The 72,089-nt window shown below is 37.8% G+C and overlaps 1 pseudogene; it reads left to right on the forward strand.

Moving 5' to 3' along the window:
• Positions 1-2,559: 2,559 nt before the first annotated feature.
• On the forward strand, positions 2,560-39,535 carry LOC101612224 (annotated as a pseudogene).
• The last annotated feature ends 32,554 nt before the right edge of the window (positions 39,536-72,089 follow it).

Below are 72,089 nucleotides of genomic sequence, written 5' to 3' on the forward strand. Positions count from 1 at the left end.
TTAGTGTTACTATAAGTGTATTTAAGTGAATAAGATATTTAAATAATTAAAACATTCACGTAAGACATTTAACATATTTTTATATTTTTAATTTTATCATTGAAAATTTTATTAAGAACATTATATTGAGTTTCTATGACTAATATTGAGTATTAACTAACAAAATTGCACACTGAATTTATGATGAAGTTAATAGGTCAAAGTATCTATATTCAATAGCAATTGCAGGAAAAGGTTTTATTTTATAGTGCCTAAATAAAATAAATGTATCTATACTAACATGTATGTATGTATGTCTACTAACAGCAGTATATGAACTTACACACTGTGGCACTGACCAAGCACTAGAGAAAAAGGATTCTCAAAATCCTAGTGTATTGCAGCTTTGCTATTTTTAGTTTGCTTTTCAGATAGTAACTTTTAGAAACTATTTTCATTTATTTATTTTTGTGTGAGAGAGACTATAGGTGCACCAAGGCCTTTTGCTTCTAGAAACAAACTTAAGAGTCATATTTTCCTTGTTGCATCTGGTTTAGGTATGTTACTGGGGAACCAAAGCAGGACTGGAAGGCTTTGAAATCCAAGTCAGCAAGTTTGCTGATACATCTTCTCAGCATCCCAAATATTAACTTTTAAGAAGGATGAAAAATAATTAAAAGGAAAGTAGCAGAAGAATTTGTGAGTGTAGAAAATTAAGAAAAAAAACACAAGATTACAAATTTAATGAAGAAAACTGAAAAGGATTATATTCTTAATTCCTTAATTTCAGTTTTCATAAAGAGTTCTGTTGTTTTGCCTTGTCTTTTTGAGGTGGGATCTCACTTTAGCCCAAGCTGACCTGAAATTCGCTATGTAATCTCAGAGGCTTCAAACTCATGGCAGTCCTTCTGCCTCCTAAGTGCTGGGATTAAAGGTGTGTGCCACTATGTCCCGCTCAGAATTCATGTTTAAAATTTATATATCTAACATATATATTAATATTCTGGTCAAGAATTTATTTTCTCAATTCTCCAAACTCCAACTAACTGAATTTTTTTTCATGATTTCCAGCATAAAGCAGTTTGCCTTGGGGCAGGACAACCTGAACAAGGTGCCTATGATCTGCAATAATTCCTAACTCACTGTTCTAAAAACCATGACACAGATAAAACACAAGTCCAGAATTCAACCCAAACAGCTCAAGCATTGTTCTGGCTGTGTAGGCTGGAGGTTATTATAAACACCAGATAATTCTGGTAAGCATGCCTGCAGAGAAACAAGCAGAAGTAATATTCAAAGAACAATCTGTTATAGAGCTATTGCATAAAAAGTGAATTCCAGTGCTAAATAACACTATAGCAGATCCACAAATATTTTGAGAAGTTCCTGTTTTAGCTACTGCCTTGCCCTGGAATTATACACATCACTCTGTAAGAAAATGAACTGAAGGGGACTTCATTGGTGAATTTCACAATCATGGCTATGTGTAAGAAACACACATGCAATTGTCTTTGACCTACATGCTTAATGGTTGTTCCTTTGGCATCAGTTTTCCTTCCTGACCACCATCTCCCATGATTTCTAGGATCCCCTTGTTATAAGTCTTCTCCTCTTCTTACTGGTTCCTATCTCCCTGATTTCCTTAGCTTCTTATGGAAAGATGTAGACAATTTTGACAGGGTATAGCTGTAGCCTCTGTTTGATAACAAGGTTTATATATCTTTTCATCTCTAGTTGATATTTATTGCATTTTCTCCCCACTGAATACCATCATGTAAACTGAATACTATCATGCACATACACTTACACAAGCCACAACTACTTCTATTTCTTCTCTTCTGCTTCTTCATGATTTTATTAGTAAGAAAGCATTCTGTATGTATGCTATACAGAAGGATAAAGTTAAAATAAACATGAGAGAAAGTGAAGGATGTGTTGGTATTTTTGAGAGCTCTTAAATTGCTAGAACATTCACAAACACTATATTGACACTGCTGCATTGAATTCCTTGAAAATTCCAAAATTCAAGATGCAATTATTACACTACATATCACATGTAAGTAACCATACATTGGAACAGTAACTTTAATATGATATTCAATCATGTTTGCTGCATATGAAGTCATTCTGAATAGGAGTATCACTATTTTGGGCTCCTGGAACCACCCCTTGCAATGAATGGCAAGAGAGAAGTTCTTGAAGATAGCCTAGCTGGAGGGAGTTGCAATTATATTCAAAAAGGTATGAAGGCTGCTGTGTAATACCTCTCATTGTAAGAAAAAATGGCATCAAAACATGTGCACATGGCCATGATCACCACTGTAGAACTTCTCACAACTCCTCACTTCTGTAAGGTCTATCAGTCAGCACCTCCAACCCAGGAATCTTAATAGAAAGCAAGTGTTCCTCATAGTAATTTGATAGCACCTTTTCCTAGGTGGTATTTTAGAGGATCTTATTACAGTCATTTCCTGGATTATCTTCATCCTAAAGCCTCAGGTACAGTCTGCATTAAGTCTTAACATATCATATGGAGAAAAGATTTGGATGAAAGCAAAGTAAGGAAAACACTGCACTAACATGGTCTATAACATATATGTTATAGGCACATTAGAGATAATAACAAAGACACCTGGACATTCCTTCGTGAGAGAAGTGACACCAGCTTCTCTGTGTCCCTTGGCCAAACGTAAGTTGTGCTCAAGTAGTATCCTCCTGACTCTTATTTTTGCCTGCTCTTACACAGTCACTCTTCATCTGAAATTAAATTGATATAATAAAATACATGTTTGGGTTTTGTTTCAAGTTTTTAGGTAACTAACAGATTCATGGTACCTTAGCCAAGATACACCAAAATGTGTGCCTTTGGCTTAATGTTACAATGTTATCTTTTCCCAGAGCTCCATTCAATGTTTAAAAGGAATAAAGACCAACAATTGTTATTAACATAAAAATAATAACTAACCACTATTTCAGTGATTAGTATCAACCTGTAGCCAAGAAAAATGGAGACTACTCTGTTTCATTGAAACTGAGATCCTTAGAGACAACTGATGAAGATGATAACAATTTTGCTTTTTCATAGCCTATTGTGCTATCTGCACACAGACTTAGGGAAGGTTTCCATTGACATCAAGCTTCTAAGATGCATAATTTTTCATAAAAGGAATCACTACAAACTCATACATATCTAGTGAATCCTCTATTGGTCCTTATGACAATTCCTTCAAGCTTCTTTGGATTTTTATTTAATCAATCTGTACAAGTACAAAAAAAAATCTGATTTTGTAGAAATATTTTTTTCAAACTTAATTTATTCCACTTTTATTTAATAATAAATATATCTAAAGCATTGAGGTGTTCCCACCAAACTTTGTCACAAATGGCAAGTTTAGTTGAAAGCAATGATACATAAACTGAATTTAGAATCATAGTAAGTTCGTGTAGCTCTAGTGTACAGACCCACTGAGTGATGTTACTGACTGCTCTACATTAAAAAAATGTAGTAATTTAAGATGAGAAAAGGCAAATCACTACAATTTTGTAATGGTTCATTCAAGTTAAAATACTGGATCAAGAAACTTCTTTGTGTATATTACTATGGTTTATGGAGAAAGGTAAGAAGAACATACCTTAATCCTCTAAGATTACCTTAAGCATTGCCACCTTAATTTCCTAAAACTGCATGAGGTTAGGAAACAAAATTTGGAAAAGGAAAATGTAGTTATTTATTTAATGGCTACTTTGGTCAACCTGGCCAAGCAGTAGAGAGACAATAGAACTACACTGCCCCTAATTTCTTTCTGGGCTTGATACAATGCTTCTCTTATCTCATCACCTAGATCCAGAGTACAGCAGAAAGTCAAATTCATAATCAAACCTTTACATGAGGAATGACAAATGCCCTTCTTTTGATTCCCATGAGTAATTTTCTGTCTGAGAAGTCACTTGAGTGTCATCCACGCAGACATTCCACATGAGATCACTAATTATAACAAGCTCCTGCTACAATATTTAACATCCTATTCTGTCATAATGAAGAAGTGGATTGGTTGAAGGTAGCTTAATATATAAACTGCTTCTAAGCAACCTAGAACACTAGCTCATATCACTGTCAGATCTCTTTAAAAGCGAGTACAATGATTTGGTTGTGTTTCTAATAAATATTTTGGATATTGTTAGCGGTAGAGAGAGCATTAAAAAAAATGGGAGATGTCCTGGATCCCCTGCTCAGGGGGTGCCCTTGTGGAGTGAGAAGGCCAGAGCTCCTGGTTCATTCCCCACCTCCCGGTCCCTTGGTCCAGGTATCCCTGATGCTGGCTTGGGCAGCCTGGACCCTGCATGTATGTTGCAGAAGCAGGCCTATTTCTCTGCCTTCCTGATTGATCAGCCCTTGGATCCCAAACTCCCTGTTCTCCTGAGCCAGAAGGTGCAAAGATCATGGTGGAACAGGCCTCTTACTCTTGGTTCCACAGATTCCCAGGTCCAGGTTCCCCAACTCAAGTTCCCCTATGTTGAAGAGTATGTGCAAGTGGAGTGAGTAGGCCTGAGCCCCCAGTTCCCGACCTCCCAGTTCCCCAGATAACCTTGATCTACTTGCAACAACCACAGTCTGTGCATCTGCAGTTATAATTCCATCCTACTCCAATCCGGTTCACATTTAAAACAAAACACTCATTGAAGATCCTACAAGGACAAATAATTGCTTCTTTCTCAATAAAATAAAAGGTTTACTCCAAGATAAGTAAATCACATGCAAAACAATTCACAAAAGTGAGAAAACTGGGAGATATCTACCAAGGATGCTAAGTCCCACATTGGAGGTGTTAAATGAAAACATAGAGAAAGCAAGAGAAATTGTATCCCAAAATGAAAATACAAGTCATATGATCCTGATCCAAAGAATTGCTGAAATAGAAGGAAATTATCAGAAAACCAGCAATCACATAAATTAAATTGGGCAGAATCATCTGTTAGAGCACACAGCTTTTGTCACTAGGTTTATCTCAATTGAAGAAAACCAGAGAGGCTTCAAAAGAGAGAAAGACCTAAGTGAGGTCAGAGAAAGAGATTGAGTAAAGGTAAGGATGGGGGGAGATTAATCAAAATCTAAGAAGATATGAATAAGTCATATGGAAACCTACATATTTGAACAATGACACAGCCATAAGTCATAGCTTATAATTAGAAAATTTTCAGTGCAGGGATGGGATACCTTCCAGTGAGTTGTTTGCCAGGGAGGTCACTGATGCCCCCAAAACATTGCAGGCTATATCGCTGAGGCTCTTGGTTTCCTATCAGGAATATATGGTAAGACCCTATTGCTGAAGACTCCACATGCTTGGGCTGCAATGTCACTGAGAAATCTTGCTGGAACTGAGCTGAAAATATCCTCTCTATAAACCAGCTGACCAAAAGCTGGAAAAGGCTAGGTTGCATGCAACTCCATGGGAGAGAGAGAAGTCATCAGTGGAGATAAACAACAGTGGACACTGTAAGCCTTAAGTTGAGCCAGCCAGACCAAATGAGATAATGGGTGCAATAATGGCATGTATGTTATGGGGAAACCATCTGCTCCCTAATTGGAGTGGAAGCCCAATCCACAGGAGGGAATACATGCCTGATTAAAAAAAAAAAAAAAAAAACTTAAAGTCATGAGCCCTAGGGTTGTAACATCTCCTGGTGTCTGGCTAAATATATACATTATGTTCACCAAACAGCCTGGAAAGTACTTTTCTTAATGTTCATACCCATATATTAATGCTACTCTCACTTTTGGTTAGAGAGGCTTCTCTTTTCAGATGGTTGTGACCTCTGGGATGACTCAAAAGGTACCATAATTGTAAGAAAATGTGACAGAGGAGTTTTCAGCACGGAATCATCTTTATCACACCTTCGAAGGCTCAGGGTCCATTGTGGAAGGGGTGGCAGGAAGAATGTAGGAGCCAAAGGAAGGATAGGAGTCCTTACAGTGCACTCTTCTAGTCACAAACTGGCCTGGATATCCAAGACCTCACAGTGTCTGGCACTGCCTACACAAGACTAGTATAAATAGGAGGAAAACATGATGACATCAAAATAAAAGAGAGCCTGATTGAGAGGGGAAGGGGTAATGATAGAAAATGGAGTTGTGAAGGGGATAGTAGGGGGATGGAATTATCATGGCTTACTGTTTATATGTAAAGAAGTTGTCAATAATAAATAGTTTTAAGGGAGAAAATAATTGAAGGTCAGTCATCGCAGAGGATCCCAATTACTAGCTGATTAAGCTTAATTAAGATATAATCAAAGGCAAGAATTAATCCCAGGAAGCATTAAGAAATTCAGACCCTGATCTGAAATCATACTTGAAAACAGAGATGGTCAAGATGCAGAAAAACACAATAGAAAACCATAATCAAAAAAATCTTTTAAAAACATCTCTAGAATATTCCATTAACAGAGTCAGTCATGTGAATGATATGACCTCTGAGCTGGAAGACAGACATACAACAAGAAAAGAAAAATAAGAAAAGAAAGGAACAGTCAACCTAAGAGCTCCAGATGAAAAGAAATTATGATCAGAGCCGATATTAATGAAATACAAACTAAGAAAATTGATAAGATTAAGAGCTAAATATTTGAAAAATAAACAATATTTATAAACTCCTGGCCAATTTAATCAAATGAAAATAGAAAGTCTCAAATTAACAAAATTAAAAATGAAAAGGAAGAGGCCACAACAAATATGAGTGAAACTGGAAAAATCAGGACATACTTCTAAAACCTCTACTTGACAAAATAGGATAATCCAGAAGAAATGGATGAATTCAGAGACACATACCACCTATGAAAATTAAACACAGAGCAGATTTATTAAAAAAAAAAACCTATCATATCCATCAAGACTGAAAATGTAATAAAAAAACCTCCCTAAGAGTAAAATCTACAACCATATGGCTTCTCAGTGGAATTCCATAACACCTCAATTGAAAAACTAAAACCTTTTTTTCCTCAAACCAGTTCACATAATCTGAAAGCAGAGAATATTCCACAACTACTTTTATGAAGCTAGCTTCACCCTAATACCAAATCTGAGATAGATGTAACCAGAAACTAAAACTATAGGCCTATATTTCTGATGAACTTAGATGCAAAAATTCTGAACAAAATTTTCACAAACCAAATTCAACAATACTTGAAAAGTCTAATCCACTTCAATCAAGCAGGCTTCATCCCAGGATGGCAGGGATGGTTCAGCATATGGAAATAGGTTAACATAATTCCCCACAAAAATAAACAAACACAAGAACCACACAATCATCTCAATTAATGCACAGAATGCCCTCGATAAAATATAACATCACTTCAGATGAAAACACTGGAGATAGTATGTATGTAGAGTATATAACTCAACATAGTAAAGGATATATACAAAGCAACTAAAGCTCAAATAATACTTAGTGGGAAAAGACTCAAGGAATTCCCATTGAGATCAGGAATAATACAGGGGTGCCCACTCACACCACTGCTCTTCAACATAGTACTAGCAGTCCTAGCACAAGCAATAAGACAGAAAGATACAAAAGGGATACAAATTTAATACAAAGAAGTCAAAATACCCCTATATGAAGATGATATGATCCTATATATAAGTGTGGTGGTTTGATTAAGGCCCTTTGAATCAGGAGCTCCCCCTAACGTCCTGTTGAGGGTTCAACCTTTTAGTTTAACTTCCAGGATATAGGATGCTATGGTAACAGTTAAATTTGTGTTCAGTTTTTTGCCCCTCCCCCACACCCTTTACTTCCCCCAAGCCCTACCCTCCCTATTGTCCAAGCCTTGAGATGTCTTTCAGGTATGTCAGCAACTCAGGGGTGATCCAAGTTAGGAACTACCAATGAGTGAGAATCTATATTCTTTGTGTTTCTATGATTGGGTGAGTTTACGTAATATTATTTGTTCTAAGTGCAACCATTTTTCTACAAATTACATTGTGTCATTTTTTTTCTTACTGGTGAGTAGAATTGCATCGTGTAGATATACCACATCTTGCTTATCCATTCATCCAATGACAGGCACCTGGGTTGATTCCAGGTCTTAGCAATTATGAATTGGCCAGCTATAAACATGTTTAAGCAAATATCTCTGAACTGAGGTGTGGAGCTTTTAGAGTAAATGTCTATAAGGGAATAACAGGGTCTGTTGGTACCACTATAGTCATCCTTGTCAGAAGTCTCCATATTGATTACCACAGTGGTTGTGCCAGCTTACATTCCCACCAACGGTGAATGAGTGTTCCTATTTCTTCCCATTCTTGCCAACATTTGTTTTATTTGTTTTTTTAAATGTTTGCTATCCTTACTGGGGTAATGTGGAATCTCATAGTTGTTTTAATTTGCATTGCCTTAATGGTTAGAGATGTTGAATATTTTCTTTAGTGTGTGTTAGAGATTTGTAATTCTTCCTCTATTTCCTAATCAGTTCTGTGACCCACTTTTAGAGTGTGTTGCTTGATTATTTATAGTTTAGTTTTTTGAGTTCTTTGTGTATTCTATATATTAAGCTTATGTTAGTGGTATAGCTAGTAAAGATTTTCTCCCATTCTGCAGGTAATCTATTGGAGCTGCTTATGGTATATTTATCTGTGAAAAAGCTTTTTAGCTTCATGAAATCCCATTGGTTGAGTGCTTGTTTAATTTCCTAGGCTACTGGGGTTTTGTTTAGGAAGTCTTTTCCCAGTCTTATATCATGGAGTATGCCTCTTTTTTTTTTTTTTTTAATCATCCAAGTGTTGAAGAGTTTCAGATCTTTTATTGAGGTCTTTAATCCACTTGGACTTGAATTTCGTGTATGGCAAAAAGAGTGAGTGTAATTTTATTTTTCTACATATGATCATCCAATCGGTCAAACTCCACTTGTTGAAGATGCTATCTTTTTTCCACTATACATTATTGGTACCTTTGTCAAAGATAAAGTAGATATAGTTACTTAATCTAAGGTCAGAGTGTTCAATTCTGTTCCATTGGTCTATGTTTCTGTTTTTATTCCAGTATCATGCTGGTGTTATTATTATTGTTATTATTATTATTAGATATGGACATATTTTGTATGTAAACATCACATGCTGGTATCATTCTTTCCCTCCTCTCTGCCCCTTTTCTGAAGAGTCTGAAGAAGTCTTCCTCATTGGGGATGCAGGTCAACCCTGTGGAAATTGTGTGTCATGCATTGCGGGGGAGGCAATATCTCTGTGAAAAATGCCCCAACTTGTGGCTCTAACAATCCTTCCACCCCCACTTCCACAAAACTTTCTGAGCCATGCTAGGAGCATTTTTAAGTCCACTTAAGTGATGGGCACTTAGGTGCATCTTGATCTCTGGTATGGTAGGTGTTGAGTGTCTCAATATCTTTCTCCATCACCCTTGTGCTGATATCAGCTTAACTAAGAAAGAAGCACTCTTACTCATTTCCTGCATTCCTCTGTGGTTTCAGCTGGCGCCATGGAGGAGTGCACTGGGTGATTTATCTCTTCAAGTCCAGTTCCTATCGAAAAAGAGAAGCAGATTCTCCAATGGAGAGTGAAATCAGTGTCACTTAAATGGGATAACAATTATTAATTTAGACAGAATTAAAGGATTTAGGCACTCTGTTAGTCTAAGGTTAGTGGGACCTTGACAGTGGAAAGTAGACTCATCATCTGGATATGATTCTGAGTTGTTTCCCAGTACAAGATGTGGTTTCCTTTTCACTGAGTGGATCTGATAGCCAATCCAAGAACAACTTGTGACCCACCATGGCTGTGTGCCACTATCACACTTGTGTGAGCATCACATCAAGTTGTTGGCTTCTGTGTCATGTAGACATTGAGTTGCTTGGAAAGATGCTGGTCACTTTCCCCTGGTAGCTTATGTATTGCCTTCCAGCACTAGATAGGCTAGTGATCTGAGAACTGGCTCTCCTTCAGATTCCAACAAGGTCTGTCCATGGTCCATGCCAACAGTGTTGGTGTCTTCAACAGTAGGCTCTTACCAGTAATCTTTGGTGGGTAATCAAGAGCTCTGACAGAAGTCTGTCTGGTTTGTTATGGGATATCTAGTAAGTCACTCTGATTAGCAGTTCATTGTGGATATAGACCACATCCTTGTACAGGTAATTACAGACTAGCACCAAGAGAAAAGAGAAAAGAAAAAAAAAAAAACAGAGAAGAAAGAGAAATGGGTGCAATTTGAGGTTAGGTTTCATCTCATACTCTCCAGGACCATTAAATTCAGGTGCTCCCTCTAAGATCCTCTTAAAGGGTCTACATTTTAGTATGACATCCAGTATGTAGGATTCTATAATACCAGTTCAATTTGGGTTTAGGTTGTGCCCCCACACACACCCTTTCTCTTCCTCTAAGCCCTACCCTTGCTATTTTCCAAGCCTCTAGATGCTATTAAGTTATGTCTGCAATTTGGGATGATCCAGGTTAGAAAATGCAGGTGAGTGAGATAATGTGACAGATGTCTTTCTATCATTGTGTGAGTTCACTTAGAATGATCATTTCCAAGTCCTGTCATTTTTCTACAACTTTCAATGTGTCATTTTCCCTTACTGCCATTGTGTAGATATACCACATAATGGTTATCCATTCATCCTTCCTGGGTTGATTCCAGTTTTTAGCTATTATGAATTGAGCAGCTATAGTTGGGAAAATGTTTCTACTGAGATGTGAAGCTTTTAGGGCCAGTAATGCCCAGTAAGAGAATAATGGGGCTTATTGTTAACTCTATATTCAGCCTTTGCAATAGACTCCAAATTGATTTCCACAGTAGTTGTATCAGCTTACATTTCCACAAACAGTAAATGAGTGTTCCTATTTCTCCACAGCCTCACTGACATTTGCTTTCATTTGAGATTTTTTATTAATGTTTGCTATCCTTACTGGTATAAGGTGGAATCTCATAGATGTTTAAATTAATGGTTAACAATTTTGAATATTTTCTTAAGTGTGTGTTAGCAATTTGTAATTCTTCTCCTGAGAACTCCCTATGTCTTTCTCTGCCCCACTTTTGGAGTGTGTTGTTCAGGTTTCTTTATTGTTTAGTTTTTTGAGTTCTTTGTTGATTCTATATATTGGGTTTCTGTCAGTAGCATAGCTGGCAAATATTTTCTCCCATTCAGTGGGTAATCTACTGGCTCTGCTTATGGTATGTTTGTCTGTAAAAAACCCTTTTTTCAAAAAAAAATTTATTTATTTATTTTCTTTATTTGAGAGAGAGAGAGAGGTAGATAGAGAGAAAGAGAGGATTGGCATGTCAGGGCCTTCAGCCACTGTAAACAAACTCCAGATACATATGCTGCCTTCTGGGTCTGGCTTATGATGGACCTGGGGAATCAAACCTGGGTTCCTTGGCTTTGCAGGCAAGTACCTTAACCTCTAAGCCATCCGTCCAGCCCCCCCCCACCAAAAAAAAAAAAAAAACTTTTCAGCTTCATCACATCATTGGTTGAATGCTTGTTTAATTTCCTTGGGTACTGGGCTTTTCTTCAGGAAGTCTTTAACAGGTCCTACATCATGGAGAGTGTATCCTATTTTTTCTTCTAGTAGTTGAATAGTTTCAGGTCATATATTGAGATATTTAATCTATTTGTACTTGATTTTTGTGCATGGCAAAATGAATGGGCCTAATTCCATCTTTCTATATCTGGTCATCCAATTTGTTCAACACCAGTTGTTCAAGATGCTGTCTTTTATCCAATCTATGATATTGACACCTTTGTCAAAGAACAAGCTGCTGTAGTTACTTGCCCTAAGGTTTGAGTCTTCAATTCTGTTCCATTGGTCTATGTTTCTGTTTTTATTCCAACACTATGCTGTTTTTATCACTATGGCTTTGTAATATATAATTATATCAGGCAGGGTAATACCACCAGAGATTTTTTGTTTGTTTGTTTTTGTTTTCCTGAGGATATATTTGGATATCAAAGGCTTTCTGCCATTCCATATGAATTTTGAGATCATTTTTTCAATATCTGTGAAAAATTATGGTATTTTATAGGTATTGCATTAAATTTGTATATTGTTTTTGGTAAAATTTTCATTTCACAATATTAATTCTAACTATCCAGGAGCATGTTAGGTCTTTCCATCTTCTCAAGTCCCCCTCTATTTCTTTCTTGAGTATTTTTATGTTTTCATTATATAGTTCTTTCACATTTTTTGTTAGTGTTATTCCAAGATATTAAATTTTTTGTTGTTCATGAAAATGGGACAGCCTCACTGATTTCTTCCTCTATATATCTGTCCTTTGCATATAGAAAAGCTACTAATTTTTGTGCATTGATTTTGTATCATGCCACTTTGCTGAAGGAATTTGTCACCTTTAGAAGTTTTGGGATGGAGACTTTCAGGTCGCTTCTATACAGGAGCATGGCATCTACAAATAGGGCTATCTTGACTTCTTCCTTTCCAATTTGAAACATTTTTATTTATTTCTCCTGTCTTATTGCTTGGGCTAGTACTTCTTTTACTATGGTGAAGAACAGTGATGGAGTGGGCACTGCTTTCTTCTTCCTGATCTCAGTGAGAACTCCTTGAGTCTTTCCCCATTAAGTATTATTTGGGACTTAGGTGCTTTATATTTTAGCTTTTATTGTGTTGAGATATAAACCCTCCATGCCTATTCTTTACAGTGTTTCAGTCATGCAGTAGTGTTGTATTTTGTCAAAGGCCTTCTCTGCCAATTGAGATGATCATGTGGTTGTTATGGTTAAGTTTATTTATGTGGTGTATTATGTTGACCAATTTCCATATGTTAAACCATGACTGCATCCCTGGGAAGAAGCCTACTTATTCAAGGTGGATAGTGCTTTTGATGTGCTGTTGAACTTGGTTTGCAAGGATTGAGTTCAGGATCTTTATATCTAAATTTATAAGGGATATAGGCCTATAGTTTTCTTTTCTTGTTGCATATCCCTGGTTTTGGTACTATAATGATGCTAGCTTCATAAAAGGAGTTGAGGAGCATTCACTCATCTCCAATTATGTGAACCAGTTTCCAAAAATGGTTTCCATTCTTCAACGAATGTTTGAAAGAATTCAGCTTAGAAGCCACCAGTCCTGGTTTTTTCTTTATTGGGAGGTTTTTGATTACCTTGTCAATCTCCATGGATGGAATAGCTTTGTTTAGGAGATTAATCTGCTCTGGGTTTAGTTTTGGTGGGTTGTATGTGTCTAGGAATTCATCCATTTCTTCCAGATTATTCAATTTTGTAGAATAGATGTTTTGGAAGTATTCCTTGATGATTCTTCCAATTTCATCGATATCTGTTGTGGTCTCTTCTTTTTCATTTCTGATTTTGTCAATTTGAGACATTTCATTTTTTTGCTTTAACAAACTGGCAAGGGATTTGTCTATCTTCTTTACTTTTCCAAAGAACCAGCACTTCATTTCATCATTTTTAAATTGTTTTATTAGTCTTCAATTCATTAATTTCTGCATTAATCATGTCTATTTTATCAGATAATAATATAGCAACCACTGCTTGTTTTTTATTTCTATTTGCTTAGAATATCATTTTCTGTCCTTTCATCATGAGGAGATGAGGTGGGTTTCATGAAGACAGTAGATAGAAGGGTCCAGTTTTCTGATCTACCCTAATAACCTGTGTCTTTTGATGGGTGAGTTAAGACTATTAATATTTAAGCTTATTACTGTGAGGTTTGAATTAATACCTGCCTATAATGAGGTGTTTTCTGGTGTTGATGTTTTCTTCTGTTTCATACTATGTTGAGCCTGGTCTATTTTGGGGTTATTGTGATATTCGTCTTGTTGGCTCTTGAGATTTGATGTTTGGCTTTTATCTGTGTTGTATTTCCTCAAATATTCTCTGTAGATTTGGCTTTGTGTTCATATAATCATAACATTAACTTTTTTCATGGAAAATTTTCCTTTCACCGTCTATGATGATACTTTTGCTGGGTAGTGTAGCTTGGGTTAGAAGCTGTAGTATTTTTTAGACTTTGAAGTGCACCATTCTACTCCCTTCTAGCTTTCAGAGTTTCCATTGTGAAATCTGAATTCTGATGGGATTGCCTTTGTATGTTGTAAGTTGTTTCATTCTTGCTACTTTTAACACTCTTTCTTTGTTTTAACTGCTAAGAATTTTAAATATGATGTACCTTGGACAGTTTCCTTTTTTTTTTTTTTTTTTTTTTTTTGGTTTTTCGAGGTAGGGTCTCACTCTAGATCAGGCTGGCCTGGAATTCACTCAGTAGTCTCAGGGTGGCCTCAAACTCACTGTGAACCTCCTACCTCCTGCCTTCCAATTGCTGGGATTAAAGGTGTGCTCCACCACACCCAGCTCAAGAGAGTTTCCTCTTTGATGCTGTCTGTTTGGTGTTCTGTGGGCTTCTTGTATCAGACATAGCCTCTCTTTAAAGAGATTTGGAAAATTTTCTTCAATAATTTTATTTTTTTTTTTTTTTCTGAGTTAGGGTCTCACTCTAGCCCAGACTGACCTGGAAATCACTATGTAGTCTCAGGGTGGCCTTGAACTCATGGTGACCTCCCACCTCTGCCTCCTGAGTGCTGGGATTAAAGGCGTGTGCCACCAAGCCTGGCTTCGGTAATTTTCTTGAATATGTTCCCTATGCCTCTGGATTGTATATCTCCTCATTCTTGTATAGTCATGATCAAGATATTTGGTCATTTTAAGGTATTCCATAGTTCCCTCATATTCTGTTCACTTTATTGTTTGAACTTAGTGAGGTGTTTGACCTCCTGATCAATTTCTTCTATTTTGTCTTCCATGTTAGAGGTTCTGCCTTCCACATGAATAACTCTGTTTGTGAGAGGTTCTACAAAAGTTTTTTTCTTTTTATAATTTCCATTTGATTTTTGCTTTCTACTGTATTATTTTGCATCATGTCCATCTCTTTTTGAGGTACAATTTTACTTCAACTTCTGATTTTCTTGATGCTTCCTGAAATTCATTTCTTCATTTTATCAAGTCTTCATTAAGCTTAATCAACTGGTTGTTGAGATCTTCCATTTCCATTTCATGACTTATGTTCAATTCATTCATATCTGTTTTGAGGGTTGTCAAAGTTATGCCTACTGTCAAAACCAGAATTTTCTAAGTGACGATTCTGTTAAATTTCATTGATATGATTATTTGTTCTTTGATGGTTTGCTTCCAGTTCAATTATTCTTTTGATCAGGGTCTCATTGGTTTATGTGTTTACATCTTGGGAATGAATTTCTGTTGGTATCTCTATGATGAAATTAGAGGCATATTGGCTGGAGAGATGGCTTAGCAGTTAAGCACTTGCCAGTGAAGCCTAAGGACCCCAGTTCGAGGCTTGATTCCCCAGGACCCATGTTAGCCAGATGCACAAGGGGGCACACATGTCTGGAGTTTGTTTGCAGTGGCTGGAGACCCTGGAATGCCCATTCTCTCTCTATATCTGCCTCTTTATCTCTCTCTCACTCTCAAATAAATAAAAACAAATTGAAGGCATCCATTGTAGGACTAGACATCCGTGGTGGAGAGTCTTCATTTTTATGACTTTGCTTGGCTTTTTTGCATTGTTTTCTACCCATTGAAAGAGACTCTTATTTTATTGAAGAGGAAAAAAAGTATTAATGCATCAGAAATGACCTCCAATGAGAATGAGTTAGATGAAATGCCTGAGAAAGATTTCAAAAGAATCATTTTAAATATGTTCAAAGAACTCAAAGAAGGAAGCAAAGAAGACACAGGATGCCAATTTAATGTAATAAAGAGGTCAATACTAGACATAAATAGGGAAATAGAAATAATAAAGAAAAATCAGAATTACTAGCAATAGAGAACACATTTAATGAAATAAAAAATTCTGTAGAAAATCTCACCAGTAGAATGGATAAAGGAGAGAACAGAATATCTAACCTAGAAGACCAGGTAGCAGATTTAATACAGTCCAACAAAGAGAAAGACAAACTAATAGAAAAGTATGAGTGGGAATTTCAAGATATTCGGACACTCTGAAAAAATCAAACATAGGAATTCAGGGCATAGTAGAAGGAGAAGAATTCACTCCTAGGGCATAGTAGGCATATTCAACAAAATCATAGAAGAAAACTTCCCCCAAGTTGGGAAAGAGGTGCCAGTGCAGATACAGGAATCCTTTAGAACACTAGCCAGACAAAACATGGAAAGAACCTCTCCTCACAATATTATAATCAAACTACCAAATATGTAAACTGAAGAAAAAATATTGAAAGCTATCAGAGAAAAAAAAAAAAAAAAACAAGTTACCTACAAAGGCAAGCCTATGAGGATTACAGCAGATTACTCAACACAAACTTTCAAAGCCAGAAGGGCGTGGAGTGTTGTAGTCCAAGTTCTGAAAGGTAACAACTGTAATCAAGGTTACTTTATCCTGAAAAGCTATCCATTTAAATCGAAGGAAAAATGAGGACATTCCACAACAAAAGCAAGGTAAAGGAATATTCAAAGACCAAACTAGCTCTACAGAAAATACTTGAAAGAATCCTCCATGCTGAAGAAAAAGAAAAGCACACATATAAGGAACCAGGAAAACACAAACAATACTCAAACACTAGTTAACACAAGAAAGCAAAGGTAAAACCAGAAGAACCACAAAAAAATGGCAAAAATGAATACACACATTTCAATAATATCTCATAAGGGCTGGAAGATGGCTTAGAGGTTCAGCGCTTGTCTATGAAGCCTAAGGATCCTGGTTTGAGGCTCAATAACCCAGGACCCATGTTAGCCAGATGCACAAGGGGGCACACACATCTGGAGTTTCTTTGCAGCAGCTGGAGGCACAGGTGCACCCATTCTCTCTCTCTTTTTCTATTTTCCTCTTTTTCTGTCTGTCACTTTCAAATAAATAAATAAAATTAAATAAAAGAAATATCTCTTAATATCACTGGCCTCAATGCGCCAACCAAAACACATAGGATATATATCTGGATATATATCTGTAGAAGGATGAAAATAGATTCTTCTCTCTCTTCATGCACAAGAATTAAGTCCAAGTGGATTAAAGACCTTAACATCAGACCTGAAACTCTGAAACTGCTAGAGGAAAAATAGCAGAAACCTTTCAACATATTGGTCTTGGCAAAGACTTTCTGAATATAACCCCAATTGCTCAGGCAATAAAACCACAGATTAACCACCAGGACCTCATGAAATTAAAAAGATTTTTTACTGCAAAAGACACTGTGAATAAATCAAAGAGGCAACCTACAGAATGGGAAAGTATCTTTGTCAGCTCTATATCCAATAGAGGATTAATATCTAGGATATAAAAAGAACTCAAAAGTTAAATAATAAGATATCAAACAAGCCAATTAAAAAATGGGCTATTGAGCTAAATAGAGAGTTCTCAAAAGAAGAAATGCAGATGGCATATAAGCATCTAAAAAATGTTGTACATCCCTAGTCATCAGGGAAATGCAGATTAAAACTACATTGAGATTCCACCTCACTCCTGTCAGATTGGCTGCCATCATGAAAACAAATGATCATAAGTGCTGGTGGGGATGTGGAGAAAGAGGAACACTTCTACACTCTTGGTGAGAATGCAATCTGGTCCAGCCATTGTGGAAATCAGTGTGGAGGTTCCTAAGACAGATAAAAATTGATCTACCATATGACCCAGCTATAGCCCTCCTAGGAATATATCCTAAGGACTCATCCCATTTCCTTAGAAGTACATGCTCAACTATGTTTATTGCTGCTCAACTCATAATAGGTGGGAAATGGAACCAGCCTAGATGTCCCTCAACTGATGAGTGGATAATGAAGATGTGGCACATTTATACAATGGAGTTCTAGTCAGTGGTAAAGAAAAATGAAGTTATGAAATTTGCAGGAAAATTGATGGATCTGGAAAGGATTATACTAAATGAGGTAACCCAGGCCCAGAAAGCCAAGCACCACATGTTCTCCTTCATATGTGGATCCTAGCTACAGATGATTGGGCTTCTGTGTGAGAAGGAGAAAACTCAGTAGCAGAGGCCAGTAAGCTAAAAAAGAGATACAAAGGAAAGAGAAAGGAAGGGAGGAGGGTACTTAATAGGATGGTGTTGTATATAAGTAGAAGAATAGATTAATGGGGGTGAAAAGGCCCAAAGTGAGGTCAGAGGAAGAGATTGAGTAAAGGAAAGGTAGAGGCATGGCTAATCAAAATCTAAGACGATATAAATAAATCATATGGAATCCTCCAGTTTTAGACAATGGAACACTCAGGAGCCATAAATCCTTGCTAGAAAATTTTCAGTGCCAGGGATGTGATATCTTCCGGTGAGATGTTGGCCAGGGAGGTCCCTGATACCCCCAAAACATTATAGGACATTGCCAAGGCCCTTGGTTTCCCACCATGAATAGGGGGTATGACCCTATTCCTGAAGACTCCACATACTTGGGCTGTAAGACCACTGAGAAATCCTGCTGGAACTGAGCTAATAACCTCTTCCATGTTGGCCAGCTTACAGAAAGCTGGAAGAAGCCATTCTACATGCAGTTCAATGGGAGAAAGAGATACCACCAGTGAAGATACTCAACAGTGGACACTGTAAGCCTTATAGTTGGCCAGCCAGGCCAAATGAGCCAACAGGTGCAATAGTGGCACATCTATCATGGTGGAAACCAACTGCCCTCCAATTGGACTGGAGGCCCATTCCATGGGAGGGAATACATCCCTGATGCGAAAAACTTAAAACAGGGGTAGTCATGAGCCCTAAGGGTGTAACATCTGCTGATGTCTGGATATATACTATGCTTATCAAACTGCCCAGTAAGCATTTCTCTTAATATTTGTACCCTTATATTAATACTACTCTTACTTTGGGTAGAGAATCTTCTCTTTTCAGATGGCAGTGAGCTTGGGATGACTCATAAGGTATCATATCATAGTGCTGGAAAGACGTGACTGCTGTACTGAGTAACATCTCAATCACACCTTCCAAGGCTCAGGGTTTAATGTGGAAGAGATGGTGGACAGAATGTAAGAGCCAAAGGAAGGGTAGGACTCCTTACAATGTGCTTCCTACAGACAAAAATGGTCTGGATATCCATGACCTCATAGTGCCTGACACTCCCTACACAGACCATCATAAGAGTAGGAAAAGATGATGACATCAAAATAAAAGAGAGACTGCTTGAGATGGGGAGGGGATATGATGGAAAATGGAATTTCAAAGGGAAAATAGGGGGAAGGAGTGTATTACCATGGGATATTTTTTATAATAATGGAAAACGTTAATAAAAATTGAGAAAAAAATATTAAATGGCAAAAGTTGCAATGGTATGGAAAGAGAGGAATCCCCATTCACTACCTGTGGTAGTGCAAACTTTTACAGTCACTTTGGAAATCAGTATGAAGTTTCCTCAAAAATCTGAAAATAGATCTACCATTTGATTCAACTATACCACCGTAGTGGCTCCAGTCTTTACTATAGACATATTTGCTCAGCTATATTTGTTGCTACTCTACTCATGATAGCTAGGAATTGTAATCAGACCAGATGCCTATCAACTTATAAATGGATAATGAAGGTTTGGTACATATACACATAATGGAATTTTACTCAGTAGTTAGGAAAAATGTAATATGGAAATTTGGAGGAAAATTAATAGAGTTTACACAGGATTAGAAAGACAAATGCCATATGTTCTCTCTCATACATCACCAGCTTGGTTTATTTATAAGTTATAATAAGCATTAGTAGTATTGACAAGGAGCAAGAATAAGGGTAGGAAAGAGAAGAAACAGGAAAGGATGAAAGAAGGGGAGAGTTGTCAGATAACTAGAAAGACAGAGGAGGTGGAAGGGTCTTTGATGGGTATGGGGTAAGGGAGACTCGGAGGGAGAAAATTCATGCAAGTGTGTGTGTGTGTGTGTGTGTGTGTGTGTGTGTGTGTGTGTGTGTAATAATGGAACCCAAATTATGGAGTTAATTATTGGCTGTCTTATTGGATCTGAGGCCCACTTACTGAGAAGAAATTCATACCTGGTACTAAGAACCAAGTCAGAAAACTATGGATAGGAAACAAACTATAACCCCTAGAGAGAAGATTCAGATGTTCTTTTACTAAGATAAGAGGGTATGACCATAAAGAGGTTTTTTTTCAATAAAAAATTCTCAAAACACATTTTTTAAGCAAATAACAAAGACCCAGTTTGCTAGCTTTTTAAAAACCTAAACCTAACATTACATATTTAAATAATTGTCAGAACTTCAGTTGCCAGCATTCATGCACAGCGAGAAGATCCTTAATCTTTGATTCATACTGCTCTCAAACGATTTGCCATCTGATCTACCTATACAACTCCTAGACATATACCCTAATGATTTCACACTTTAATTTAGAGATTCTTGCTCAGCCATGTTTATTGCTGCTGTATTCACAATAGCTAGTAAATGTCATAAGCTTAGAAGTTCATCAGCTGTTAAATGGATAATGAAGATATGATTCATTTACACAACAGAATTTTACTCAACCGTATAAAAATCAGATTTTGAAATATGCAAAATAGTAGATGTCCTGGAATATATTATACTGTGAAGTAAGCCAGATTCATAAAAACAATCTCCCCATGTTCTCTCACATATGCAGATATGAGCACTGAGTATTGAATTTTAGAATTGTTTATAATTTAGACTAAGAATCAGTAGTAGAGATCAGGAAGCTAGATATAGTCCATGTGGGGGAAGTGTAGAGAGAGTTTAGTGGAATCGGATAGGAGATAGATTTCTAGAGAGACAGAATACAAATGTGGGAAGGATTAAGTAAGGGAGGGGGTCAAAAGAAGGGGATGTAAGAAAGTAGGGGGTTGGGAAGACTTAACCAGATTTACAGGCAATACAAAGAAGCCATATGGAAACCTACTTATATATTACCTAATTAAAAATATAATGTACACAAAGAGAGAGGCTAGGAAGAAGTACCCTATGGGGTCAAGAATGCTTAACAAATAATCATAAGCTGTGACAAGAAAACCTCATGTCCAGGGGTAGGAAACATCCCATTGAGTTTTTTTGGTATGGAAACCTCATTAGATCCCCAATACAAGATGTTGTCAGTGATATGGTTGCCTACCAGAACTAGATGGTAAATCCTGTGGCTTAAGATAGCAGATGCACTGATTAAGGGAAACCAAGCAAAAACATTACATACATATATGAAAATTATAAGTAAAAAACAAAAAGTCATTTATAAATGAACTTTATGTTTATGCTGAAAAGAAAAAGGGACCTTTTTAACCTTGTAACATCTGAAGAAATCAGTGTAACACTAGTGCAAATATACTAATGAAAATACACATGATAAATGTAAGTGGCAATATTCCATGGAAATACCTTACAGCCTGGGTATAACAGATGGGCAAAGGGAAAATCTAGCCTTCATTTCTCTCTGTTTCTCAACTATGGATGTAATATTCTAAGCCATCTCACCTCCATACCATGATGAATTATATGCCTTTATATCTTAGCTAAAATGAACTCATTCACCCCAAAGTTTCCTATGTCAGATATTTGACCAGTTCAATGAGAAGAGGAACTCATTCTGCCAACTATTAATCCTTAAGAGCCATTAGTGTTCCTCAACCTGGGGCCCTTCCATTGGGCCATTGTGCTGCTTGCTGGTGACAAATCATATTGCTATGACCAAACAAGACTAATTGATGAACTGGGTCCATACATATCATAGTCTTCTGTGACTCTATAAATATTTACTGAGACCAATTTGGTGTCATGTCAAATTAAGGCACTCCCTTCCTGGTGTGATCTTCATTTCCTGATTTTATTTTCCTCATCCCATGTTTATTGCTTTAACACTTTACAGTCCATTAGAGACCAACATTATTGCTCAGATCTACCAAACTCTCATGCTGAAGAGGAAATATTTCTTTTTTTTTGTTTATTTTTATTTATTTGAGAGTGACACAGAGAGAAAGAAAGAGAGAGGCAGAGACAGAGAATGGGCAACAGGGCCTCCAGCCACTGCAAATGAACTCCAGATGCATGTGCCACCTTGCACATCTGGCTCATATGGGTCCTGGGGAATCAAGCCTTGAACCAGATTCCTTACGCTTCATAGGCAAGTGCTTAACTGCTAAGCCATCTCTCCAGCCCAATTATTTCTTTAAAAAAAAAACCCTCTGGAGTCTCTTCCTTCAACTGTACAGTATTGTCCTATTGTCTTCCCTTTCATGCTCTAGTGTATCTAGTCACAAAACAGGGAAAATACATTATGAGTTGCTATAATTTTATTCCCCTCCTCCTGGATTTTCATTAATTTAACATTGTCAGTGTTATATAGAAAATTAAGTGAAATAAAGATGTTCTGACAGCATTGACTTCTGACAGGATGTTGAAATATACAGTTAACTAGAAGTAGGTACCACTCTCCCATTGCACACTATAAATTTTCTAAAATACTGCAAACATTTTCCCACATTCTCCACCACACCTCAGCTTTGCTATCCGTGAAATGCTTTATAATCCCTGAGGCTATCTCTTCACCTGGGAGGCAAACTGTTAAACAAAAGTTCATCAATGCCAGGCATGATGGTGGTGATGCCTTTCATCCCAGCACTCAGGAAGCAGAGGTAGGAGGATTGCCAGGAGTTCAAGGCCACCCTGAGACTACATAGTGCATTCCAGGTCAGCCTGAGCCACAGCAAGACTGTACCTTGAAAAACAAACAAACAACAACAAAAAGAAATCTCAAGCATCATCACGGATGTGACACTGGCCAATGCTAATGACTTCATGGCTTTGCTACCAGTTCTCATCTCTTCATGTCCACTCATATCCAGAGTAGTCCAAATTTCAATATCATGAGGATACAAGATATAGTAATAAAATGGAAAATTTCTTATTTTAGTCTGGAGAGTGGGGATGAGTTGAGACTCGATTAGCTTGTCAAGTGACTCTCAGCAAACCAGGATGTGAGCACCTCTCATAGTCAACTCACCTTAAAGATCAGTCTATTTTCATAGCACATTACATGGATTTTTATCAAGATTTCTAGACAACCTGAGATACCCCAGTCGATATTCTCATAGATTTGATATAAACATGTGTGGGTGAATAAACAGAAAATGATGACAACAAGAGGAGGGAAGAAAAAAAAAGTATTATAAAGAAAAGGAATATAAGACCAGCTATAACAGACAAGGTTAGAACAGTAACCTGGGTGGGGAAAAAAAATGTTTATTTTAGTGTTATTATCCAGGACAAGCTTGAATGGATATTTGAGATCTCTATGAAAACCATGCCCTGTCCAACAACAATGTTCCTACTTTCTTCTACATATTACCAAGTATGATTACATTTGAAGTATTGGTTCAACCACACCAAAAATAACAGCAGTAAATGGAAAAAGGATATCTATAAATAGATTGATCACACATACTAATACTTCAAAAAATCATAAATATGTTATTAAATAAGAGCTGGATACATGGCTCAGTGGTTAAGATGCTTGCCTCTAAAGCCTAATGAACTGGTTTGATTCCCCAGTACCCACATACACCAGATGCACAGGGTGGCACTTATGTCTGGAATTCATTTACAGGAGTTAGCGATCCTGGCACACCAATTCTCTCTCTCTCTCTCTCTCTCTCTCTCTCTCTCTCTCTCTCTCTTTCTCTCTCTCTCTCTCTCTCTCTCTCTCCCTCTAGCAGAAATTTCTGGAGTGCCTTCAGGCCCATGAAAAGTCTATTCTAACATATTTCCCTAAGACAGAACAACATGTCATGGGACCAGACACCAGAACATGTCCATAAAGATACTGGTCACATAGAATCACTATGAGTGGGATGGAGTAGATCTGTTTTCACCATAGTCAAGGGAACTCTTGTCTACATAAACCTCTTAGGAGCCTTTTGCCTCTGCCATCAGATTCAAGTGCCCATTAAAGCAATAATGCATATATGTTAACACACATAAAAGCATAAAATGTATTTGTTCAGATGCATTGGTAGACATTAAAAGGACATCTCAGCTAACATGATTATATTCTCTTTAGGGTCAGGAAAGTAAGAATGAGAAAGAGAAAGAAAGAGTTAAAGAAAGAAAGAAAAATGAGAAAATGGTGCCTGTCTAACCACACCACACATTCAGAGGAAAGAATGGCCTTAATTCACTTATGAAGAGACATAAGCTAACAGGATGAATCACAAAATCAGACCCTCAAACTGCTGCCTTCAAGAAACCCACCTCACCACTAAAGATAGACACCTCCTTAGGGTGAAAGGGTAGAAAATTATATTTCAAGTACACAGAAGTAAGGAACAAGCAGATGTAGTCATACTAATACTGGATAAAATAGACTTCAAATCAAAATAATCAAAAAAGACAAAGAAGGCCACTTCCTACTTATCAAGGGAATGAACCAACAGAGTATATCACAATCATCAATCTTTATGCCCCAAATGTATATTTACCACAATTCATAAAACAAAACCTACTTGACAACAAAACAGTGATAACCACCAGCACCATCATAGTTGAGGACTTCAATACTCCACTACCAGTAATAGATCATCCAAACAGAAAATTAACAGAGACCAAAACCATAGATCAGTTAGACCTAATAGACATCTACAGAACATTCTACCCAAAATCCACAAACTACACATTCTTCTCAGCAGCCCATGAAAGCTTCTGTAAAATAGACCATACCCTGGGTCATTAAGTCTGCCTGGATATATTTAGGAAGATTGACATAATTTCCTGCATGATATCAGATACAATGCTGTATTGCTAGAAATTAACAACAAAAGATGTGTCAGGAAATCTATCAGCTCCTTGAAACTGAACAACACTCTTTTAAACAATAAATGGATAGAGGAAGAAATAAAAAATGAAATTATGAAATTTCTAGATATGAATGACAATGAGAACACATCAGACCAAAACTTATGGGAAACAATGAAAGTGGTCCACAGGGGAAAATTCCTAGCACTAAGTGTCTTCATAACAAAGACAGAGAGGTCCCAAATTCATAACCTAACCATGCACCTAAAGGCATTGGAAAAGCAAGAATAATCCAACCCAAAAAGTTCCAGACAGAAAGAAATAATTAGGATCAAAGCAGAAATTAATGAATTGGAAACAAAACAATTAAGAAAATTGATAAAACAAAGAAGAGCTGGTTCCTTGAAAAAGTAAACAAGATTGATAAACCCCTGGCTAATTTAAATAAGTGAAAAAAAGTGATGCTTTAAATTAATAAAATTTGAAATGAAAAAGTAGAGATCACAGCAGACATAACTGAAATTGGGAGAATCATCAAGATTTATTTCAAAAAACTCTACTCCACAAAACTGGATATAATATAATTGGCCCATTATGAAGTCACTTGTACTATCAATGGCTTTGGTAGAACTGTGCACCAGTTCTTCTCTAACATCACATGTCAATTCAACTTCATGTTGTCACCACTCTAGGCTTACAACTCTCCTGAGCTGACATCCTATGGTCCTGTCATCTCCAGTGTCCTAGGTTCTCCAATGAACATTAGAATTTACCTTCACAGCTCAATATAAGGGACTCAGAAGATCTTCAAGAGAACATGACCCTGCCACACAATGCTTATAAACAATAGGTCTCTGGATCTTTGAATTTTGTCTCAATGAGTCCTCTTAATTGACGTTTTTCATGGCTACAAAAGCATTACCATGTGTATGTTGTGGCCAAGTTCTGTGGCAAGCTTGAGGCATAGTGTGGATTTTGTGGACCATAGTCTTCTGCTGTGAAATCATTCAGAAAAAAAAAAAAAACATGGGGGAAAAATGTTTGCCATATATATATATATATATATATATATATATATATATATATATATATATGGAGTCATAGATATGGCCATATATACCATATAGACTCTTTTCACTGCTGATGCATGCATACCAGACATAAATGTAAAGAGCCTACTGCAGAAGACACTGTATGTTAGGGTTGCATGATCTGTAAGCATGAAGTGGGTAATGAGTTGGAAGATTTAATGGCTACTGCTCACAGTGCCAGAGGAAAACATGGTTACTCTTGGTAAGAAGTGTTTCCTAGTGTTTCATATGTCAAAAAAATTACCAAGTAAGGTGAGGTTCAACACTGGTACAAGTGTTAATTAATACAACCAACAATTTTGTGATTTTACTGAAGCCAAACTCATGGGATGTAGCCCATGAACAGTCCTGTTAACCTGGATTAAAATCTGTGGATAGGACAATCACTGGGTTTCAACAGGAACACCTCTGAAGTTGCTCTGATACATGATATGATGCGCCTGTCAAACAGCCTCTAATGTCAGCTTCTGCACTCTTATATCACCACTGCAACATGCCTAGTGTGCAGAGACCAGTGCTATGTAGGATCCCAGAATAGTTAGAGATTCAGAAAGGTAAACTTGCTAAGAATATGTGACTGCTACTATGTGGCCTGGTGATCCAAGCCTCCAAAAACAATGACCCATGCAGGAAGGGAGAAAATAGCATGTTCAAATTCCTGGTTCTCTACTATGGCTTGTTTGACTTGAATGAACATAATGGAATGTACACACTTGGATAGCAATGTACACAAAGCAAGTGGATGGGTTCTTAAAGAGTTTTGGCAATGTGGTTCATGTACATAATATTTTACTAGAAAATTATCCAGTACTTCTTATTTGCTTGTATTTTGTGATGCTGGTTTATGAAGAATGAATTAGCACTGATCCAAAGTGTGATATGAAAATGAAGTACAATTCATTGGTCTGCTTAAACTTTAATTTTTTTGTTTATTTTTGTTTATTTATTTGAGAGCAACAGACAGAGAGAGAAAGATGCAGACAGACAGAGAGAGAGAATGGGTCTGCCAGGGCCTCCAGCCACTGCAAACGAACTCCAGATGCGTGTGCCCCCTTGTGCATCCAGCTAACTTGGATCCTGGGGAATCAAGCCTCGAACTGGGGTCCTTAGGCTTCACAGGCAAGTGCTTAACCTCTAAGCCATCTCTCCAGCCCAGCTTAAACTTTATATAACACTGCTATGAAAATCCTTCAGAAAAAACATGAAAGGGAAAAATGTTTGGAATGTATATATGTAGATATGTATTATGGTTACATATGTTTTAAAAGTTGGAATATGATTAACTGACAATACATTCATTTTGAAACTAGAACATTGACAGTAATGCCCAGTGCTACCAAACAATAGGGGATATGTAGTTTGTTTTGGTCTTTGATTTTAAGGAATGTTCTGTGCATCAAAACTTAACCAGCATATTTTTGCACAATATTTCCAAATGGATTCATCAAATATTCAGTGGAATTTGGGTTATTGATAGTAGTGTATAGAGGTAGGTCCTTTTAACTTGATACAAACATGTTTTTGCTTTCCAGTTTGTAGTATAGATTATTGATGTGTCAACGTTCTGTGTCTGTTGATCTGAGAAAAAGTGAATTCATGTTGAAACCATATTTGATCTTTGTCAAAAATTCTAATAGTGTATATTATCAGGTTCAGGGGGAAAAAAAGATCCAAGCAAACAGCTAGGACATGTCTGCTCTTGTCAACCAGGACAAACTATAGCTTTTTGAAAGAAATGGCAAATATTTCCCTGGTAGCTGAATCTCATTAAGTATGGGCATGTTTCTAGATACATAGATTCACAGTACAAAGTCACTTGCAGGTAGAACATGAAAAACTCAGAAACAACTCAAAGAATGTGCATTCTGCCTCCTCAAATGAACACTAATAGTGATGAAGATAAGAGAAAGCTATGTTCTTTCTGGCAGTTGGCCAGGGGCAGGATCCCAAAGAGGGAACCAGAAGATGTCACCCCACTGGCTTTGACAAAGCTGGGATTCCGGATCTGATCCAGTCTTATCCACAATGGCCGCAGCGCCCCCTGCTGCTCCCCCAGTCTAGTACACTACCTAGGTAGACTACCCTTTGCATCAGCCACTGGAATTCACCAGCTAACCAGGTCTCTCCACTGTGTACCCGTATCTGATGACAGAAATCGGTACTGATTAAGTTTAAAGGGATTAACCTCCTTCCTTTCCTTCTGTTCTACTTTGTAAATCTGTCTAGCTTTTGCTCCTTTCATCTGAGTAGTAAATAAGCGTCTCCTCTCTCAGCAACCTGGCTGTCCTCATAATTTATCTGGGTACCCTTCTGTGCATTCCACATGTCTTCTTTCTCCAGATACTCTTTTCATTTTGAGTTTCTTCTAACCTCTGTGTCTACCACTTGCATTTCCTCTAAACTCTGGGCTTGCTCAAAATTTGGGGTCTACCACATTTCTCATGCCTCTAAACTTGTCATCTACTGTGTGTATAACTCCCTTGAGTTGTTTCCTACTCATTTCTTTGGGGTCTGAATTTCCCAATCTGCTTTGGTGCCTTCCCTTTGCTACCTTCATTAATCTCTGAACTTTCTCCTTTGTGAAGTGTCATGGCTGATACTTACATGCTTTGCCTACTCAGGAGTGTGGGTTTCTTTTAAATCCTCCGGCTCTTAGGTTCTATCTTCTACATGCATGTGTAACAGCTCTAGCCTTTTACTAGCTAACAATTTCCCCTAAATAAACCTCAAAATTCATTATTTCTCCCTAGGTAAACTCAATAATTTATAATTTATCTTTATTGAGTGCATTTTATACAATTCTTTGATAGGATAAGGACCTAAAATTGAAGTTCACAAGGCTGGGAGAACCCTCCCTAACCCCAAAATCATGCATAAATAAGATTAGAGCAAAATCATTTAAATTTTATAACCTGTTTATTTAATCTATACAGTGTGATGCTAATCACAAAGTTTCATCCTTCCCAAAAGATGTTAATAAACATGTAGTTAACAGAAATAAATCATTTATTTTTAGCAAAGGAACAAGAACATGATATGGCAAGATGGATGCAGTAAAATCATAGTATCCATTATGAATATGACAAAATTCCTTTAATACTTCAGATTGTTTAACAAATATTCATGTGTTTTATCCTTTTGCCAGGAATAATGATAAGTGAAACAGATGAGCTATTTTGTCATAGACCAAGATGAAAATATCAAACATTCCATTAATATTGCAAACTCATGAGATTCTAACCACTGAAAATCACTCCCAATGAAATTAAACATTAAAAGAGAATAATAGTTATAATATATACAATTAACTACATATTTATATTGATTCAACATGTGGATATGGAGACATCAATTTAAAGCAACAAAAAATAGGTAAGTATGTTGAGGACAGTAAACACAATGTCACTTTTCCTACATGTGGCAACAATGATACATGAAAAAAGCTTGGTTTGCAGATTTGCTGGCCAGTGCTTGTAGCCAAATACAAACTTAGAAATGGCGAGAGTAGTAAACATGGGAAAAGTGGGAAGGATGGAAGTAACATGGACAAAAATTTAGTTAACAGATCTAATTAAAATAGTAAGGGATAAGGTTGCTTTCTTAATTCTTAGATTACATGTATATGAAATATTACTTCTACAATTACATACCTATTGAATGCATTAAGATTCTACTCATGAATGTATTTATAGAATTCCTACTCTCAATATAATTAAATTGTTCATCATGTCCAGGAAAAATAATACTGCTTATAATTTATTGCCCAGGGTCAGGGTCTAATGGGGTGTTTGAGGTCCAGGAAAGTCCTTGAGCTCCAAATCCTAGGTTTGTTTCTAATTTTAATAAAAAAAATTTGAATAAAAAAGAAGTACAGGGCAAAAAGAAAGTTCAAGGAGCTCTTGCCATGTGGGGAGCTGGAGGGGATAAAGAACCCATGTTGAGAGTAAGGGCTAGGGGGCCCTCTCAGCTGGCTCTGGGTCTATTCCCAGGCCAACATAGGCCAGACCCAGCCAAGGGAAAAACTCACCCTCAGCTGGAAGTTCCCAAATGGTCCAAGATACTCATCTCCCCTTGCATAGGTATTTATAACCTAATAGTGGCAGGCTGCCTTCTGGCTCATGTTTGACCAGCCAGGCCAAATGATCCAACTGGTACAATAATAGCATGTCTGTTATGGGGGAAGCCAACTGCTCTCTAATTGGACTGGAAACCTGCTCTTTGGGAGGGAATACATGCCTAGTACTGAAAACCTAATCAAAAGCCTTTGGTGGGGGAGGTCACGAGCCCAGGGGGGAGGGAGGGTAATGCCTGCTCTTATCTGGCTAAATGCATATATTATGCCCATCAAACTGCCCCATAAGCACTTTATTTAATGTTCATACCTATATATTAATGCTACTCTCACTTGTGGTTAGAGAAGCTTCTCTTCAAATGGTGGTGACCACTAGGTTGACCCAAAAGGCACCATAGTGCTGAGAAGATGTGATAGAGGAGTATTCAGCACTGAAACCTCTATCACACCTTTCAAGGCTCAGGGTCCATTGCAGAAGAGGTGGCAGAAAGAAAGTAAGATCCAAAGAGTAGGACAACTTACAATGCAATTGTCCAGACAAAAAATGGCTTTGATATCCATGACCTCTTAGTGCCTAGCACTATCTTCACAAAACCCTTATAATAGGAGGTAAAGATGAAGATATCAAAATTAGAGACTAATGGAAAGAGGGAGGGGATATAATGGAGTGTGGATTTGTAAAGGGGAAAGTTGGGTAGGGGAGGCATTATGGTTTATTGGCTATAAGTGTGGAAGCTGTCAATAATAAAAAGGAAATGACAGAGCAGAGAGCTAAGCATTCTGAATTCCTTGTCTTATTTTGAAATTTTATTGTTGTTACATAGGAAATTTATTTTGCCCATTTGTAATACACAAGATCATCTGTGTGATAACTTTATGACCCACCAAGGACAGGATGTCACCTGTGTCTAATGTAAGCTTAATTTGGATTGTCTGTGTTCCTATATAAAACTTTTAGAGCTTCCCTAAGGTTCTGTAAAGACCTGAAAAATTCTTAATTTTAAGTATGGTATTTATTTTTAGCCTGCAAATTAGCTTTCTCTTCCTTATAAAAGGAAATTAATTTTAGGAAATATTTGGTCTTTTAGATATCTTATATCTTTTCTGTATATGCACAACACCTTCATCCTCATATTTTATTTTATTTTATTTAGTTTTTGCCTTTGACCTGTAACTTCTTTTAATGACAGCTTCCATGATTGTAAATAATATTCCATGGTACTTCTCCTCCCCCCCCCCCACTTTCCCCTTTGAGACGCCACTCTCCATAATATCCTCTCCCCCTCTCAATCAGTATCTTTTTATTTTGATGGTATCATCTTTTCCTCCTATTATTATGGTGGTGTATAGGTACTGTGAGGTCAGGGATATCCAGGCCATTTTGTGTCTGGAGGAGCATGTTGTAAGGAGTCCTACCCTTCATTTGTCTCTTACATTCTTTGTGCCACCTCTTCTGCAATGGACCCTGAGCCTTGGAAAGTGTGATAGAGATATTTCAATGCTGAGCACTCCTCTGTCACTTCTTCTCAGCGCTATGGTGCCTTCTGAGTCATCCCAAGGTCACTGCCAACTGAAAAGTGAAGGTTCTCTAACCAAAAGTGAGAGTAGCATTAATATATGGGTATGAACATTAAGAAAGTGCATACTGAGCAGTATGATAAGCACAGTGTATACATTAAGCCAGACCATAGCAGACGTTACACCCCTAAAGCTCATGACTACCTAACATTTTGATATAAGTTCCACTAAAAAAAAAAGGCATTTTAACAAGCATTTTATATCCTACATAGAAAGATTTCTTCCATGATATCATATCAACCTATAATTAACCATCTTGCTTATAAGACTTAAGAAAAACTATACCAAAATGATTAATCTTATTATCCACTGACAAAGAAGCAAGTAGTATAGCTTCAAAGAGTTAATTAACCATCTTATTGTTGATTGGTATAGAAACAGCCTTATCAGAAAAAACATACAATCTGTTTAGTATTTAAGTCTACCTGACAACCAAACTTGTCTTATATGATACCAATAAATTTCATACAACCCATTGATTTGTGATATCTCCTATAAATAAACTTCCATGAAATACACTTTTAAGTTATAAGTCTATGAATACAGGCAAAACATGACTGGGGGCTAATCTTTATCAATACCTCTAGCACACTTGGGAATACATTTATTAAGAGTAACTGGGGCTGGTTAAATGCTTGCCTGTGAAGCCTAAGGACCTCAGTTCTAGGCTCAATTGCCCAGTACCCACTTGACCCAGATGCACAAGGTGGTACATGCATCTGGAGTTTGTTTGCAGTGGCCGGAAGCCCTGATGTGCCTCTTCTCTCTCTTTCCCTCTTTCTCTCTCTGTCTGTTGCTCTCAAATAAATAAATTAAAATAAACAAAAAAAATTTAAAGAGTAACTAAGGAAATTTATTTTGTTTTTGCCTTGAGGCAGGTTGGCCTCTTCCTTTTAAGTAACAGAGCATTACAATCTTTTTAAATTACCTAGCAAATTACGAGCTACCACCTCAGGGAGAATTTTGTTGTTTTCAATAATCTTCTACGTAGGTTGAAGTTAACCTAGAACATAAACTCAGTAATTATACTTACGATATCACATAAAAAATTATGGCCTATTTACATAAAATTTTAGCTCTGATTTTTAAAGACAAAAACTGGGAAAAAAAACCTTGAAATAAATAAAATGCAATAAAGAAACTAAAATGTATCTATAAACAACTTCTTACTTGTATAAAGCCTAAACAAAAGAGAAAATATCAGGTACAGTTCAAATTAAAATTCTGTAATTGGGCTATAGAGATGGCTTAGTGGCTAAGGCACTTGCCTGCAAAGCCAAAGGACCCAGGTTTGATTCCCCAGGACCCATGCAAGCCAAATGCATAAGGGGGTCTGGAGTTCCTTTGCAGTAGATAGAGGCCCTGGCATGCCCATTCTCTCTCTCTCTTTCTCTCTCCCTCTCTCTCTCCTCCTGCCTATTTCTGTACCTCTCCCTAAAATAAATAAATACAAATAAAATACTTTTTTATTATGTATTTATTATTACCAAGTAATTTAAAAGCATTGTGCTTTTTAAATGTGGGGTCAAGCTATCACAAGGCAGCCTTGAATTGGTGATCCTCCTGTCTGAGCTTCCCAAGCAGCTAGGATAATAGGCCTGTGTCATCAGATCTAGCTCATTTTACTTTTTATAATACCTGTATGAATAAATGATTTACAGTTATGTAAGTGATATATTTATGTAAAGATATATTTGTCATACACTTGGGCAGAAAATCACAGCAGTTAGCGAGCACCATCAGGCATGTCTTTCCAATTCTGTCTCTATATTTCCTGAGAGACTGCATGGTTACCACCCCACCTGGTTGCCACGGCTGCTGGCCTCAACTCCATAGGGGAGAGGAAGCATGTGTCTGGGACCCAGGCCTGTCAAAGAAACCTTTCCAACAAAGAGGGGGCTTTACTGAAACAGTTTCAGTCTCCCTCTCATTTAGGCTTCCAGAGACCTTCAGTCTGGGGCTCAGGGAGGCTCCACTCCCTCAGGCCACTGCCATGAACCGTTCACTTCCCTCACCTTAGTAGAAATAGTGATCTTAGCCTTGAGCAAGAAGAGAAAGCAATCTAGTTTTCCCACAAGTGGAAGAAGTGGTTGAAATACCCCAAGTCATACTCCTAATTAGAAAACATGCTTCCCATTTTCACTCAGAAGGCAATAATCATACTTCTTCTCAAGGTTATCCTGCCATGATTGTCATCTGTAATGTGGTGCTCAAGGTCCAGGAAATTCCTTGAACCCCAAACCCTAGGTTTGCTTCTAATTTTAAGCAAAGAATTGAATAAAAACGAAGACTAAGAAGGATAAGTATTAAATTATTTTATTTGTTTTTTTGGTGGTTTTTCAAGGGAGGGTCTCACTCTAGCCCAGGCTGACCTGGAATACACTATGTAGTCTCAGGGTGGCCTTGAACTCATGGCGATCCTCCGACCTCTGCCTCCCAAGTGCTGGGATTAAAGGCATGCGCCACCACACCTGGATAGTATTAAATTATTATTTTTGTTGAGGGAAGTAGAAAGCCAAGGAAAAGCACCCATGGGTCTAGAGATCCCATGTGGAGGGCCTGGAAAAACCATGGAAAGAGAAAAGAAAGTTGAAGGAGCTCCTGCCATGTGGGGAACAGAAGAGGATAATGAATCCATATGAAGACTAAGGGATAGGGGGCCATCCTGGCTAGCCAGCCAAGGCCTAGCCATAGGGAAAACCTCACCCACTCCTGGAAGTCCCCAAGTGATCAGCAAACCTGCCCTCCCCTTGCAAGTGTATTTGTAACCTTAGAGTGGGGGCCTATCTTCCAGCTCAGGTGAACCAGAGGGCAGCTGGTTGGTTAGGGCTAGGGGCTATCTCAGGAAGAGGCTATCCCTGGTAGCAAGTTCTTGGGGCTGAACTTAACCAATCATAATGTTTAAATCCAATGAAAGACCTCCCTCCAAGGAGGGATCCAAGTTGTTTTTGGAAAAACATGTGTAGGGAACAAGACAAGAAGAAATCAGATCACCTTTGATTTTTATCAAGTGGTAATTTTCCTGTCTTTTTTACCTTCAGGGGTCCCATCACCTTAACTGTACCCTTCTCAAGTGGTTTCTTTACAGGACCATTAACATAGTATTATACTTACAGTAGAAGGGATTTGGTGAATTAAGTGACAAGCTTGTGTATAAATCAAGTTTGTAAGGTTTTAAAGCAATCATAAGGTGATTGGGAAAAAAATACACAATAAGTTTAAACAAAGGAAAACATGGCAAGAATGATTATGTCTCAAATAAGAATTCTTAGGAAAATATTGACAGAAACCCAGGCAAATGCTCATGGGCTGTTGGAAAGCTATGAATCTGTACAAAGGTTCAAAGGTGGGACAAAGAAGTACCATGTGGTCTCCTGATGTTCAGACAGCTGATCCTATGGTGAGTGCTGGACCCATGTGAACATTAATTCATGGGAACACTGAAAAGGATGATGGGAATGGTGTATCAGAGACTGCATATAAAGGGAGAGCTACGGCAGTGAAAAAGATTTAGGTTTACCTTATTTGGGCAATTACACCAAAGATTATATTTCTTTAGTCTTCAAGAAAATATGCTAGTGCTGATCTGCTGATTCATGATATGCACCACTTTGAGTCAGTTTTGCTTAAAAGTATGAAGTGTAGGTTGAACTTAAATGACAGCCATTGTGGGTAGAACATTTATAACTGGTGCTGAGACCTTTGAGCAGACATGTCTGTTGCATAGAAAAGCAATGGCCACAAGGAAACCTGGAATCAACAGAACCACTTACCCTTTTTAAGACACAGAAGTGTAACAGTGAAAACATGCCATATTCTCCACCGTCATCTCACTGGCATGAGTAGAACGAGTTGCTCAAGATAAGTTAGTTTCATGACCTATTTTTAGTGTTCCAATCAAGGAAGCCAATTGAGAATGACTATGTTAATAAGGTAGTGAGCTCCATTCACACTGTCCTATATGCAAGAAACATGTAAAATTAGAAATGGGCTTTTCTCTTTTTATTAAAAAGTTGGTAATGTTTTATATCCATTTAAATATGCAAATATCAGCATACACTGACTTGGAGCAGGCAGCCATATACTTTTATAGATCCTGCCCAGCCTCAGAAAAGGTTCACTGTACAGTGCTAACATCTCATGTCTTACAGAGGTGAAAGGCCTGCTGCAGGACAGTAAAGGGAGCAGAAAACAATTGGAAAGCCAGCATTCTGCATGGGTGGATAAGGCAGACCCATTCAGAAACTTAAGGTTGGACAAATTCCAAGTGCCAGGGTTTTTTTTTTCTTTTCCTTGCTAAGGTCACTGTCATTGGTAATGTCAAACAGAAAACCACAGTGGCTCATAAGACAGCAAGAGATAATCTGGCTACATGGGAGAGAAACTTTCTGATAATGGAGATGGAATTTGCAAGATCTGTTGAAATACTGTTATATAAATATATAAGATCTATGGTAGATCTGCAGGAAAAGGCTTATGGAATGAATGAGGCAGGCAGACATATTATGTATGAATATGGGTTTATGTAACTAAATCTATTATGTGAAACACAAGAGAAGAGGAAGAAATAAATTTTATTTCTTGTACAAATGCATATGAACTTTGTTTTCCTGTATTTCATTTACTTAATAGCAGAAAAAATTAAAAATGTTCTTATTAAACAAATGAAACGATTAGTACAGTCAGATGGCTCCACTATATTGTGCAGTGTACCAGAATAAGAGAATTAACTGCACAATATTAACCAGCTGTAAGTCATTGTTTCCCTCAACATTTAAACTAAACAAATAAATTTCTAAAGAGGAGAATCACCACTGAAATCATCCAATGAAATCAAAAGTAAACTAAAAATAAACATAGACATAACAAAAATTAGTAAATTACACATCAATTTTCCGATGATCACAGACTCAAATACTTAAAATTGATACTTGTAAACTTAATTTTAACACTTTAAGAAGATCATTGACACTGATAAAGTCAGTTTTATTCCAGGGATGCAAAGAGTACACAACACATTTGAATCAATACATGCAGTGCAATGAATAGTAGTCATAGAGAAATAACTCCCATGACCTCTCAAGACACAGAGAAAATATCCTTTGACAAAGTTCAGTATTCCTTCATTACAAAATGTTGAGGAAACCAAGAATGAAAGTCACATGCCTCAGCATTAAGGGCAATATATTACCAACATGTAGGTATCCTTATACTTTATGGAGAATTGTGAAAACATCTCCTCTAAGATTAAAATTTGTTTTGTTTTTTTTATTATTTATTTATTTATTTGAGAGTGACAGACACAGGGAGAAAGTCAGATAGAGGGAGAAAGAGAGAGGATGGGCGCGCCAGGGCTTCCAGCCTCTGCAAACGAACTCCAGACGCGTGCGCCCCCTTGTGCATCTGGCTAACGTGGGACCTGGGGAACCGAGCCTCGAACCGGGGTCCTTAGGCTTCACAGGCAAGCGCTTAACTGCTAAGCCATCTCTCCAGCCCTAAGATTAAAATTTAAACACAACAGTTGCTTCAGTTTCCTCATACTACTTTCCATCAGATCATCTGTGGTCACTCAGTCAACAAGCCAAGAAACCTGAAGAAATGGAGACCCAAGGGCAAACAATAAAGAAGGAAAACATACAGGATTTTTCTTTCAGGCAGAATTATCTAGTTAATATCATTGATCAATGAAATATTCATTTCCAACAACATCATCTGCCTAGGGAATGTTTGCTACAAATTCATTATATACTCTCATACAAATCATATATGAAAACCTGAAAACCTGACATATCCCAAAAGACAGACTTTGGGAAGGGGCAAAAAATCATTGTCATTCCCAAGAAGCCAGAATGAGCTCTCACAACTAGGGTTTCTGGAATTGAAATGACCAGGGCTGACCTTATCAGTAATCTAGGCACTATTTCCAAGTCTCAAACCAAGATCTCCATGAAGGTTTGGAAGGCTGGAGAAGATATCTCTATGGTTAGCCAGTTTGGTTTTGGTATTTATTTTTTTTTCTCTGATTTGGAGTTTATTTATTTATTTATTTATGTTTACAAATACTTTTATTTTATTTTTTTATTTAATTTATTAGTTTTCTTTTCAGTAAATACAGGCAGTTTGGTACCATTATTTAGGCTCATCTGTGATCTACCCCCTCCCATTAGACCCTTCTTGTTAATGAAAATGGGTCATGCATTGTGGAGTTAGCCCCCAGTTATTGGTATGATAAATGTCTCTGCAAATCATGACCCAACATGTGACTCTGACATTCTTTCCGCCCCCTCTTCCGCAAAATTTACCTGAGCCATGTTGGGTTCATTTTTGGTCTGCTTCAGTGCTGAGGTGTTGGGGGCCTCTGAGGCTCTGGCTCTCTGATTTGGTAGGAGTTGATTTTTCTCTGCGTTGAACTCCTTCCCCTTTGTGCTGGTATCTGGTTCACAGGAAAACATCACCCTTGCTTATTTCGCCAGTTGTCCTTACTTTCAGTTGGGCCCCTTTTGAGGTATGTTGGGGCAGCTCTCTTCTTAGGATCTGCATCTATCTGGAAAAGAGAAGCAGATTCTCCAACGGAGAGTAAGTTAGCACCCGGAAAATTGAGATAACACTTACTTTTTTGATAGACAGTATGGTAGGTTTAGGCCCTCTTATACCCCGTGACTGATGGTAGCTTGATATTGTAGAGTGGGCTTGTGTTTGGGTATGGTTCTGACTTGTTTCCCAGCTCCAGCTATGGGTCTAGTACCACTGAGTGGATCAGTTAGCCAAATCAAGAGCAATTGATTCCTCACCATGGCTGTGTACCACTATTGCACTTGTGTGGGCATCACATCCGGTTATTTGTTGCTAATTAGGTTAAACAATGTGTATTTATTCTGCAAAGTTGATTTCTGAGAAAGGGATTGTGATCTCCAAAGGTAATTTTTATAAGCAGTGTTCCTGTCAAGTGTCAGGTGAGGGTTCCTTCATAAGAAGATTTGACACAGAAGAACCTATGACATATGAAGCAAAGATTATCTGCATCTGAAAGAAGATGAAGAGTACTTGGAGGAAAGAAGAATAAAGGAGATTGCAAAGAAACATCCTAAGTTCATTGGCTACCCCACTGCTCTCCCCATGAAGGAATGTGATAAAGAAGTCAGTGATGGGATGAAGAGTTTTCTCAGTCATGATGGTGCTTGCCTGCAACGCCTAAGGATCCAACTTGACACAAGTGCACAAGTTCACTCATGGGCACAAGATGGTGTACGTGGCTGGACTTCATTTGCAGTGGCTGGAGGCCTTAGTGTGCCAATTATTTCTCTGTCTGTCTGTCTCTCTCTCTCTTTTGCTCTGTCTTGCTCATAAAAACATTGAAAAAGAGAAGTCAGTAATGAGTCTAAAGGAAAAAAGATACAAAGGAAAAAGCAGATGGGAAGGACTCTAATGACAAAGCTGAGATAGAAGATAATGGTTCTGGTGAAGAAGAAGGAAAGAAGGATGGGGATTAGAAAAAGGCTAAGATTAAGGAAAACTACATTGAGCAAGAATAGCTCCATTAAACAAGGACTATTTGGACCATGGATGTTGATACTAGTACTGAAAAGCATAGAGAATTATACAAAAGCTCCAACAACAATTAGGAATACTGTCAATAAAGCAATACTGAGGGACAATTGGAATTCCAATCTCTTCTTTTAGTCTCGAGGTGTGGTCCTTTTAATCTATTTGAAAACAGAAAGAAAAAGAATTTAGTTGTATTGGTGCATAGTATTCATCATGGATAGCTGAGAAGACGTAATCTGAGAATATCTGGGCTTTATTAGAGGAGTGTTGTGCTTTGAGGCTCTCCCCCTAAACATTTCCTGTGAAATACAACAAAACAAAATTTGAAAGTACTCAGGAAGAATTTGGTCATACATATTTAGAACTGTTCACAAAACTGGCAGAAAATAAACAATCTAAAGTTTTATTAATGGTTATCTAACAATATAAATGTTAGAATTCACAAAGATTCTCTGAAGTGGAAGCTTTCAGAAATCTTACTATACTACACATCTGCTTCTCTTGAGGACTATTAGAGAAGAATAAACAGAGACATGTCAATTGTGTCACAGGTGCAAACAAGGACAAGACCTAGCAGCCACTGTGGAAAGTCTGAAAGCAAAACAGAGCAGCGACCTGTGTGGCTAAGCCTACTAAGGAGTGCTGTGTCCAACACCTGAATTAATCTGAGGGGAAAAGTTCAGTGTCAGTAACCAAAGAGGTCTTGCAACTTCCAGGAGATGCAGAAGAGGAAAAGACAGGAAGAGAAAGACAAAGTATAAAAACCTCTGTATTATGATATACCTTGAAAATAAAAGATTGTGTCATACTTTGCAATGACATCTACATGCTGTACTGCCACCAACATTTGTGAGGGGTTAGCCTCACTCAGAGGGAGCACATGAAAAATATGGTTCTGGTGAGGCTGTGATGAAGCCTAAGTTTAAAACAATATTTTTTTCTGTCTCTGACCTGTAACTTCCAGTACCAGAGATTTTTTTGCTACCCACATTAAGCTGTTGATCAGAGAGACCTACAAGGTCCCCAAATCAAGACAGCTTTCTGTAAGAGCACTTGATTAACTGCCTGAGGCAAAAGCTAAGACCCTGTTGCAGAAGATACCATGTGCTGCTGACACAGAGCACGCAGACACCTGGCTGTAATTCAGAAGAAACCCAATCCCCAGACATTTAGTCTGTCTAGTGCTGGCAAGTACTATGTGAGCTACTGGGGGAAATGGCCGACAATTGTGTGAGCAAACAGAGGTCTAAACTACTCAGAAGCAAACACCCTAAGAGTATGCACATGCCAGTGCAATAGTGGCACATGGCCTCAATGAGTAAGCAATAGCTTCCTGACTGGCTAAGGATCAGCTCAGTGTGTAGGAACCCATATCTGGAATTGGAAACCAGATCAGAATCCTATGGAGAGAAAGATTATGTTTTCTAGTATCAAGCTCTCACTAGTCTTTGGCTAAAAAAAGAGTTACATAATTGAATGTTTCCTAGTTTAATAATTCTTATCCCATTTATACTATACTGACTACACTCTCCATTGAAGAATCTGTTCTTCTTTTTCAGAAGGTAGTGAGACAGGAGGAGATAAACTACCCCTTGCACTTCAGCCAAGTCACAGCTGAAGCCACAGAAGAATTGGGGAGATAAGTAAGAGTGCTGATTCCATCCTGTTCCTGATCATCAGTGCCAGGGTGAAGGAGACAGACCCTGACCATATTCAACACCTACCAAAGTAGAAATTCAGGCTCCTAAGAGCTCATCACTGAAATAGACTTAAAACTCACCCACCACAGGTTAGTGAATTTTACAGAAGAAGAGGTGAAAAGATTGCAAGAGCCACAGGTTGAGACATCATGCCCAGAGGCATTCCTTCCCCTCAAAATAACTGACTACTGCTCTTATAATGCATAAGCCACAACCCCATGGGGAATACTGACAACCTCATTGAGAAGTATCCCCAATGGAATGAGGGTAGGGATGAGGGAAAAGAGGGTACCAAAACATGATGTATCCATGTAAAACATCTTGTTAGTAATAAGAAATATTTAAAAATAAATTTAAAAAATGGCAAGATCAATGAAACACCAAGTATTAAATGATAAGTCAACAGTGGTTATATGATAGCATAGAAACACTTGAACAAAATCCCAGAACAGTCATTATTCAGACCTTAAGGCAAAGGGCAGAGGGTGACAAGAATGACATGTGTCTGAATGATATGGCCATTTTACTATATTTAACTGCACTTATGTCTTCTAGCCTTAGTTTGGCTGATCCCTGAGCCACACTAAGAGCATCTAGAGGATGACTACACTTTTTCCACGTATTGATGGTGATGATCCCTCTGTTGATAATACTAGTGCTACTGTGCCAGAAGCAACACTGTCCCTCAAAGGAGATGATGGCGTGTCTCACATGAAATCGGCTGAGATTTCTCAGAGGAAGCACTGTCCATGTGTTCAATACTGATTTCATTCATCATCATATTTTTCATGACTTTTTATTTTTGTTAACATTGTAAAAATCTGCATAATATGATACCTAACAGGAAGACAAGTGTTTTTTCTAGTAAATGATACTTTGCTACCACAGTTCATAAAGTAAAGCTAATAATGATTTTTCTTTCACTTTGGATTAGTTTAACAGGTTTGTGAAGGGTGTTGTATTAGTCAGTGTTCTCTAGAGGAACAGAACTGCTAGAATGAATTATTTAAAAAGGGGATTTATTGGATAAGCTTACAGTAGTCCAATAGCAGTTGCAGGCCCGAGAATCACTGAACCTGGTAGCTGCTTCATCATCGTGTCCAGAAGCCTCAGCAGTCCAGACCCCGCACTGCAGATGGTACCAGAAAGCCTGGAGGCTTCCTGAGGAGCCGCTGGGTTTCGATCCACGTGGGTCTTCAGTTGATGCTGGTCTTCAGTCTGCACTGGTCTTCAATCCATGCTGGAAGGTAGCAAGCAGCTCTGGCAGCCAAGTGGAAGGGAGGAAGGAAGGGACTCTTTCTACCCAGAGCTTCCTTATATCAAGTCCCCCTCTGAGCAGGGCAGCCCACTCTGGGGGAAGGGCTCACCCTGGGGGAAAGACTTCTTCCTTTAGTTGATCCTTCCTAGAAGCAACCTGTGGATTACTAAACAGATAAGTTGGCAACAACTTAACTATCACAGGTGTATTATAAAATATAGTGTAATGTATACCTATCTCTGTGCTAAAGTCTTTATTTATTAAGCTAGATTCCTTAATAGACCAAGTACTTCATTTCTAAAAACTCTGGAATATGCATGACACTTAAAAGAAAATATTTTTGTTAAAAATGGTTTGAGTTTTATTTTGTAGGATTGACTTTCTAAGTTTTTCATCACCTGTGGGTAAGTCTGTAAGTTTTCTTGGGGAAAGAAATGAAGAAAATAGTAATAGATGGAAAATATCTCAAAATAATAAGGGTCATATATAAATAACCCATGACCAACAGTATACTAAATGGAGAAAACTACTATTATTTCCTGTAAAAACAACAACAAAAAAAAAAAAACCCACAAGGGCTAATTAGAGTGAGAAAAAATTGCTAGCAAAGGAATAAAAATAGAAAAAGAACACAGTCTACTTCTATTTGCAAATGACATGATTCAATACTTAAAAGACAAAATAAATCTTCTAGAACAGACACAAAAATGTAGAATTCATAAGTATTTTATGAAAAGTTGCAGGATGTCAAAATCATCATAAAAAATCAGTAGCTTTCCATATACAACAATAATGAGCTCAGAGAATAAGAAATCCAAGAAGATACCTATTCACAATAGTTACTTTTTAAATTATTTTGTTTATTTTTATTTATTTATGTGAGAACAACAGAGAAAGGCAGAGAGAGGAAGAGAGAGAGGGAGAGATGGAGAGAGTGGGTGCACCAGGGCCTAGAGCCACTGCAAACAAACTCCAGATGCATGTCCCCCTTGTGCATCTGGCTAACGTGGGTCCTGGGGAATCGAGCCTTGAACCAGGATCCTTAGGCTTCACAGGCAAGCGATTAACCACTAAGCCATCTCTCCTGCCCACAATAGTTACTTTTTAAAAGAGCAACTAGGACTGGAGAGATAGCTTAGTGGTTAAGACACTTGACTGTGAAGCCTAAGGACCTATGTTTGATACCCAGTACCCATGTAAGCCAGATGCACAAAGTGGCACATGCATCTAGAGTGCATTTGTAGTGGCTGGAGGCCCTGGTGTGCACATTCTCTCTTCTATCTGCCTCTGCCTCTCTCTTAAAAAATAAAATAAGTAAAATATTTTAAAGTAACTAACCAGGAATAAACTTAACAAAGAACATTAAAAGTTCTATAATGAAAACTTCAAGGTACTAAGATACATAAAAAAGAAATAAATTAATGAGGGCACAGATATAGGAAAGAGCTATGAGGGATTAGAACTCTCACAATAGCAGCTCAGTCTTGTATATATCCATGTATAAATAAATTGATACCCTCAGCAAAAGAAACACCTCAGGAGGCATCACCATACCTGATCTAAAGCTATATTACAAAGCCATAGTAATAAAAACAACATGGTACTGGTATAAAAACAGGAGTATAGACCAATGGAATAGAATCAAGGACCCAGACTTTGGGTCAAGTAACTATAGCTACTTGATATTTGACAAAGGCCCTAACAATATAGGCTGGAAAAAAGACAGCATCTTCAACAAATGGTGCTGGACAAACTGGATAACCATATGCAGGAAATTGAAACTTGATCCACACATCTCGCCATGCACAACAATCAAGTCCAAATGGATCAAAAACCTCAGTGTAACACCAGAAACTCAGCTACCACTGAAAGAAAAGTTAGGAGGAACATTCCATTATTTATGAATGAGAAGACTTCCTGAACAAAACCCCAGTAGCACAGGATCTTAAATAATCACTCAACCAATATGATCACATGAAGCTGACAAGTTTCTTCACAGGTAAGCATGCAGCAAACAGAGTCAACAGATTACACAGGGAATGGGAGAAAATATTTGCTGAATATCCAACTGATAGAGGCCTGATTTGTAGAATCTACAAAGATCTCAGAAACCTAAACAATAAAATGTCAAACAAGCCACTCACAAAGTGGGGCAAGGAACTGGATAGGCAGTTTACAGAGGAAGAAATACAAATGGCAAACACAAACCTAAGGAAATGTTCTTCATCCCTAAACATCAAGGAAATGCAAATTAAAACTACTATGAGATTCCACCTTACTACAGTAAGGATAGCAAACATCAAAAAATCAAATCCAAACAGATGCTAGTGAGGATGTGGAGAAATAGGAAGCCTTATCCACTGTTGGTGGGAATGTAAGATGGCACAACCACTTTGGAAAGCAATACGGAGACTTCTAAGAAAAACAGACCCAGTTATTCCCTTACTGGGCATGTACCCTAAAAGCTGCACACCTCAGCTCAGAGCAATTCGCTATACCATGTTTATAGCTGCTCAATTCATAATAGCCAAGAGCTGGAATCAACCCAGATGTCTATCATTATACAAATGGATAATTAAGATGTGCTATATATACATGATGAAATTCTACACAGAAGTAAGGAAAAATGACACAATGAAATTTGAAGAAATATGGTCAAACCTGGAACAGCTTATTCTCAGTGAACTCACCCAATCACAGAAAGATAATCACTGCATAGTCTCACTCATCTAGAGCTCCTAAACTGAATCTACCCAAGTCACAGACAAACATCTTGAGAACCAGACAATAGGGAGGGCAAGGAGGGTAGAGTAGGTAAGGAAGGGGGGTGGCAGTCACAAAACTGGACCCAAAGGGCAATGGTACCATAAATCTCTAGATCCTAAAAGACAGACCAAATGGTTGAACCTCCATGAGGCCCTTAGAGGGAACACCAGATTCACAAGGCCCTGGAGAGGGTACTAGAAAATCTGTCCATTATTTCCTCCTATTTCTGCTTCTGTCTCTCTTCTCTTTCATCTCTTTTACATAACTTATCTTGTTCTTCCTTCTCTTCTTCGGTGCTGACCTGTAACTCCCAGTACCAGCAGGTGGTTATCATCCACAATGAACTTTTGATCATAGAAACCTACAAGGTTTCCCAAAAGAAGATAGATTTATGTCAAAGCACTTGAGGACCCACCATAGGTTAGTGGTAAGACCCTACTGCTGAAGGCACCATACACTGTTGGTATGTATCATAGATTGACATGGCTGGAAGCTGGAAGAGAGTCACCCCCCAGACAGCATGTCTACTGCCAGAAGATGCTACATGAGTGACTGGGGGATAACAATGAATATCTGCCCAAGCAATGCATGGTCTAACCTACTTAACAGCAAACAACCTGACGTGATGCTCATACAAGTGCAATAGTGGTACATAGCCATAGTGGGAAACCAACTGCTCTTGATTTGGCTAACTGATCTACTCAGTGGAACAGGACCTATAGCTAGAGATGGAAAACAAGTCAGAACCATATCCAAAAATGTGCCCATTCTCCACTAAACTCTCTCTAAAAAACAATTGTTATCACATTTACTTGGTGCTAATTTTACTCTCCATTGGAGAATCAGCTTCTCTTTTTCAGATAGATGGAGATGGAGATCATAAGGCCAGAACCACCCCATAATACCTGAAAAGGGCCCCAGCTGAAACTAAGAATAACTGGGGAAACATTCAAGAATGCTGTTTTCCTGGCAAACTAGGAACCAGCACAATGGTGAAGGAGATAGACCCAGAAAACAATCAAACCCAACCAAACCAGATATTCAGAGACACAGAGGGTCCCAAGAACTCAGCACGCAAGTGAGGGCGCTCCTTAGTGGGATTGCTGGTATTCACCATGAGGTTGTGGGTTATGGTTGTGACTGATAGTCATTGGAGGGGAGGCAATGCCTCGGAGTATTCCTTTCCACCCTATGGATCTTACATTCTTCCCCCTGCAACTTTTGCAAACTTCCCTGAGCCTTGGTGGGTGTGCTTTGAGTCTCCTTTAGTGTTGAGCTTTCATCAGCTTCTGGATTTCTGCTTTGGTTAATTTTGAGTATTCTCAGTGTCTGTCTCTATCGCTTTGAGGAGGTCGTCAGGCTCACCATGGAACCAGCAGTCTTGCTCATCTCATTGATTCCTCTGTGGTCCCAACTGGGCCCTAGCTGTCTATGGGTGGCTCATTTGCTGTCTGGGAGTCAGCTATCTATTTTTGTCTTATTGATATAATTTGGTTATGCTGTTTTCTCACTGCTTTCTGAAAAAGAAACAAAACATATTCTCCAGTGAGTAAGATCAGGATAGGTAAGAGGGGATAAGCATTGTTAATTTATAGCAATTTTCAAGAGTGTAGCCTCAAATTTGGCCACAGAGTAGTGGGAGCTTCTCATTGGAGTCCATAATCTTGGTATCCATAGGATTCTGACTTGGTTCCCATTCTAGCTATGGGTCCCTGTGGTGGTTTGATTCAGATGTTCCACATAAACTTAGTGTTAGGAAAGCTAGGTTCCCAGCTTATGGAGCTTTGGGAATTAAAGCCTATTGGCGCCAGTGTATTGTTGAGAGCAGGCTTATGAGTGTTACAGCCAGCTTTCTCTTGACAGTGTTTGGCACACTCTTCTGTTGCTGTTGTCCACCTGATTTTGGCCAGGAGGTAATGTCCACCCTATATTCATGCCAATGTTCTCCCAGGCCATCTTGGAGATTCCCCTCCAATCTGTAAGCCTAAATAAACCCCCTTTTCAACAAGATGCTCTTGATCAGTTGTTTTCTGACAGAAATATTAACCTGACTGCAACAGAAAACTGGTATGAAGAAGTGGGATCATTACTGCTGTGTGGCTTTGGCCTTTGAAGCTGATTTGCTAGAGTAATGTGGAGGGATTTGAAACCCTGGCTTGAGAAATGCTTTGTAGTGCTATAAATACAGCTTGATGAACCATTCTGGTCAGAGTTGAAAGACCTGAATGCAATAAGAATTATGGACTGTGAGGCTTGCTTATGAGGGTGAAAAAGAGCTTTGTCTGGAGTGGGTAAATGAAGTTTGTGTGAGAGGCTTGCTATTATGCCTGTGTCCTGGGAACTTGTTCAGGGTTGCATTGCATAGAAATGGACTAGTGTGAGCAGATGTATATGGCATAGAAAAAAAATGAAATCTTTGGACAGGAATTGGTGCCCAGATGCAATTGTTTGAGAGATTACAACCTTTGAGATTTGGACAGCTCAGCTGCATTCGGACAGTAAGAAAAATGCAGACTCTTTTGAAGGTGCCTGAATGGTGAGATCAACAGTGCCAGTGTAGCATGTTTTACAACTTGGTACTGAATGAAACAGAGAGTTCTTTCATACCATCCCTGTATTGAGGTGGATTCATGGATGTCACTGGCAGACACTTGTTGTAGAAAAGGTGAGGGATATGGGTTCTGGGCACTCCTTGAGAAGACAGAGGGAAAATAAAGGAGCTTGTTATTCTTGTCAACAGTTATGATATCAAAACACCAGGTGTAAAGGGAGGATGAGCATTCAGAGGAGAGAGATAGAGGGCTTGGGGAAAGAGGAGGCAGAGGGGCATTTGGGGATCATGAAGAGTAGGAACAAAAGAGAGTTTAAGTTTGAGAGTGTCCATTGGGGTGGCAGTGTACTTATTCCTGGATGAGATAGGGTAAGGGCTAAGAAAGGAGGGGGCCTGAAGAATATCTCTGATTTTGGCTAAGGCAAGTGGGAAGAGCTGGGGTCAGGGTAGGTGAAATTAATCATGGACAGGCAGAGGCAGACAATGTGAGTTAATGTTAGAGTTTAATATTGTAAGTCAGCATCAGACAGGGGATCCTATTAGTCTGAATCGTTGTTTATACTGTAGATATATATATATGGAGAGAGAGAGAGAGAGAGATAACTGGGTGATTAAGACCATGTAGGCTACCAGAATTAAATGTATGTTTTTGAAGTCAATGATGGTGCTGTAGGAGAGACTTTCATAGACCTGTGAGGAGTTCTATGACTCTCAGCATTGTCATCTGCTAGGATAAGTAAAGGCCATGCTCACCAAGTGGCCCTCCCTCTTTTGGGAAACCTAGAGGACTGATTTTTCTCCAGTGTGACTCTCATGTTGCAGATATACTTATGTGGAATTCATTTCTGGGTCTCCACATTCTCTCTGATCAAGAAGACAGGCAACTTACCAGAGGCTAGAAGTGCTTTCTTGTGTCTGTTGCTATCCTGCTGACTTTGGTGACTCTGTTTTGTCCTGAGTTAACATATGTTTTAAAGCTGGATGAATGCATTGCATTTTATGTCATGTATGGCTATCAATTTGTGGGTCCAGGGATAGAATATGGTAGTTTGATTCAGGTGTCCCCCATAAACTTGGTAGTTCTGAATGCTAGGTCCCCAGCTGATGGAGAGTTGGGAATTAAAGCCTTCTGGAGGGAGTGTATTGTTGGGGGTGGGCTTATGGGTGCTATGGCCAGTTGCCTCTTGCCAGTGTTTGGTATATTCTGTTGTTCCTGTTGTCTACTTGATGTTGATCAGGAGAAGATGTCCACTCTCTGCTCATGTCTTTGTTCTCCTCTTCCATCAAGGAGGTTCCCCTTGAGTCTATAAGCCAAAATTAACCCTTTTGCAACAAGGTGTTCTTGCCAACATTTAATATCATTTGATTTTTTAATTTTTGCTACCCTGAGACTCTGGAATAACACTAACCAACAAACTGAAAGACATGTATGATGAAAACAAACACACTCAAGAAATAAGTTGAGGAGTACATGATAAGATGAAAGGACCTTCCATGCTCCTGGATAGGTAGGATTAATATCAATGCAAATGGCACTTCTACCAAAAGAAATATACAGACTCAATGCAATACCAATAAAATGCCAACATCATTCTTCACAAAGATAGAAAAACATAATCTAAAAATTCATATAGAATGGCAGAAGACCTTGGATATCCAAAAATATCCTGAGCAAATAAACATGTCTGGAAGTATCACTATGTCTGATCTAAAGCTCTATTGCAAAGCTGTAGTAACAAAAACATCATAGTACTTGCAATAAAACAGACACATAGACCAACGTAAGTGAATTGAATACACAGCCCTTAATTCAAGAAACTACAGCTACTTGGTCTTTGACAAATGTTCCAACAACATACACTTGAGATAGGACAGCATCTTCAACAAATGTTGCTGCTGGACAAATTGAGTAAACACATGTAGAATAAAGTAGACACATTCTTCTCACCATGCACAAAAATAAACTCCAAATTAATTAAAGATCTCAGTATAAGACATAACACTCTCAAACTACTGGATGTAAAGACAGGATAACTCTCCATGAAACAGAAGTGGGAAAAGACTTAGTGAACAATACCTCAGTAGCCCAGGAAATTAAATGATCACTCAACCATTGTGATTTCATGAAGCAAACAAACTTTTGCAAAGACAAACAGACCATAAACAGAGTCAATACGCTACCCACAGAGTGGGAGAAAATCTTCACCCACTCAAAAAAAAAAAAAAAATCTAAGGAAGCTGACCATGGTGGCACACGACTTTAATCCCAGCACTTGGGATGCAGAGGTAGGAGGATCACCGTGAGTTCAAGGCAACCCTGAGATTATATAGTTAATTCCAGGTCAGCCTGAACCAGAGTGAAACCCTATCTTGACCCCCCCCCCAAAAAAATCTAAGCAATAAAAGGTCAACCCATGCACTCAAAAAATGGGGCAGAGATCTTAAAAGGGAATTCTCAAAGTAAGAAACATAGGTGGCTAATAGTCCCTTAAGAAAATGTTAAACATCCTTAGCCATTAGGGAAGGGCAAATTAAAGCAAGTATCAGATTCTACCTTATTCCAGTCAGAATGGCAATCAATAAAAAATCAGACATCTGGGCTGGAGAGATGGCTTAGCGGTTAAGCGCTTGCCTGTGAAGCCTAAGAACCCCGGTTCAAGGCTCGGTTCCCCAGGTCCCACGTTAGCCAGATGCACAAGGGGGCGCATGCGTCTGGAGTTCATTTGCAGAGGCTGGAAGCCCTGGCGCGCCCATTCTCTCTCTCTCCCTCTAGCTGCCTTTCTCTCTGTGTCTGATGCTTTCAAATAAATAAAAAATTTTTAAAAAAATCAGACATCTTTTTTTTTTCAACTTTTGTTTTTTTGAGGTAGGGTTTCTCGCTAGAGTAAGTTGACCTGAAATTACTCTCAAGGTGGCCTCAAACTCATGGCAAACTTCGTACCTCTGCCTCACAAGTGCTAGGATTAAAGGCATGCAGCAACACACCAGGCTGAGACATTGTTTTTAATCTTGTTTGCTTTTTTGTTTATTTGCAAGAAGAGAGAGATAGAGTACAGAGGCAGAGAGAATAGGGATGCCAGGGACTCTACCCATAGCAAATGAACTCCAGATGCATGTATGTGCCACCTTGTGCATCTCAAACCTGGGTCCACAGGCTTCACAGGCAAGGTCTTTAACCAAGAAGCTATCTCTCCATTCCCTAAAAACCATTCTTTAGTAAATGCCTCATTAATTTAATATAGCACTCAGTACTCAAAATATCAGCAGGGTTTTTGTAAATCTTATGTTCTGTTTAACACAAGTACTCAAAGACATCCCTGGTCTGAGCTCCTTGCACGGACAGTGGGCGTGTGCGAGTGGCACAGCAGTCTGGAGCGAGTAGGCCAGACCCTGGTTTCCTGGCTTCTCCCACCTCACTGGTCTGGCTTCCCTGTATGGTCAGCAAGCCGGCAGGCCCAGAAGTGTGCAGTCAGTAGGCCTTCTCACTTTTGTCTTCTCTTGGTTCCCTGATCCAAGTTACAGGAGCTGGTCTGTGTGCCAGAGGACATGGCACAGAGCAAGTAGGACATATCCCAGTTCCCTGGATCCTGCCGGTCCTGTGGTCCTTGTAGATCCCACTGTGCCTTACATGGGGAGGCCTGGTCCCTGTGTGAGCTGTGCAATCAGGCATCTTGTTCTGGTATCTGGCCTGGCCAGTGGGTACCAACATCCCTGTCCACCTGAGTCAGAGGGTTGGGACCAAAGACAAAAACTTGCTTCCTCCTCAATGGAATAGTCTTCCTAAAATGGGCAGACAACAATTCAAAAATGCAAATGAAAGTCAGAAAGCAGAGATCTCCACCAAGGATGCCTAATCCTACAATGAAAGCCTCCAATGAAATCATAGAGAAATCAACGGAGATTCTGGGTAAGATGGTGGCATAATAGCCACACCAAACCAGCCTTGAGAGGAATTTAAGAGAAACCACAGCAAAATATTCTCTTCTCCTAAAAAGTGAAAGACTATAGGTTATTCTTAGACACAGTGGAGAAGCAGAGAGACCAAGTACCACCAGGAGGGAAGAAAACAACCACAATCACAACCACCCCACCAGGTGCACCAAGCTACAGCAGCAGCAGTGACCAAACAAGGGAATTTTCCAACCTCATCAGCCTCCTTGCCAAGGCAATAAATCTGAAGGAAAGCAGCTGAGATCAACTAAGTAGCTACTGAAAGGGATGCAGGCAGTAAGTCATGAGCAACTCCAGGCTTCTACACACTCTCATCCCCCAACCTTCAGGACTGCAAAACTCCAGCATTCTGCCCCCTGTGACAGTACATCCAACACAGCTGATAACAAGTCTAGGTCCACACCACAACACAGAGGTATTAATGTGGGAAATCAGCACTGGTGAGATTGGAAGCAACCGCAAAAGGCAACGAGACTGACTAACAAAAATAAAAATAAATTTTAAAAAAGGTCCACAGGCCTGCATTGGAAGAGCTAATCTCTCTTTCCATGTCAGGGCAGGTTATGGGTTACATATTCTTGGTTGGATTTATCTTTTCAAATAAGCTATATTTGGGGGTTGAATATTGTTGTCTCTCATACTTTAAGATTTATAGGGCCTTTGTCTCTTGCTTCTGTCATTATTAGGGGCAGAATCAGATTCATATCCAGGCTGACCTGGAACCCAATTCAGAACATAAATCTTTACCTCACAGCTGAAAATATTAAGGGTGTGGAACACCACTCATCCTGATAGATTTCGGCTTTATAAGATTAACTGTTTTAATCCAAACAATTGCTTACTCTGTGCTGGTTTTTATTGAACATGTATATTTCTCAGTGAGGTTTAGAATTTGCAGTAAATTGTTCTACCCATTCCACTAGAATACTTGCTTAGCAAGCAAACTAAATACCTAGGAGTACTTCTGTGATTGGATTGGGTTAGAAGAGCTACACCTGGCACATTAAACTGATATCCTGAAAGTATACAAAGGTAGATCGCCACATATAAGAACACTACACATAAGTAGAAAAGACAAACATCAAATCAATTCAGGATGCAATAGTTGCTACATTATCATATAAGAATAACAAATATCGAGACAATACAATCCCACCAAAAATTATAAATCCATGAGAAATGATCACCAATGAGACTGTTTTAGATAAAATGCCTGGCAAAGATTATATATATAATGTACTTGACCCACCAAAGGTCAGTGGTAAGACCCTACTGCTGAAGACACCATATTCAGTTGACATGTAAAATAGAATGACATGGCTGGAAGATGGAAGAGAGTCAGTCCCCAGACAGTCAGTGCATCTAGTGCCAGAAGGTGCTACATGGGTGACTGGGGGAAAATGACCAATATCTGTGCAAGCAACTCATGGTCTAACATATTTAGCAGCAAATAACTAGTCATGATGCTCATACAAGTGCAATAGTGGCACACAGCCATGGTGGGAAACCAACTGCTCTTGATTTGGCTAACTGATCCCCTCAGTGGAACGGGACCCATAGCTGGAGCTTGGAAACAAGTGAGAACCATATACGAACATGAGTCCACTCTCCATTATCAAACTACCACCAATTGTGGGCTATAAGAGGGTCTACACCTATTAAATTCTGTATAAAAAAAATAAGGGTTATCCCATTTGTCTGGTGCTAACTTTACTCTCCTTTGGAGAATCTACTTCTCTTTTTCAGATTGATGAAGATCCTAAAGAGAAAAACACTCCATAGTACCTCAAAAGGGCCCCAGCTGAAACTAGGAATAATTGGCAAAACAAGCAAGGTTGCTGTTTTCTTGGTGAACCAGGTACCAGCAAAAGGGTGAAGGAGATCGACACAGAAAACAATCAGCTCCTACCAAATCAGATATCCAGAGACCAGAGACCTCCAACACCTCATCACTGAAACAGACCAAAAATGAACCCAACATGGCTCAGAGAAATTTTGCAAAAGAGAGAGCAGAAAGAATGTCAGAGCCACATGTTGGGTCACGATACACAGAGACATTTCTCCTACCCATAACTGTGGGCTAACTACACAATGCATAACCCATACTCAACAAGGAGGGGGCAGGGAAGGGAGTAGGACATGGATGAGCCTAACAGTGGTACCAACTTGACCATATTCACTGAGTACAAAACTAATTAATAAAAAATTAATTGATTAATAAAAAGACTGTGTCTATACTTCAATAAATCAAGAAAACAAAGGAATCAAAGAATAAAACAAAGGAATTGAAGAAGAAAATAAACTCCTTAAAGAGAACACAGGAGAAACCAGCCAAATGAAGTAAAGAGGTCATTATAAGACATGAGTAAGCATATAGAGATACTGAATAAAAACAAGTTTGAAATCCTGGCTCTGAAGAATACAGTTAATGAAATAAAAACTTCTGTGGAAAGTCTCACCAGTAGAATAGGTGAAGGAGAGAACAGCATATCTAAACTAGAAGACCAGGTGGCAGATCCAAAACATTCCAACAAAGAGAAAGACAAGCTAATAGCAAGGTATGAATGTGAATTTCAAGATATCCAGGATACTATAAAAATATCAAACATAATAATTCAGAGTATAAGAGAAAGAGAAGAATTTCAATACACAGGTTTAATAGGTGTTTTCAACAAAATCATAGAAGAAAAGTTCCCCCAAATTGGGCAAGAGGTACCAATGCCAATACAGGAATCCTTTAGAACACCAAACAGACAAAACCTGGAAAGAATCTCTCCTTACCATGTTATAATTAAACTACTAAATACACAAACCAAATTTGATATTGAATATTCAAATATTGAAAGCAGTTAGAGAGAAAAAGCAAGTTATCTTCAATGGCAAGCCCATCAGAATAACAGCAGACTACTCAACACAAACTTTAAAAGCCAGAAGTGCTTGGAATAATATCTTCCATGTTCTGAGAGATAACAACTGTCAACCAAGATTACTTTATCCTGCAAAGCTATATATCTAAATTGATGGAGAAATAAGGACATGCCACAACAAAAACAGGCTAAGGGAATTTGACAACTAAACCAGCTCTACAGAAAATACTTGAAGGAATTTCTAATGCCAAAGAAAGCAAAACACACAGAGAGGGAAATAGGAAAAAATAAACAACACTCAAATGACAGTTACAACAAATGAGTAAAGGGAAGCCAGGAAACACTACAAAAGAAGAAGAATGGTGAGAATAAATGCATACCCTTCAATAATAATTCTTAATATCAATGGCCTCAATGTACCATCCAAAAGACACAGACCTGCAGACTGGATTAAAAGGCAGGATCCTGCCATTTATTGCCTCCACAAAATTCATCCCTCAATAAAAGATAGACTCCGCCTTTGGGTGAAAGGATGGAAAATGGTATTTCAAGCAAATGGGCCTAGGAAACAAGCAGGGGTTTCTATCCTAATATCTGACAGGATAGACTTCAAACCAACATTAGTGAGGAAAGATAAAGAAGGTCATTCGATAGTGATTGAAAGAACACTCCAGGACATGGACATTACAACCCTAGACATATATGCACCTAACATGGGGAAATCCCATTATTATCCCATTAACTCTATTAGACATAAGGTCACAGATAACATCAAACACAATTGTAGGAGGAGACTTCAATACCCCACTCTCATCAATTGATGGTCATCCCAGCAAAAAACAAACAGAGACATCTGAATTAAATGAAGTCATGGAATAAATGAACCTAACAGATATCTACAGAACATTCCATCCAAATCTTGCAGAATATATATGTTTCTCAGCACACATGGAACATTCTCTAAAATAGCCTTTTTATTAGGACACAAAGCAAACCTCCACAAACATAGGAAGATTGAAATGATCCTTATACTAACCACAGTGGGATTAAACTGCATATCAGAAACAAGAAAAGCTACAGAGCATACAGAAATTCATGGAGACTAAACAGTGCACTATTGAAAGATCAGTGGGTCATTGAAGAAATCAATACATTCATAGAATCAAATGATGATAATACAACATACCAAAACCTTTGGGACACAATGAAGACAGTCCTAACAGGGAAATTTATAGCTCTAAGTACCGATATTAAGAAAGTAGAGGGCTGGAGAGATGGCTTTGTGGTTAAGTGCTTGCCTGTGAAGCCTAAGGACCCCGGTTCTAGGCTTAGTTCCCTAGGTCCCATGTTAGCCAGATGCACAAGGGGGCGCACACATCTGGAGTTCATTTGCAGTGGCTGGAAGCCCTGGCATGCCCATTCTCTCTCTCTTTCCCTCTATCTGTCTTTCTCTCTGTGTCTGTTGCTTAAAATAATAAATAAATAAAACATGGACAAAAAAAAAAGAAATTAGAGACTTCACAAATAAACAATTTAATGCTCCTCATTAAGACCTTGGAAAAAGAAGGACAAGACAAACCAAAAATCAGTAGACAAAAAGAAATCCTAAAGATTAGGGTAGAAAATAATGAGATAGAAACAAACAAACAAAAAAGTCCTAAGAATCAATGAAACAAAGAGCTGGTTCTTTGAAAGGATAAACAAGATTCATAAACCCTTAGCAAATTTGACCAGAAGAAAGAGATAAGCGATAAAAATTAATAAAATTAGAGATGAAAAAGGCACCATTACTACAGATATCAAAGAAATTCAGACAATTATAAGGACATGCTTAAGAATATATATGCCTCTAAGTTTGAAAATCTGAAAGAAATGGATGATTTTCTTGATTCTTATGACCTACCAAAATTAAATCAAGATGAGATAAACCACTTAAATAGACTTATAACAAATACAGAGATCCAAGCAGTTATAAAAAGTCTCCCAACTAAAAAAAGCCCAGATGGATTCTCTGGTGAATTTTACCAGACCTTCATGGAAGAACTAACACCAATGCTTCTCAAATTTTTCCATAAAATAGAACAGGAAGGAATTCAACCAAACTCCTTCTATGAAGCCAGCATCAGCCTCATACCAAAAGTAGGCAAAAACAGAACAAAACAAGAAAAATACAAACCAATCTCGCTCATGAACATAGATGAAAAATTTCTGAACAAAATATTGGCAAAGAGAATACAAGAATATATCAAAAATATTATTCATCCTGACGAAGTTGTCTTTATTCCAGGGATGCAGGGATGATTCAACATAGACAAATCACTAATCGTAGTACATTATATAAGGAATCTGAAGTACAAAAATCACATGATTATTTCAATTGATGCAGAGAAGGCATTTGACAAAATCCAACATCCTTTCATGGTAAAAGTATTACAAAAAGTAGGAACAGAAGGAACATATCTCAACATAATAAAAGCTATTTATGACAAACCTACAGCCAAAATAATACTAAATGGTGAAAAACTCATAGCTTTTCCACTAAATTCAGGAACAAAACAAGGGTGGTCACTGTCCCCACTTTTATTTAATATAGCACTGGAAGTCTTAGCCATAGAAATAAGACAAGAGACACTCAGAAAAGGGATAGAAATTGGAAAGGAAAAGACCAAATTATCACTATTTGCACATGATATATGATTTTATACATAAAAGACCCTAAAAACTCTATCAGCAAACTGTTAGAGCAGATGAATAATTTTAGCAACATAGCAGGATATAAAATAAATACACAAAAATCATCAGCTTTCTTATATACTGGGAAAACTGAACTTTTATATATATATATATATATATATATATATATATATATATATATATATGTATATATATACATATATAGAAAAATGAAAATGGATCCTTGTCTTTCTCCATGCACAAGAATCAAATCCAGGTATACCAGGGACCTTATTATCAATCATGAAATTCTGAAATGGCTTGAGGAAAAGGTAGGGGAAACCCTTCAACATATTGACATAGGTAATGACTTTCTGAATATAACCCCAATTGGTCAGAAAATAAAGCCACTAATCAACTACTGGGATCTTATTAAATTATAAATCTTTTGTACAGCAAAGACACCGTGACTAGAGCAAAGAGACAACCAACAGAATGGGAGAAAAGCTTTGCCAGCTACTCATCTGACAGAGGATTAATAACCATAATATAAAAAGAACTCAAGAAACATATCTATCACACCTTCCAAGGCTCAGGGTCCAGTGTGAAAGATGTGACAAAGAATGTAAGAGCCTAAGGAATGGTAGTGCTTATTCCAATGTGCTCCTCCAGGCACAAAATGGCCTGGATATCCATGACCTCACAGCACCTGACACTACCTATACAAGACCATAATAATAAGAGAAAAAGATGATGACATCAAAATAAAAGAGACTGATTGAGAGGGTTAGGGGAGATGATGGAGAGTGGAGTTTCAAAGGAGAAAGTTGAGGGAGGGAGGGAGGGAATTACTATGGGATAACATATTATGGGTTAACATATTAACAATCATGGAAGTTGTTAATTATAAAAAAAATTTTAAAAAGAATCAATGAAACAAAGAGTTGGTTCTTAGAAAGGATAAACAAGATTGATAAACCCTTAGCAAATATTACCAGAAGAAAGAGAGAAGAGACAAAAATTAATAAAATTAGAGATGAAAATGGCACCATTACAACAGATACCAAAGAAATTCAGAAAATCATAAGGTCATACTTTAAGACTACATATAGCCTCCAAATTTGAAAATCTGAAAGAAATGGATGATCTCCTTGATTCTTATGACCTACCAAAATTAAATAAAGATGAGATAAGCCATTTAAATAAACCTATAACAAGTACAGAGATCCACGCAGTTATTAAAAGTCTATCAACTAAAAAAAGCCCAGGCCTAGATGGATTCACTGGTGAATTTTACTAGACCTTCATGGAAGAACTAATACCAATGCTTCTCAAATTTTTCCATAAAATAGAAAAGGAAGGAATTCTACTGAACTCCTTCTATAAATCAAACATCACCCTGATATTAAAACTAGGCAAAGGCAGAACAAACAAGAAAATTGCAGACCAATCTCCATCATGAATATCGATGCAAAAATTCTCAACAAATTATTGGCAAAAAGAATAGAAGAATATATCAGAAATATTATTACCCCCAGCCAAGTTGGCTTTATCCCAGGAATGTTTCAATATATATGAATCAGTAAGTGTAATACAGCATAGAAATGGTTTGAAGGACAAAAATCACATGATTATCTCAATAGATGCAGAAAATGGATTTGACAAAATCCGACTTCCCTTCATGGTGAAAGTATTTTAGAAACTGGGAATAAAGAGAACATATCTCAACATAATAAAAGCCATTTATGACAAACCTATAGCAACATACTACTAAATGGGGAGAAACTTTAAATTTTTCCACTAAATCCAGGAATATGACAAAGGTGTCCACTGTCCCCACTTTTATTTCATATAATACTGCAAGCCTTAGCTATAGCAATAAAGCAAGAGACACTCATAAAAGGGATACAAATTGGAAAGAAAAAGATCAAATTATCATTATTTGCAGATGATATGATTTTATACATAAAGGACCCTAAAGACTCTGCCAACAAATTGTGAGTGCTGATAATCATTTTTAGAAATGTACAAAATAAACACACATAAATCAGTATCTTTGCTATACACTAACAACAAACATTTGGAGGATGAAATCAGAGAATCTCTGTCATTCACAATTGCCTCAAAAAAAAAAATAAATAAGTAAAGTACCTTGGAATAAACTTAACCAAGGAAGTGAATGATCTCTACAATGAAAATTTTAAAACACTCAAGCAAAAAATTGAAGAAGACACAAGTGGATGGAAAGACATCCTGTGTTCTTGTATTACAAGACCCAATATTGTGAAAATGTCTTTTTTCAAATGCAATGACCACTGGGATGATCCAAAAGCCAAAATAATACTGAGAAGAAGTGACAGAGGAGTGTCCAGCACTGAAACATCTCACACCCTCCAAGGCTCAGATTCCATTGTGGAAGAGGTGGCAGAAAGAATGTAAGAGCCAAAGGAAATGTACCACTTGTTACAATGTAACTGTCTGGACAGAAATTGGCCTTGTTATTCATGACCTTACAGTGCCTAGCAATTCCTAAACAAGACCCTCATAATGGGAGAAAAAGATTATGACATCAAATTAAAAGAAAGACTAAGGGAGAAAGGGAGGGGGTATGATAGAGAGCAGAGTAATGCAAGGGAAATTGGGGAAAGAGAGGGAAATATTATGATATATTGTGTATAAGCATAGAAGTTGTCTACTAAAAACATATTTTTTAAAAAAAGAAAATATATCAACAGAAATTCATACCCAAAATGAAAGTACAACAACCAATGAGACCCTGATTAAAAAAAAAAACCATCAAAGAACCAACAATCATATCAATGCAATTGATCAGAGTCATCTCTAAGATCATTGAGCTTTTTTAATTTTACTTTTTTTAAGATTTTATTTTTATTTATTTTTTTGAGACTGGAGGGGGGTATAATTGGCATGCCAAGGTCTCCAGACACTGAAAACAAACTCCAGACATGTGCACTCCCATGTGCATCTGGTTTTTGTGGGACCTGGAGAATTGAACTGGGGTTCTTAGGCTTTACAGGCATGTGCCTTACCCATGAAGCCATGTCTCCATCCCCAACTGAATTTTTGATAGTAGACTTAACTTCATTGAAGAAAATGTTAGAACCTTCAAAACAGATATGAATGAATTGAAGGTGAGTCAAGACATGGAAGATCTCAACAACCAGTTGATTAAACAAGAATGAGATGCAAGAATGAACTCCAGAAAGCATCAAGAAAATCAGGTCTTAAATTGAAAATGTACCTCAAAGAAGAGATAGACCAGATGCAAAATAACACAAGAGAAAATTAAAATAGAAATTATAAAAACCTTTCTAGAACTCTTCACCAACAGAGTTACTCATGTGGAAGACAGAACTTCTGACCTGGAAGACAAAAGAAAAAAAAAATTGATCAGGAGGCCAATAATTTTGCTAAGTTCAAACAATCAAGTGAAAAGAACATGAGGGAACTGTGGGGCACCCTAAAATGACCAAACATCTGGATCAAATTCAGACCAGAGGCATAGAGAATATAAACAACAAATTTATTGAAGAATATTTTCCACATCTCTCAAAAGAGAGGCCCATCCAGATACAAGAAGCACATAAGAGACCAAATAAACAGGACCAAAGTAAAAACTTTCAAATATACATCATAGTTAAAACTCTTAACAATAAAACAAAGTGAGAGTGTTAAAAGATGTAAGGAAGAAACAATTCACAACATATAAAGGCAATCCCATCAAAATTTCATCAGATTTCTCAAGGGAAACCCTGAAAGACAGAAGGGCCTGGAATGGAACATTGCAAAGTTTGAAAAACTATGGCATCCAACCCCAGCTACTCTACCCATCAAACGTATCCCTCATAATACATGGCGAAAGAAAAATTTTCCATGAAAAAAGTAAACTGTATGGTTATATGAACCCAAAGCCAAACATACAGCAAACACTTGAGGGAATACTCCACACAGAACAGTCAAACAACCAACCTCGAAAGCCAACACGAAGAAGATCACAATAATAAAAATAGAATAGGTTCAAAATACTACAAAACACAAGACAGCACCAAATCCCATAAAACACCTCATCATGGCAGGGATCAATGCAAACCTCACAGTAATAAGCTTAAATATCATTGGTCTTAACTCACCCATCCAAAGACACAGATCATCAGGATGGATCAAAAAATTGGACTCTCCTACCTGCTGTCTTCAAGAAAACCACCTCGCCACGAAAGATAGATACTTCCTCTGGCTGAAAGGTTGGAAAATGATATTCCAAGCAAATGGAAATAAAAACAAGTGGGTGTTGCTATATTATTAGCTGATAAAATAAACATCAAACCAAAAGTAATCAAAAAGGACAAAGAAGGCCACTTCTTACTCATCAATAGAATGATTCAATATGAGCACATCACAATCATAAATATATATGTGCAAAATACAGGTACACCACAGTTTATAAAACAAAATCTACAAATAATCAAACATAAATAAACACCAACTTCATCATAATTGGAGACTTCAATACTCCACTATCATCAATAGACAGATCATGTAAGCATAAAATCAACATGGAAATAATAGAGCTCAACAACATCATAGATCAACTAGACCTAACGGATATCTACAGAGCTTTCCACCCCAACTCTACAGAATACTCATTATTCTCAGCAACCCGGAGATCCTTCTCCAAAATTGACCATATATTATGCAATAAAGCATGCCTTCATAAAGTCAGTAAAACCGAAGTAACTTCCTGCATCCTTTCATATCACAATGCCTTAAAGCTAGAAATTAACAAGAGACACATCAAGAAATTCACCAGCTCCTGGACACCAAATAACATACTTTTAAAGAATAAATGGGTCATGGAAAAAAATCAAAAAAGAAATTGTAATATTCCCAGAATTCAATGATAATGAAAACACAACCTATGAAAAGCTATGGGACACAAGGAATGCACTCTAAAGGGGAAAATTCACAGCCTTAAATTCCATCATTACAAAGACACAATGAAGACAGTCCTCAGGGGAAAGTGCAAAGTGCCAAATGCCTTCATTGCAAAGATAAGTGGGAAAAAGTCAATAACCTGACTGCCCACCTAGAGGCACTGGAAAACCAAGAAGAATCCAACCCAAAGAGCTCCAGAGAGAAAGAACAAAAAATCAAGATTAGAGCAGAAATTAATGAATTGGAAACTGAGCAAACAAATATAAGCATCAATGAAACGAAGAGCTGGTTCTGTGAAAAAATAAACAAGATCAGCAATCCCTTTGCCAATTTTTTCAAGCAAAAAATGAAATGACTCAAATTAACAAAACTCAGAAATGAAAGAGGAGAGACCATAACAGATATCAACAAAATTGGAGGAATCATCAGGGTATACTTCCAAAACCTCTACTCCACATTAAAAAAGTGAAACCAATTTTTCTCAAAGTGTTCCCCATAATCAGAGAACAGGGAATCCTCCCTGACTCCTTTTATGAAGCTAGAATCACTCTAATACCAAAACCAGACATAGATGCAATAAGAAATTAAAGCTATAGGCCTATATCCCTAGTGAACTAAGATGCAAAGATCCTGAACAAAATCCTTGTGAACCAAATTCAACAACAAATCAAAAGCATTATCAACTTTGATCAAAGGCTTCATTCTAGGAATGTACAGATTGTTTAACATAGGGGAATAGGTAAATGTAATATACCACATAAATAAACTTAACCATAAGAACCACATGATCATCTCAACTGATAACAGAGAAGGCCTTTGGCAAAATATAGCACCACTTCATGATCAAAACACTTCAATTTGGGCTGGAGATATGGCTTAGTGGTTAAGCGCTTGCCTGTGAAGCCTAAGGACCCCAGTTCGAGGCTCGGTTCCCCAGATCCCATGTTAGCCAGATGCACAAGGGGGCGCACGTGTCTGGAGTTCGTTTGCAGAGTCTGGAAGCCCTGGCGCACCCATTCTCTCTCTCTCCCTCTATCTGTCTTTCTCTCTGTGTCTGTCACTCTAAAATAAATAAATAAATAATTTTTAAAAAAACACTTCAAATAATAATGATGAAAGGTTTATATCCAAACACAATAAAGGCTATGTATAATGCTCCTATGCCCAAATAATTCTTAATGGGGAAAAACTCAAGGAGTTCCCACTAACATCAGGAAAAGGACAGGGGTGCCCACTCACACCACTTGTATTCAACATAGTACTAGAAGTACTAGCCCAAGCAATAAGACAGGAGAAGGAAATAAAAGGGATTCAAATTGGAAAGGAAAAGATCAAATTAGCCCTATTTGCAGATGACATGATCCTAAATAAGTAACCTAAAAGTCTCCATCTCAAAAGTTCTAAAGGTGATAAATTCCTTCAGCAATGTGGCAGGATACAAAATTAATGCACAAAAATTAGTAGCTTCTGTATATGGAAAGGACAATTATAATGAGAAGAAATCAGTGAGGCTATACCATTTTCAATAGCAACAAAAAATTTAAATACCTTGGAATAACACTAAGTATGTGAAAGAGCTATATGATAAAAACATGCAATAATTAAGTGGAGGAGGACTTGAGAAGATAGAAAGTCCTCCCATGATCCTGGATAGGTAGAATTAATCTTGTGAAAATGGCAATTCTTCCAAAAGCAATATACAGAATTAATGCAATACCAATAAAATTACCAGCATCAGTCCTAACAAAGATAAAAAAAATGATGTCAAAATTTATATGGAATGCAGAAGGCCTTATATATCCAAACATATCTTCAGGGGAAAAAAAAAAACTCTGGAAGTATCACTATACTGATCTAAATCTAAATCTATATTACAAAAACAACATGGTACTGGAATAAAAACAGAAACATAGACCAATGGAACAGAATTGAAGACCCAGACCTTAGTTCAAGCAACTACAGCTGCTTGGTCTTTGACAAATGTGCCAATAATATAGACTGAAGAAAAGACAGCATCTACAAAAACTGGTGTTGGACAAATTGGATGGCCATATGTAGAAAAATTAAATTAGACCCACCCATTTCTCCACACACAAAATAAAGTTCAAATGGATTAAAGACTTCGACATAGGACCTGAAACTCTTCAACTACAGGAAGAAAAAATAGGAGGCACTACCCATTATATAAGACTAGGAAAAGAGTTTGTGAACAAAATCCCAGTAAGCCAGGAAATTAAACAAGCTCTCAACCAATGGGATCTCATGAATCTTAAAAGCACAACAAACATACCATAAGCAGTGCCAATAGATTCTCCACTGAATGGGAGAAAATAATTACCAGGTATACCACTGACAGAAGCCTAATATCTAGACTCTACTAAGAACACAAAAAAAGAAACTAAATAATTTTAAAAAATCAAACAAACCACTCTAAAAGTAGGTCTGAGAAATTAATAAAGGGTTCTCAGAGGAATAATTACAAATGGCTAGGACATAATTACAAAAATGTTCAACATACCTAACCATTAGGGAAATTCAAATTAAAACAACTATGATATACTATCTTACCCCAGTAAGGATAGCAAAAATTTAAAAATCAAATGAGGGCTGGAGAAATGTCATAGTGTTTAAGGCACTTTCCTGCAAAGCCAAAGTACCCAGGTTTGATTCCCCAGGGCCCATGTAAGCCAGATGCACAAGGTGGCACGTGCATCTGGAAATCATTTGCAGCGGTCAGAGGCCTGGTATACCCATTCTCTTTCTTTCTCCATCTGCTTCTCTCTCTGTGTGTGTGTCTCTCTCTCTCAAATAAATAAATAAACAAATATTAAAAAATCAAATGAAAACAAACATTGGTGAGGTTGTAGAGAAATATGACCAGTCATTCATTGTTGAGAATGTAAACTGGTACAACCATTATGGAAATCAATATGGAGACTCCTTAAAAGAATGAATATAGAGTTACCAACAGACCCATTTATTCCCTTACTGGGAATTTACCCTAAAAGCTCCATATCTCAGTTCAGAGTTATTTGCTCAACTATGATTATAGTTGCTCAATTCATAATAGATAAAAACTGGAACCAACCCAGGTGCCCATCACTGAATAAATGGATAACCAAGATGTGGTATATCTACATGGTGGAATTCTACTCATCAGTAAGAAAAAATTTCACGTTGAAATTTGTAGAAAAATGGTCGTTATTGGAATAGATCATTCTAAGTGAAGTCACACAATCATAGAAAGATAACTATCTCATGGTCTCATTCATCTGCAGTTCTTAACCTGGATCAGCCTGAGTTGCTGACATACCTGAATATTATCTCAAGGCTTGGACAATAGGGAGGGTAGGGCTTGGGGGAAGGGGAAGGGTGGAGTGGGGGCCACAAAACTGAATCCAGGTTGAACTGGTACCATAGAATCCTATATCCTAGAAGTCTGACTAAAAGGCAGAACCCTCAAGAGGACCTTAGGTGGAGTACCTGAATCAAAGGGCACTGGAAAGGGTGAGACAAAAACCTAACTGAAATTTCTCCTGTTTCTCATTCTTCTCTATCTTTTTCTTGTTTCTTTTCCCTTGGCACTGGCCTATAATTCCCTGTACCAGGATGTTGTCTACATCCACAATGAGCTGTTGATCAGAGAAACCAAGTAAATCTCCCAAAATAAAGGAGACAGACTTCTGTCAGAGCACTTGATTACCCGCCAGAGGTTAATAGCAAGACCGTAATGCTGAAGACACCATATGCTGTTGGCACAAACAATGGAGAGACCTGGTTGGTATCTGGAGGATTCCCCAAACAATTGGACCATCTACAGGGGGAAAGTGGCCAATATCTGTGCAAGCAACTCAAAGTCTGAGCAACTCAGAAGCAAACAACCTGATGTGATGCTCATACAAGTGCAATAGTGGCACATAGCCATAGTGGGTAACTAACTGCTCTTGGATTGGTTAACATATCTGCTCAATGGAAAGGAAACCATATCTAGAACTGGGAAACAACTCAGAATCATATTTATATAATTGTTTTGCTTTCCAATACCAAGTTCCTACTAACCTTGGACTATAAGAGGCTCTACATCTTTTTAATTATCTCTAACTTAATAATGGTTATCCTATTTAATTGGTGCTGACTTCATTCTCCATTGGAGAATCTGCTTTTTCTAATAGGAGCTGGATCTGAGGAGATAAATGACTCAGTGAACTCCACACTGGCCACAGCTGAAACCTCAGAGGAATTATGGAAATTAACAAGAGTGCTTCTTTCTTTGGAAATCTGATATCAACACGATGGTGAAGGAGATAAACTCTAAGGACACTCAACATCTACCAAAGCAAAGATCCAGAGGCTCCCAAGTGCCCATCCCTGATGTAGACTTAAAATCCTCCCAGTAGAGGTCAGGGAATTTTGTAGGAGAGTGGGTAAAAAGTTTTTTAGAGCCACAAGTTGGGACATTTTAACCAGAAACATTGCCTCTCCCCCCACCCCATTATGCATGGTCTACGATCCCCATTGGGTTGACTTGCATCCCCAATGAGGAATGCCTCTTCAGAAAAGGGGCAGGGAGGAGAGAAAGATGATACCAACATGTGTTATCTACATCCTAAATATGTCCATATCTAATAAAAATAATTAAGTATAATCTTGATCATATCACAGACATCCTGAGGTAGAAATCTATGAGCTTTTATGAGTTACTAAATTAGTCATGTTTGACTCCAGTGAGTATCTAGTCTATTAGGTACCTTCTCTTTGCTGAAACAAAATACCTAACAAAATCAGATTGAAGGAAGATAGGGTTTATTTCAGTTTTCAATTTCAGATTACACTCCATCTTGGTAGGGAAGGCATGGAGGCAGGAGCTTGATTCATTTGATAGTAAGAAAGCATAACAGAGGAGTGAATATTAACTGCCTAGCCAGCACCCTCCTTGGTATTTCAGCTCAGGATCCCACCCACAGAGAAGGTGGGTCTTGCTTCCTCAATTAGTCTCAATTAGTAAAAATCGCTTGCAAGTGATTTTAGGTCCTGTCAAGTTGATAATCAACATAAACCATGCCACTCAATTATTTGAAGCAGTATATTAACATGAAAGGGTTTAATAATATATGAAAAATATATAAAGTAATATACTGTTGGCCACAATTCAAAACTTATGACTCCAGGAAGCTCAGAAAACAATACAAAAAGTACTTATCATGGAGGGGCTGTGCCCAATGTGAAACAGGGTACAGAATTAAAAGATGAAAATAGCTGAGTTATATACTTATGTAATTCTTTAAAAATCATTTGAAATAATAAAGTTTTGCCATCCTTCAAGAAAAAAAATATATTTAAAGTTCTTTCCTTTATTATCTTTGTGTCATCAAAAGGCTCTTATTTCATTTATTATTATTATTATTATTATTATTATTATTTAGTTTTTCTAGGTGTTTTCTCACTGTAGCAGACACCTTCAAGTTCACTGAGATGAGCTTTCAGACCAGACACAGTTATGGAGGAAGGGATGTTTATTGAAGCTTACAGATCCAGGGAAAGTTCCATAAATGGCAGAAGAAGCTGGCCTGCCTTCATGGGACCAAGCAGAGAGAGAGAAGCACAAGCCAAAAGCCACACAGCACAGCACACTTCAGGAACTCCAGCAAGGCACACTTTGCATATCTTTAAATTGAAATCTGAAACCCACCACCACACCTAAAGATCCACCCAATGACATTGCCTCCATCCAGGTAGCCAGCAGATGCAAACTACAAACAATAAAGAACTGAATATATTGGGGGCCATCCATTCTATTCAAACCACCACACTCACTGTAGCCCAGACTTACCTGGAACAAACTCTACAGTCTCAGGCTGACCTAAGACTCACAACAATCCTCCTATCTTCCTACCTTTGCCTACCAAGTGCTGAGATTAAAAGCATGTACCACATACCCAGCTATCAAAAAGCTCTCTAAAATAAATGTCTTTAAAATAGTAACCCAGGTAAATGACTTGACTTATAATATTTACTGAGTATATACATATATACTTTAATATCTTATGCTATTTTTCAATAAAATTTATAGTATTCTACTGGAATACATTAAGAAACACACACAAAAAAAAAAATTATATATATCAGTGGAATTTCAGAACTTTCTTTCAGTTATGCCATGGGCATGGGGCAACCCTTAAGACATGTATTTTGTACTTTAGAGGTAAAACAAGAATACTTCCAGGCCATATCTTTAAGTTATGCTTTACTGACTACCTTTGTGAGCATGCAGGGCTTAGAACATGTGACAATGTAAGGTTTCTGATGATACTTCTGGTTCATAAAGATCCTTACTACTAGGCCAGGGAAAAATTCAGGTTCCACCCAATCTGTACTAAGCAGCTGCAAGGGGTGGGGGGGAGCCTTAGGAAGTAGGAGGGATCATTGCCTGGCATGTCTCTTTTAAGCCTGATTCTCACAGAGAGAAAATCAAACCCAAACACTTCAGAGTCTATCTGTTCTTTCATACCTGCTAATATGGGAGAGAAAGTTGCTGCTTAACTGTTTTTGATGATTCTACCCCTCAGTTCCAGGCCAGGGCATATCCAGCTCAAATGAAGCCATATGCCCATTATCATGTTGTTTAAGTCAACTGTCCATGGCTAAGTCCTGAGGTTGCTAGCACACATAGCCCAAAAGCTAAGGTAAATAGACCAAAGGCTATAAGTTTGTTTGCCTTTGAGTAGAGGAATCAAAAACTGTTTAAAATATAGTTACATAAAACATATCAATTTTAAAGCTCCACATTATTGAGATATAAAAGCCACAGAGGATGAAAGTCTAGAATCCCCAGCATTATTCAATGTACTGCAGGTTTATCAGTGGTATCAAAAGTAGTTTCATTGTAGAGGAGGGGAAAATCAAGCAGTTTTATAAACCTAAGAGCTGATAGATCACAGAGGCAATAAATTTTTAGCAACTTGAAAATAAGAACTTTTTCTTAATATAGGAACTATCCAACCCATCAAGCTACATTTTAAATTGTTTATTTTATTGCAATCAACTTAAGCATCCAGTAGTCAGGAAGAATATTAACATTTTAAGCAAGTAGGTGATGATTAGCATGTGTAAAAAGCAGCATGTGTGAGTCAGCTTTCAGGGCAAGACCCAAAACATTTTGAGTTTTCTTCTTGCTGTCCCCATCCTAAAAGTATAGTTTTGGATCCTATAATAGTAACCACATTTCATAACTTACCATGTCTCATAAAGCCCCTCTCTGATTGCCAAAAAAAAAGATGTGGGAGAGAGCTCTGTAAGATATGAAATCACTCACCAGAAACTCAATTCAGGTTCTTATCCACACAAGAAAAAACTGAGACCACAGACTCAGAGTTGTCCTGATGTGTTTCCCTGTGAGACAGTGACACACTAAGGAACCGTATTTCATCCCTCTGGTCATTTACAATCACCCAGAGTGGGTTACATAGAAACTCTGTCATTTCAAGTCCAGGAGACCCTTACTTAGTGTGATGATAAATGGTCATTGTCAACTTGACAGTATTTGCAGTCACCATGAAAATGAATTCTGGGCATGTCTGTATAGATTAAGTATGATGAGGTAGGAAGAGTGAGCACTAGTATATATTTATTTTTGTTTCTCCACTGCAGGTGCTGTCTGATCTAGTGCATCATGTACCTTCTGACATGCTTTTTCCACTATGATGGGTTGGATTTTAGCTCAAGAACTATAAGCCAGAACAACCATTTCCTTCTTCAGCTAATTTGCCTTTATGTAAAAGCAATCAAAAAAGTAACTAATAATCTCATGTATTTATATCATTAATAGGACTGTTGCTGGAAACAATTCTCCCTATCCAGAAAATTATTAGGAGCACTAAGACCAAGATGCCTCTATTGTTTCTTAAAGATATACTTTTTCAAGGATTCAAAATTCCTAAAATTTTCAGACCTGTTATACTTCCTTGTTGCTAGGTCAATTTCTTTGGCAAGTGGACAGGGAGATATGGATATATCTTTTCTAAGAGGTCATGTTCAGTTGCCAAATGATATGTGCCTGATAAATGCACCATGCTTATAAGTGTAAAAAGGGTCATTACAAGGGGGCAAATCAAGTTTTTTTTTTTTTAATTAGAAATATTTCTTTTCCTAACAGGGTTACAAACTTGGAGCACCTTAACACTAAGGGACATTTGCTGGATCTGAGTGACAGTGATTATGTATATGTGGCTGTAAAGTACTAAGGCAATCAAGATAGAATGAGAAAAAAAGCAATATGAAGAAATGAGAGTCACAACCAGAAGAAAATGTCTAGATTTAGGATGGTACCAAACAGAAACTCTAGGAAAAGATTGAGAGAATCAAATGTGATGGTTGTGGACCATTGGAAGATCTTAATATCCAGAATACAATGAATAGAAGAGTTTACCTGTAGTCCAATTGTTGACATTGCACCGACTAATATGGAGGAAGGAGAGCTCTTGGAATGGGACATTCTAGAGAACAGCCTAATGGAATGGCCAGTATTGACTGCATGTGAGTGGGACACAGGACGACTGTAAATCTGCTGTTATAATACAAATTTCTTGATCCTCTAGTAATGTTCACCAGGCAAGTGAATATCAACTCAGGACCATCCTAAAATGCATCAGCTACAATGAACAGCAATGGATGTAATGTAGATAGACACATGGAGTTGATGCTTTCTAGCTTGTCCTGGAGGTAGACAATTCTTATCACAGACACATAATGCAGTGTTCATTTTCACATGCAACAAATTGTGACAGAGGTAGTTGTCATGCTGGGACACATGATGTATGCCAGAGATGGTTAGTAGAGCCTGAGGGTGTGAATTGAAAGTTCAACCAATGAATTTGTCTGAAATGAGAGCTTTGGGGGATAAACATTGTTCAATCAGCTTTGGGCCCCTTCAGCACTCAGGAGTGGCTGATAAGACTCAGTGACCACATAGGCAGCCTGAAGCTACAGAGGTACTAAGTGAGCTGAAGTTCTGAAGATGAGGATAGAACCAGTTCACCACTTACTTCTAGTAGGTTCAAGCAGGATGAGTTACCACTATGTGAGTTGAGGAAAGGTCTTGTAAATATGCTGCAAGTTGAAGATCAATAGTGGCTTTTAAGGGCTGATAATTGTATTTTTCTTTCTTTTCTATTGCTATGACCAAATACCTGACCAAAGTAACTATTAGGAGGGACAGTTTCTTTTCACATGCAATACAAGGGCCTATAATTAATCTTAGCAGCATAATTGAGACACCTGGACACACTGTACAAATTGTATGGAAGCAGGGAGATGAATCCTGGTTCTCTACTTCCCTCATCCTCAGTATTTACTCTGCCATTGCATTGCACAAAATGGAAATGTCAACATTTTGCATGGGTATTTAAGCTTTAGGTAACCTGATAAAGAAATTTCCTTATACACATGACCCAAGCCTGGTCTTCTATAAAAATTTAGATGCTCTCATCTTGAAAATCAGTGTAAGTTATCCTGAGCCTATGTCACTCAACTGTTCCTATAAGCATATCACATTAATCAATAAGTTGTCACATCCTGCTGTGAAGTTCATGAATATTTAATAATTGCAATTGGCTTTCATCTATGTAAAAGTCTCTATAGTTATTTATATTCCCAAAAGTGATCAAAATTCAAAATTCTTTTCTGAAACACAAGGCAATCCATGTTATCCTTTAAAGTCTCAAAATTCATGTGGATAGCAGCAGGCCTGATATCCAAGCATATACTCAGCAAAAGAAACATCTCTGGAGGTATCACTATATCTGATCTAACCCTACATTACAAAGCCATAGTAACAAAAACAGCATAGTACTGTTATTAAAACAGTATTATAGACCAGTGGAACAGAATTGAGGATGCAGGCTTTAGGTCTAGTACCTAAAGCTACTTGATCTTCAAGAAAGGCCCTAATAATGTAGACTGTAGAAAAGAGCATTTTCAACAAATGTTGCTGGACAAACTGGATAACCATATGCAGGAAGAAGAAACTAGACTCACACATCTTGCCATATACAAAAATGAAGTCCAAATGTATCAAAGACCTCAATGTAAGACAGGAAACTAAGCTACTACTGGAAGAAAAAATAGAATGAACTTTCCATGATACAAGAGTGGGAAAGTACTTACTTAACAAGACCCCAGTAGCTCAGGAACTTAAACAATCATTCAACCATTTGGATCCCATGAAGCTGAAAAGTCTTTTCACAGACAAACATACAATAAGCAGAGCCAATAGACTACCCAGACAATGAGAGTAAATTTCTTTGCCAGTTATACAACTGGCAGAGACCTAATTTTTAGAATCAATGTAGAACT

This window comes from Jaculus jaculus, chromosome 17, assembly GCF_020740685.1.
Source record: "Jaculus jaculus isolate mJacJac1 chromosome 17, mJacJac1.mat.Y.cur, whole genome shotgun sequence".
NCBI lineage: Eukaryota > Metazoa > Chordata > Mammalia > Rodentia > Dipodidae > Jaculus > Jaculus jaculus.